The sequence below is a fragment of the Henckelia pumila genome, chromosome 4 (assembly GCF_033568475.1).
Source record: "Henckelia pumila isolate YLH828 chromosome 4, ASM3356847v2, whole genome shotgun sequence".
In the NCBI taxonomy this organism is placed as follows: domain Eukaryota; kingdom Viridiplantae; phylum Streptophyta; class Magnoliopsida; order Lamiales; family Gesneriaceae; genus Henckelia; species Henckelia pumila.
The window spans coordinates 226,975,081-227,025,770 of record NC_133123.1 but is presented as its reverse complement, the minus strand read 5'-3'; the positions used below and the strand labels follow the sequence as shown (position 1 = coordinate 227,025,770).

Genomic DNA, 50,690 nt, shown 5'->3' with positions numbered 1-50,690 from the left:
AATGCATTGGAAAGCCGTGAAGGACATTCTTAAGTACTTACGAAGGACTAAGAATATGTTCATGGTATATGGAGGAAGAGAACTAAAATTGGAAGGCTATACCGACTCTAGCTTCCAAAGTGACGTGGATGACTCGAAGTCAACCTCTGGATTTGTGTTCATGCTCAATGGCGGTGCTGTCTCTTGGAAGAGTTCCAAGCAGGACACCACAGCGGATTCCACCACTGAAGCAGAATACATTGCAGCATCAGCTGCTGCTAAAGAGGCCGTTTGGATGAGGAATTTCGTCCAAGAGTTGGGCGTCATTCCTGAAGTTGTTGGTCCAGTCCCGGTGTACTGTGACAACACGGGTGCCGTTGCTCAGGCAAAGGAACCAAGGTCTCATCAAAGATCCAAACACGTACTGAGGAAATACCACATCATCCGGGAGATTGTGGAAAGAGGAGACATCACTGTCGAAAGAGTGGCCTCTGCAGACAATATCGCTGATCCACTTACTAACCCTTGCCAGGACCATTATTTGACAAACATCGCGAAGCAATGGGTCTACGTAGTATAACTAGTTGGCTTTAGGGCAAGTGGAAGATTGAAAGAGTGGGTGCCCGGTGAGCCAACTTGTGGCTAAGGGCTTTGATGACTCTTTGTATAAACAATCTTTTGTTTAATATTATTTACACTTTTATTAATGGCAATGACTTTATCTTTCTTCATATTGTTATATTGTGATATACTATTGTTGTTTTGATAAAGACCTTGAATATACTATAGTGTATGTAAGATGTGGTAGAACATGGAGATGTCTATCATGAAACACATCTTATAGTCACTGTATATTCTAAACTGTTCCTAGTCGATTGAGCCGTCCGATAATAAGGATAAGGATCGCTCGAGTTTGAGACTAGCATTTGAGATGCGGAGTACCACGTTTCATTGGTAAGGAACATAGAGATGTTCGAAGCATGCAAATGGATATTCATATGATGAATGATCGAACTACCCTATCCGGACTTTCCAAGTGATTATCACTTATCGAGTGGATATAGTCCGCGGTTTTGGTTGTACACCATTAGTCCTTACTACTTGAAACATCATTGAGACTCTATATGCTAGTACAGTGCTTTGACTCGTTTACCGACTCTATTGGGGTCATCAGGTGTCGGGATTGGGTACAGTTGCAACACATATAGGAGTCGATGCTTTGTTGTCAAGGATTCACCACATACTTGCGAGTGTGGATATCCTATGCGATCTGAGGAGATATTAGTGTGACGAATCTCTGGCCAGAGTACATGATATGGTTTAAGAAATGGTTTCTTAATAGCACATGCGATGTCACTATTTGATCTTCAAGATGTATTGCATAGTTATCGAATCTCGAACGACTCTCGATATACCAATGGTTGTTGATTCGATCGGGATATATGGATGAAGGGACCGTACTGTACGCTAACCAAAATCTATTGGTTCTTGTAGGCACTATCAGTGATACCTAGGGAATCATGGGGCGATGTTGCTAGGCGCTCTTACCATGATTCGATGGGCAAGTCGGAAATGGTTGTTCCGAGTCACAAGGAGTTGTGAGCCCACGGCTAGCTGTATCCCTGAACCATTGAGGGTCACACAGTGTATTGGATTTTTAATCCCCGTTGAGATAGTTAAATTTAAAGAGTTAAATTTAATGAACAAAGAAGTTGGACTTCTTAATTATGAGTAGAGGAGTAAGATTTCCTAAAATGACATAGGGATGGACATTTTTGGAAACCACTGAATTCGGATTCAGAAAAATTTATCTTGACTTTAAAAGGTGCAGAAATGGTTTCTGTGCACATTGGTGAAATCGGTTTATCAATCGGAGTCACGATGAATTTTATATTAATTTCTGAACATGCGGGCTTTGCTTGTCGGGCTTGAACTTATGACTAATGGGCCCTAAGCTGTTAGTGGCCTACATTATAAATAAGTTATTGCAGTACAGAAATTACACACAACAAGGTCACAATTTTTGAAAAAACCCTATTTTTCTATCTGAAGTGGCCGACCCCTCTCCCCTCTGCTTGGTAAAATCCAGTATGTGAATTTTGAATTGTAGTCTGGTTTAACGGATCAAATTCGTTAATCTCTTCGTAGAAACTTCTGATAGATTTTCTAGTGCAATCTATCAGAGGGATTAAATATCCGTTCGTGGACCTGATTGAAGAACAGTTCGTCCATCAGTTCCAGGGATATACAACAAGAGCAGAGCAATCTGTTGGTGTCCAAAATCTCGATTCGAGATTGAGGTAAAAATTTATAATCGTTATTTAATTTTTACACACACACAATTTAATCGTAAGGTTGATACCTATTATGGAATCGTTCCATACAAAAATTTTAAACTTCCGCTGCACCGGGTATCAATCCTAATTGATCTGATCGCCGCGTTCTCCAACACCGGGAGCTGCTAATCTCACCGCTGATGCATTGAGTCGCAAGGTGCGACTATCCGCACTTCAGACTTGTTCGATGTCTAGTGCGATCAGTGACTGTTTTAATTCAAGATATACTTTCAAGCATAAGAAAGGTACGCAGAGTATCCAGATGTTTGCGATATTATCTGAGCCAGCGTTGCATTCGCAGATTCGAGATGCTCAGATGTCTGATTCAAAGACTCAGCGTTTAGCTCGTCTAGCTAACGAGGGTAGCTCGTCTGGATTTCATTATCAGTCAGATGGCTTTCTATGTTTGTCTGGTAGGCTTGTGATTCCGCAGGATGTAGAGTTGCGAGAGGAGATTTTGTCTCAGGCGCATCGCACTAAGTTGAGTATTCATCCTGGGAGCAACAAGATGTACAAGGATCTACGTACTCGTTTCTGGTGGAAAGGAATGAAACGCAGTGTTTATTAGTTTGTTTCAAGATGTTTGGTGTGTTAACAGGTCAAGGCAGAGCACCGACGACCTAGAGGATTGCTTCACAGTCTACCTATTCCTGAATGGAAATGGGAGTTTATCACAATGGACTTTGTGACCCATTCGCCAGTATCCCCGAGGAACTGTGAAGCTATCTGGGTCGTGGTGGACCGACTCACCAAGTCAGCGCATTTCATTGCCTATAGCCGGGAGTACAATGTGGATCGTATGGCTCGGTTGTACATTCAGGAGATCGTTCGACATCATGGAGTGCCTGTGAGCATTGTCAGCGATCGTGACCCCAGGTTTACTTCTAGATTCTGTGGGAGTGTTCAGCGTGCGATGGGTACTACTCTCAGTTTGAGTGCTGCCTATCATTCGGAGACTGATGGTCAGTCAGAGTGCACTATCCGTACTTTGGAGGATATGCTTAGAGCGTGCGTCATGGATTTTGGTTTAGCCTGGCAGGATCATTTGCCATTGATCGAGTTCGCGTACAATAACAGCTATCATACTAGTATTGGGATGGCACCTTTTGAGGCGTTGTACGGGCGACGTTGTCGTACTCCACTCTTCTGGGAATAAGTGGGGGAGAGACAGGCTGAGGTACCGGAGTTTATCCAACAGGCGGTAGACATTGTTGATCAGATCAAGAAATGGATTAAGACTGCACAGGATCGTCAGGCCAGCTATGCTAACACCAAGCGTAGGCCTTTGCAGTTCGATGTCGGGGAGAAAGTGTTTCTGAGAGTGTCACCTTTCCGCAAAATTCTCAGATTTGGCCTTAAGGGCAAGTTGTCTCCCAGATTTATCGGTCCGTTTGAGATTTTGGAAAGCATTGGCGATTTGGCTTATCGACTAGCTTTGCCACCGCATCTTTCCAGTATTCACGACGTGTTTCACGTATCTCTGTTGCGACGATATGTGGCAGATGAGTCTCATATTCTGCAGCGGTCTGAGGTTCAGGTGAGCAAGGATTTTATCTATGTTGAGAAACCTATTCGTATCCTGGATCATAAGGATAAGGTTTTGCGGAACAAAGTCATTCCTCTGGTTTTAGTTCAGTGGCAGTGCCGAGGCACTGAAGAAGCTACTTGGGAGCTTCAGGAAAGGATGCGTGAAGACCATCCTGAGTTTTTTTGATTTCATTCTTAAGTTGTATTCAGTTGCAAACTCTGTAAACGTTTGATTTGAATAAAAAATATGTTTCTAAATTCTGTATTACATTCGGTACTTAAGATCTGATTTCGAGGACGAAATATCTTAAGTGGGGGAGAATGTAGTAGCCCGTAACCAAAATCAGTGATTAAGGAATTAATCAACGCTAATTAAATAGATTGGTTACTGGACGGATCGGAAGCTCCGATGAAGGATCGGACGTTCCGATCGAGATCGGAAGCTCTGATGCAGGATCGGAAGCTCCGATGGTATTACATCAGGCATGACGTGTGGCAGGATCGGAAGCTCCGATCACCCCTATCCGAAGTCAACTAGTGATAGTTTGACACGTGGCAAATAAGGATGTTCAGAAGCTCCGATGGCAGGATCGGACGTTCCGATCGAAGATCGGAAGTTCCGATCGAGGATCGGAGGTTTCGATCGATGTCTATAAATAGAAGGTCGAGGCTTCACTTTCAATTGCCAATTCCAAGAATCCCTCTCTATTCAAGGCTTATTTGAGTAGTTCTAGTCTTCATAGGCTTGACCCGGGGGTTGGCGAGGCGTTCGATAGTCGTAGCGGAGTTGTGCCCAAATTTTGGAGGCATCGACATCAAAGGGCTAACGACGGACGAAGGTATAGCTTTTGCTTCCTATAAATATTTAGGAGTATGCAATAGCTTAGTTAAGGCTTTTAGAGCACTATAATGATAGTAGTATCATTTGGCAGTGTAGAGCAGACTATAGGCGTGGACCTAGAGTTGGTAGAGCTTGCACTGAATTGAGGTACGAAAGTACTGTTCGAGATATCCTGACTGAGTATGCATGTATTATGTGACTGCATGATTTATATGTCATGATTTATGCTGCATTCATTTGCATATTGAGCTATCTCCTTCGAGATGTCTATTAGTAGGGTTATACCCTATCCTGTTAGTGGATGGACTTCCATAGCTTTGGGTCCGGTAAATCCACTGGTATTATGGTATGGGAGCCACCTCCTGAAGCGACGGCACAGTGTGCTACATACCAGGGCCCGGTCTGTCTCTGTTATCTGATCCTTGACCTCGAGTTATAGCGAGTTCACTTTGCATGCATGTATACTCATACTCTCGTACTGAGCGTTTTATGCTCACGTCTCGTACTCTATGTTTCTAGACACCCTATTCCATGGGGCAGGTTTGGGATTGGACGAAGCGGGTGGATCCAAGAGGGGCTAGGCAGTTGTTGGCTAGCTGGAGCTTCGCCTAGGTTTTATTCTGTTGTTATCGGATTGATACAACTATTCGATTTGGTTGTATTATATTTGGGTATTTACAGATTCTTTTACTTGGGATTGTATAATGTCTATGTTTTTCGCAGCTTAATTCTGATTAATATTTTGATTAAGTTAATTGCATGCCTAAGTTCTGTTTAGTAGGTGATCCGGGTAAGGGTCACTACAGAGGGTGTGGTGATAGAGGTGTTGTCACTCTTTCAGCAACATCTTCTGTGTGGCCCATCTCCGATCAAATATCTTGGGGATCAAAACCTTTTCCTGCCATTTGAATATGTGAGGATGAAAAATCGAGAAAGGGATAGGGCAATAGTAATCAAGGAGCAATGAGAATAAAGGAATGCGGGATGAATCAAGGAAATATTATATTTCCATAAACAGATAAGAACTCGGATACATAATACTCCAAACCTTTTCCTGTTCTAACTTGGTTTCAGTAGGCCCCCAACGATAATAAAATCCCCAATGGTAATTCTCCAAAAACGGTAACAAATTCGATTTAAATTAGGCAATAAATCCCTTGATTTTTACCGATAATCTAGGCCCAAATATTTCACCAAATATTTCCAAATTTAACTCCTCATCAGACTATAACACCACTGAAACAAAATCCAATCTCATTCAAATTTAAAAATTCAGTGTATAGGGCAAAAATCAAAACTTTTGTTTGATCAGAATTCATAACCTTTCGGCCAAAGATATTCACAAATAAAAATATGCATGTACTAATTATGTCTTAACATAGTGTGACAAAAATTAAATATGCAATCATATGCACAAATATATGTTGACAAGTGAGGTGTTTTCCACGATGTTGGCAACATCTTCCAACAACACTTCAGGATTAAGAAAAAAATTTGATATCCAATTCATTATTTTTGCAGAAGTGGTAGCCTGCACACTAAAGGAACGATCTTCAAATGGACCCTTTTAGGTAGCTTTTTCCATTTGCTTCTGATTATCAATAAAATTTGATGATTGATTCAATTCAAGCTTAATCATTCTTGTTCTTTTGTTATTCTGATTTTGCAAAGTCACTTTTCATTTGGGACAAGATCATGGAATATACGAACGTCCCTCCACTACTTCGTGACTTAGTCAGAACTCTTCTTCGATTAATCCAATTAAACTGTAAAATATTTTGCAGAGAATCCTGAGTGAAAACTAGTCAATGGTTACAAAGTATCCAACACATCACAAAACAGAATGAATGCATGAATGCAATATGCCTAAGATCCTAAAAATGCATATGCATGAAAAGGTGTTGTCACAGGATGTTGGCAACACTCCTGACAACATCTCGGTTCTTTCTATAATGGACACATACTGAGAAACTTCCTTAAACTATAGAATCTCTCGAAATCCAAAGCTTTTGTGAATATATCAACTAATTGGTTATTAGTTCCAACAAACTCAATTAAGATCATGTTTTACTCGACCAAATCTCGAATGAAGTGATATCTAATGTCAATGTGTTTAGTTCGAGAGTGTTGTACTAGATTTTTGGATATATCAATGGCACTGGAATTATCAGAGTACACGATAGGAGTATCACTCTTAACACCATAATCATTTAGCATTTGATTCATCCAAAGGATTTGTCAGCAACAACTACCAACAGCAACATACTCAGACTCGGCAGTAGACAGTGAGACATAGTTTTGTTTCTTACTATACGAAGACACTAGGTTATTCCCCAAGTAAAAATATCCTCCCGAAGTGTTCTTTCTCTCATCTAAATCCCTAGCCCAATCAGCATCACTAAACCCTACCAAATTTGAATTTGTTTCTTTAGTGTACCACAAACCCAAATTCAATGTTCCAACCACATATTTCAGTATACGTTTTACGACCTTCAAGTGAGTAACCTTTGGGTTAGACTGGTATCTAGCACACAGACAAACACTATACATGATATCAGGTCTCGTAGTACTTAAATACAAAAGACTACCAATCATGCTTCTGTAGAGGGTGTTGTCAACACCTTTGGCAACATCCTCCCTAGACAGTTTTTCATTTGACCCCATAGGTGTGCGCATGTGTTTAGTGTTGTCATTCAGAAACTTCTTCACAAGATTTTTAACATACTTGCTTTGATAAAAAAAATATACCATCATGCATTTGTTTCACTTGCAAGCCCAAAAAATATGTTAACTCACCAACCATGCTCATTTCAAATGTAGAAGACATGCACTTCACAAAATCATCAACAAGTTTATCATTTGAAGCACAAAAAATTATATCATCCACATAAATTTGGCAAATTAAGATATTACCTTGAGATTTTTGCACAAACAAAGTCTTATCAACTTCACCTCTTTTGAAGCCAATTTGAGCAAGTACTCAGTTAGTCTTCCATACCATGCACGTGGTGCTTGCTTTAATCCATACAATGTCTTTTTTAACTTATACACATAATCAAGATGATTTGGATCCTCAAACCCTTTAGGTTGTTTCACAAAGACTTCTTCATTTAGAATCTCATTTAAAAAGGCACTTTTTACATCCATTTGAAAAAGTTTCATCCCCATGTTACACGAAATAGCAAGCAAAAGTCGGACTGACTCAATACAGGCTACAGGAGCAAAGGTTTCATCAAAATCCACCCCTTTAACTTGTGTATACCCTTGAGCTACCAACCTAGCTTTATTTCTAATGTTGTTTCCCGACTCATCAGTTTTATTCTTGAAAATCCATTTAGTTCCTATGACATTACCATGAGCAGGACACGGTACCAAGTACCAAACATCATTCCTAACAAATTGTTCTAACTCTTCATGCATAGCATTGACCCAAAATTCATCTTTTAAAGCCTCTTCAACCTTTTTGGGTTCAATATTTGACACGAAATAAGAGAATCTTACCTGCGAATACGTAGAACTCATGCACAACAAACCTGCCATCTTTCGATAATCCACTTTCTCTTTCCTTCGAGTTTTCAAGTCTCCATGCACATCTCCAATGACCTGTGAGCTTGGGTGATTCTTCTGAATTCTGCTTGGAACATTCTTTGCAGCTTCGTTTACCTCACTGTTCTCATCAGTATTCTCATCAGTAGGTTTTTCAACTTTTGATTATGTATTTTCTGTAGGAGGTGTTGTCGGAGGTGTTGGAAACACTCCTTTGACAGCATCTAAATTTCCAGAATTATCCAGCAAATCATTAACTTCATCCTCAGCTATTTTCTTCTTTAGATCTTCAAAGTCATCAAAAACAACATTAATTGACTCAAAAATAGTCTTTGTTCTCAAGTTATACATTCTATAGGCTCGGCTATTTGATGAATATCCCAAGAACATACACTTATCACTTTTTGCATCAAATTTAGCAAGATGATCTCTATCATTCAAAACGTGACATACACATCCAAAAACATGAAAATATTTAAGGTTTTGCCTCTTTCCCATGAGTATTTCATAGGATGTCATAGTAGTACCATTCCTCAAATAATCTTTATTTGAAATATGACATGCAGTATTCAAGGCTTCAGCCCAAAAACGTTTTGAAATATTTATCGAACTCAACATCACTCTTGCCATTTATTGCAAAGTTCTATTTTTTATTTCAGCAATTCCATTTTGTTGTGGAGTTTTAGGAGCAGAAAATTCATGAGAAATACCTTTCTTAGCACACACACTAGCAAAATAAGAGTTTTCGAACTCCTTACTATGGTCAGTACGAATTCTGATTACCTTCAGATTGTATAGGTTCGAAATCTTAGTGAGCAGTTTCTTGAATGCATCAAATGTGTCCGATTTTTCTCTCAGAAAATTTACCCAAGTATATCGTGAGAAATCATCCACATAAATAAAAGAATATTTATTACCTCCAAAGCTTTCAACATCCATTGGACCCATCAAGTTCATATATAAAAGCTCAAGACAGCGTGTTGTCACAGATGTTGGCAACACCTCGTGTGACACCCTAGTCTGCTTCCCTTTCTGACACGCTTCACAAACAAATGGAATACCAGATTTTAAGTTAGGCATACCTCTCACAACATCTAACTTACTTAAGTTCTTTAATGTCTTGAAATTTGCATGACCCAATTTTTGATGCCATAGATCAAACTCATTAACTTTTGTGTGCCTACAAGCCATCTCTTCTCCGAGTTGATAGCAGTTGTCGGATGACCTAGTACCTGTCATGACACAGAGATTTGATTCATCAAAAACTTTGCATAATTTCTTATCAAATTGCACATGCAAGTTATCATCACAAAGTTGGCTTATGCTTATTAGATTGGCAGTAAGTCCTTCAACATGAAGCACATTGCAAAGTTTAGGCAGACCAGCAAAATTCAGAGTTCCCTTTCCAACAATGTTTCCTTTTGAACCTCCACCATAGGTTACTTTTCCACTTTTCAGTTCAACATAGTCAGTGAGAAACTTATTGGAACCTGTCATATGACGTGAGCTACCGCTATCAAAGTACCAAGCACCTGAAACGTTAGTCCTTAAAGCAGTATAAATCGTATGACATTGAATATCAGCTTTTTGTACCCAAACTTTCCTTACATAAGATCTGTTTCTGGAGATGTTGTGGGGAGGTGTTGGCAACACCTTCGATGCAGATCTATACCTGTAGTCTTCCTGCAGCTTAAAACAGTACGGTTTGATGTGACCAGGTCTATGACTGTAGTGACAAATGTACTTACGTTTCCTTCTAGACATTGAAGGAACAACAGGGTGTGGCTTTGGTTTTGGAGGGACAATTGGTGAGGTCTTTTTATATGAGCTTTCAGTACTGCAACTTTTCTTGACAAACACAGGGCCTTTCGAACTTTCACCAACCTCAAATATGCTGTTTTCAAAACCTAAACCAGTCGTACCATCTCTTCCCATCATAAGTAGAGAATCAAGTTTGGAAGTACTTGAATTAAACTTGGCCAAAGTAGCATTTGATTTTCCGAGTTCTTCCTTCACTTGACTTAATTTCATGTCTTTCTTACTCAGCATGACTTCCAGTCTTGACACATCAGCCTTTAGATCAGAATTTTCCTTTGAAAGAATAGTATTCATCTTATTCCTTTCAACCCAACCAGTATGTAACTCTTCAAATATCATCCGAGCTTCTTTCATGGACATTGTCTCTTCACCTAGATCATTATCACACATATTATCAGTAATGGAAGAATTCAAACAAACTGACCTTTGGGAGATGTTGCGGTCAGGTGTGGCAACACCTAAAGGATTGACTTGAAACTTTTTCTTGCTCTCTAGTAGTGCAGATAAGGCAGTAATGGCTTTCTTCATCTTCCTGTTCTTCTTCTTTAGACTCTTCATCACTTAAAGACGTGTTCATCCCTTTCCTAAGCATGTTGGCACACTCATTTGCATAGTGTCCAAAGCCTTGACAAGCATGACATTGAACAGTGTCCAACTTCTTTGAGACAAACTTCTTCTTTCCTTCCAACATCAGTCGAGGCTTAGGAGTATCAACAGGTTTCCTTGATGATTGTTCTGGTCCAGTAATTCTTAAAGGCTTGTTAGAGAACATTGGAGCCTTGAGTTTTTGATCCGTCTTTCTTGACTCTTTTATCTTCTTCAGATAATCATTGAATTTTCTGGACATAAGAGATATCGAATCATATTCTAAATCAGATTGATGAATTTCTTGATGAAATTGAACATACTCCTCGTATGAGGGTTTTGAGGCTTGAAGGGCTATTGATTTTCCTTTATCCTTCTCTTGTTATGTATTGTTCATCTCAAAAACTTGAAGAATGCTAATCAGTTCAGTCATCTTCATATTTGAAGTGTCTTTTATTTCTTCAAGCGCCCAAATCTTCCCATTGAATCTTTTAGGCAAGGATCGAAGAACCTTTTTCACCATGGTTTCACTACCAATAGGTCCTCCAAGAGCATCTGCCTCTGTAGCTATCTCCCTAAGTTTCTTATCATAATCAGCAATAGTTTCATTCTTATCCATCCTAATATTCTCAAATTTTGCGTTAACAATCTCAATCTTATACTTATCATGCTATCAATTCCTTCACAGTGTTCTTGAAGAGCATCCCATGCATCCTTAGCAATAGTGCAGTCAGATATGATTCCATACATCCTCATATACACAGTTGCAAAAATTGCATTGAGTGCTTTAGCATTGTAGCTTGAACTTTGTGTTTCCTCTGCAGTCCAAGTTTCTTCTTGCTTGATGATATAGTCTCCATCTTCATCTAGCGTCTTTGAAGGAGTCCAACAAGTAAGAATACTTTGCCAAGCACAAACATCCATAGCTTTAATAGTATATCGCATCCTATTCTTCCATAGTGTATAATTCGTGTCATCAAGGACCGGAGGTTTCAAGAACGAGTTTGCAATAGACGATGAGTCCATCTTATTCCCTGTAATAAAATAAAAAAACCAAGATCAGTTCTTAGTGTATCAAGAATATGGCTCTGATGCCACTTATAAGGGAATGGGGGTTGCAAATAACCAGTTTGAGGTGTTGTCACAAGGTGTTGACAACACCTACAATAACACCTTGAGTAATTTGCAGCGGAATATAATTTAGGCGTGAATAAAATAAATAAGCAACCAAATAAATAGACTCAAATGATTTAAGCAAGAGTATAAAATACTCTTGCAACGCCTCAGGGCAAAACTTCACTAGAAAACTTTCAGAGAGTTTTACAAACCCTAAAACTAGTGATTATTGTAAAAATCAATTTCTCAAAACAAGTCAAAAAATAAAGAGTAAAAGTTCTCCTAAAAATTCTATATGAAATAGAATAACAAAAACGAAGTAAGGAGAAAAATGTTGAAGCCAAAATCACACAAACAGCACACTTCTTGATCACCGATCTTCGAGTGTTTTTCAAGGCTTCAAGTTAAGACCACCGATCAAAGCTTCAGAAGATCTTTTATACTTTCTTAACGTACTTGTATATGAAGTTAATTTCTCTCCTCTCGTCGGTCTCCTTCTGTATCTCCAATATATAGACTTGAATCCTTCCTTGTAGATGTTTCCTTGTAGACATAGGATTCTAGATCTTATTTCTTTTTGATCAAGTCAAATCTACATAGTAAAGGAATTAAATCATTAGAGATAAGATAATAAATATTATGATAATCACATATCTAGTTAATAAAAGAAATAAATAACTTATTTAAAAGATATTTCATGTTCAAGAAAGGCAAAAGATATTAAATAAAATCTTTTCAAAATAGGATGATTTTAAGGAATAAAATATTTCTTTCACAATGGTTTGAAATGGATATGTTTTACTAATCAGATTAATGCATGTACATGCGTATGTATATGGACAAGAACGAAATGCTTACTATACTTTGTTCAAACAACACTAATTTTCACAAATTATTAAAAATTAAACGAACTAAACATTATGTATAACAAAATACCAGTAATTATTGATAAAATATTCTATTCTATCTATTGTTTAAAAAGAAATTGATATCAAATTATATACCAAGCACGATAATAGATTAAACACAATATATTGATTTTTTTAATAAAAAACAATTATTTGATTAGAAGTCAGAATTTCAACATTGTATACTTACTTTGCAATTCTTTTTTTTTTTAACATTAAAACCTGTAAATTTATTGAATGAAATCATTCATTAATTACAAGATCTACCAATCAAGAAAGAAACTTGTAATTAGTCCAAACAAAAAATGAAGGCGAGGGGAAACAAAATGCGCAACATTATGAGCTACGCTACTGGTTTATCTATGCTCGTGTACAACCTTTGTGATCCCTGGAGCTTTCAACATATCGTGTATTTCTAGGGGAGAGCATTCAATTAGTTCGGTCAGTAATCGAACCGAATTATTGAAAACCGAATTAACCAAATTCTTTTTAGGATAATCGTATTGAACCAAATTTATGTCAGTATTCACGATTGCTACATGAAAAACTTTCGGTCAACGAGCTGGACCTCAGTAAAATAAGTATAAAAAATGGTAAAAAAATTCAAGTTACGCGATTAAAAAAACAAATACATTGTTAACTATTTCTTCCATTTTTTTCTCTCAATTTTTGTATTTAATATATAGTACAATCATTTTATTTGACAATTTTAATAAAAATATAATTTTATTATAAAAAACATATTGTTCAACACGCAACACGTGCAACAAGACGGTAGTAAATATTATGACATGAATCTATGATTTACGTCTCTACCTACGTCTGCGTCTGTTTTTGTTCTTTTATCTTAGTATAGGATAATTCTTCCATTTTATTATTTTTTTTTAAAAAAAAAAAGGAAAACAGAAAAGGATCCCAGAATTTGTGGCGAAGTGCGAGCAACTTGATGAAGCAGTAAAAGAATCTACTTTCGTAGGATGATTTTATTACAAAATAATAAATTACAACGCTTTTCCTAACAAATAATTAATTTTTTATGATTGGCTAATTTATAATAAATAAATCAAGGAAGATAATTTAGAGTAAAATTTACGAGTTTATATGAATCAACCATTAATTAAATTTACGAGTTTATATGAATCAACCATTAATTAAATATACATTTTTTATTGAATCTTTAAAGGAAGTAGTCCGATTTATAGAGATTTTTTTTTCAAAATATGATGAAATAAATGTAGTATCTCACATCTCTACCAACATTGATGATCGATTTCAATTAAAGATAATGATTATTTGGGTCCAGATTTGAATAATTAATCGGTGAGTTTTTATGGAAAGAAATCGAAATTAAATGCATGATTTATAACACTTGAGATAGATACGATTCTCGAGTTCCTAAAATCACATACTTGCATGTTTGTTCTTGTTTCATATAATTGTATGTGTTGCATTTGATTCTACTGTTAATTAGCAAGATTTAGATTTGTTGGTTATGGCATGTTGCATTTTGAGTTAGTCTACATTCATCTTGAGCCTTAACCAATGAAGCATAGAAGGCCGAATGTCCTAGATTGCAAGAGACATTTGGGGAGCTATATTTGAGTGACAAGAAAAGCAGATTTACTCCTAATGCTAGATTACTAAGTATAGTTGCGCCAAAGTTTGGGGATTGATATGCTCGACACCACCCCAAGTAGGAGAGTCTGTGGCTACGTTGTGAGGTCTTTTTCCCGGGATCCCAAAAGAAGAACAAAGATTCCTTTGAAATCAGATTTGATAGCCTTGTTACCACCACATGCATTTCATGTTTGATATTGAAACGACTAGATCCTAATACCACGCAAATTTTTTTAAAATAAATATCTAAATATTTAATATAAACTATTTTTAGAAATTATGCATCTATATTTGAATAAATAAAATAAAACTTAATATAATATATATATAAATATATATATATATATATTTATATATTTATAATTAAAATGATATATATATATATAGTAAATAATTACTTTCTAGGATAATTATAACCATAAATAATTTTCCATAAAAATGTTCCAACTAAAATCCATAATAAGAATTTGCATGCAAATAAAATAAGTATAACTCATGCAATAAAATCATCATCAACCTCTCATAAAAATTCTCACCTAAAATTCATAAACCCATAATTAAATCATAAAACATTTGCGAAAAACATAATAATATTCAATTCACTGAAAACATGACTAGAGCGATGGTCACGGGCTAGCCAACTGTCGGGATCTCATACGTCCTCACCGTCAGTCGGGGCAATATGCTCTACATCAGTGTCTACCTGCTCACCTGCACCATTTAAGTCTAGTGAGCCTAAAGGCTCAGCACACTCTATCTCATAATAACAACATGATTAAAAATAATGCATCACATAGCACATGCACGATACATATTAAATAATATTTATACATGCATGTCCTAAAATACATAGCTCATGGTCATCTCATAACATAACATACATACTCATAAAATAATCATCATGCATCATAATTAGTGTTGGGAAATTTAGTTTTGGTATTTACAAAATAAAGCCAAACTAATTGAGCAACCACAAAAGGGCTAAACTGATATTCGGAAAAGATGACGTCACTATCAACGACCACATGACTAAGGGATGCAGTTTACTTTGCTAAACTGAATCGCTAAACTGAATCAACAAACGACCGCGCTCAACTGGCTAAAGGAATGCAAATCAATTTACTTCGCTAAACTGAATCCATCAGTTTACCCCTGCCAAACTGACTACATCAGTTTATCCAAAAGAGTTTACTACCGTACTATTTCTGGATAATATCATCCGTACTCTGACATCCCTGCAGAAGGTACTGTCACGATACTAAGGTAATGTTGGCTCCAGAAATCGTTAATGATAGTGACAAATCCAACGGAAATAATTTAAATCCTATTTGAAGAACAATTTGAATTTATGACCGTTGGCAATCCAAAGGGTATAAATAGAGATCTTGATCAATCTCAGACATCATCGAATGCACTAAAAACTCTGTCATTCTTGCGAGAATATAAAAAGCTTTTTATGCTCAAGATTTGATCAAGGAACTCGAAGAACAAATGTTCAAAGCATTATTCTGATCATTGAAGGGTCGATCTTTGTGCTAAGGATTTGGAGTTGTATTCATTCTATTGTACTATCAGTCTAGGACTGAAACTAAAGTATTATACTAGAAGTTCTTGTTTAGGCAGTGTCTAAGTCCTAAAGTGGATTGGGTTTGTGCAAATTACTTGTATAAATCAAAGTCTTCTAGTGATATCCTTCCGAGGAGGAAGAAGGGGTGACGTAGGAGTGTTTGAAATCTCTGAACATCCATAAACAACTACTTGTGTCATTTTAGTTTACTCACCATTACCACACACCCTAAACTGATATTCACTCAGTGTTTTAAATCTGCAGCTTGACATATTTCCGCACATATTTTGTTTGCCAAACTGCATCAGACACTAAGATAAGCCTCGAACTCATTCATTAAACCGATCGAGTTCTATATTTCCTACTAAACTGTTTGAAAGTATATTCACCCCCCCTCTAGACTTTCAACCGACCCTAACAAGTGGTATTAGAGAGGTTATTATCTTACTCTTAAAGCACTATACTGAAATGACTTCGTTCAGCAAAATTCCTATGTTCTCAAAAGAAGACTTTGATGACTGAAAGATTTGTATGCAAGCACACCTATCAGTACTAGACGATGACATGTGGTTTTTCATCACTGATAGACCTCTTGCAATCACCAAGATCAATACTGATATAGCTCTTTCTGGAGGTGGTCCACAATATATTGAGAAACCAAGAATCGAATGGACTGCTGAAGACAAAAAGAAGGCAAATCTTGACAATGTGGCTAAAGATATCTTGTATAAAACTCTTGACAAGAACACCTTTAGCAAAATCAAGACATGCAAAACCGGGAAAGAAATTTGGGAGAAGTTGATTCAACTTTGTGAAGGAAATGAACAGACGAAGGAAAACAAACTGTCTGTCGCCACTAAAAAATTTGACAACAACAGGATGAAACCAGGTGAATCAATGAAAGAATTTGATGAAAGAGTAAGTATCATTGTTATTGAGCTTAATGGATTGGGAAAAACATATCCCAACAGGGAAGTTATTCTCAAGGTAATTCAAGGCCTTCCCAAAGAATGGGATGTGAAGACAATGGCCATGAGAGAATTGAAGGACTTGAACAAACTAGAGCTGCATGACTTGTTTGCAGATTTAAAGGCCTATGAATTCGAGTTGCAAACTCGAGAAGAAGATCATTCTACCTCAAAATTGACCAAGGCCTTGACTGCAGTAAAAATAGAGTCACCAGCTAAATCAGAAAAATCAGCAGAACAACTGAGCAATGATTCCATGTCTTTGTTTGTGAAGAAGTTCGGCAAATTCATCAGAAGAAACCAAGAAGGATCCTACAGAAGAAATTTCCAAAAGAAAGATGCAATCGAAGAACCAAGAAGTTGCTTCAACTGTGGAAAAACAGGACATTTTATTGCTGACTGTCCCAAATCAATGAACTTTGACAAAAGGAAAAGTTCAAGGGATGACAGACACACTTCAAGAGAGAAACATGAAGCATTGGTTGCAAATGACAACAAAACCAAGTGGGCAGAAACAGATAGTGATTCAGAGGGATCAAATTGCTCCTCCAATTCCAGTGATGATGAAGAAGAGGTCAAGTGTCTTATGGCAAATGATCGTGAGCTTCCATCCACTAGTGAACAAGTATTTGATTTCAGCTCTGATGAATTTACCAGAGAGGAACTGATCAAAGCTCTTCATGATATGGAAAATGAGTATTATCAACTGTCCTTAGCATTCGATGAAGTCAGAGCCAAGCAAAAGGATCTGCAAGATGCCTCAACTAAACCCTCTTGAGAACAATCAGTTGAGATAAACTATTTTGAAACAGAGATTGTTGTGCTCCGAACTGAGAATGAACAACTCAAGATCGACATCATGAATCTTACAACAAAAAAACATAACATGGATGAATTATTAAGATCATGGAATAAATCTTCGAGCCTGTTGACAGAAATGAATGATTCACAAAGACCTCTTCATGACAAAAATGGTCTATGATATGGTAAGACGGTGGAAAATGGTGAATCGAGTACTCTACCCAAACTGAACATGTGCAAAGGAAAATACATAAACTTTGTACGAGCGGTTAGGGAAAATGAATATGAAAAACCTATCCTGATGACTTGGCAGCAAATAGAGCAGATGAATAGAAAAAGATTTGGTATCGGCTTCAATCCTCATGAAACTAAGGTAGAGACTGCTAAAAGTCATGAACGGACTAATGCATATCAACCTAACTCTATGAGAGGAAATAGAAGTCAATACCATAATCAACGTCCAGTTCAAAAGCAATAGAAACTTCAAGGATACTGGAAAAGGCAAACAACATATGGTTTCACAAGAACATCACACTCCACCATCTAGAGCATCTAACTTAGTACGCATCTATAGAAACACATAAACTGGTAAACTGGTTAAAGTATTCCAGGTTTGGGTTCCTAAAGGATTAATCCCTCGTGGACCCAAATAGATGTGGGTACCAAAAGTTATTCAACCTTGTGAATGCAGGTAGCAGGTACCAAAGAAAAGGAAGATGAATCATGGTACTTAGACAGTGGATGCTCAAGACACATGACTGGAAATGATAAACTACTGTCTGAACTCGTTAAATACCATGGTCCCACTATCACTTTTGGTGACAATTCATAGGGTAAGATCGTGGGTAAGGGTAAGATTATCCATGACAATATTATCATTCAAGATGTTCTATTGGTTGAAACTCTGAAATATAATATAATCATCATTAGTCAAATGTGTGACTATGGGCATTCTGTTGAATTTCAAAAGCTAAACTTCATTGTTAAAGATGCCTCTGGTAACATTATTTTGACAGGAAACAGATATGGAAATACATATAAAGTTTGCTGGAACATCCAGTCTAGCAAACCAGTTTGCCTCGTAGCTTCCAATTCTAAGCGCAACTAGATTTGGCACAAGCGACTGAATCACCTTAACTTCAAATCAATTTCCAGTCTGAGTAAGCTCGAGCTAGTAATAGGCCTGCCTAAAATTGATTTTTCCAAAGACAAAGTTTGCTCATCTTGTCAATTTGGGAAGCAAGTTAGGTCATCTTTTAAAAACAAGGGTTATAAATCATCTTCCTGATGCTTGGAACTATTGCATATAGACTTATTTGGTCCAATACCAGTAACAAGTTTAGGGGGAATGAGGTATACTCTTGTCATCATTGATGACTACTCACGTTTTACCTGGGTCATTTTCTTAAAATCAAAAGACCAAACTGCTTCCTAACTAATCAAGATTTTTAAAAGACTTTTTAACGAAAAATCAAGTAAGATTGACAGAATCAGAAGTGACAGATGAACTGAATTTGTCAATCAAACTTTATCTTCTTTTTTAGAGCATTATGGAATCAAGCATGAATTCTCAGCAGCTAGAACACCACAACAAAATGTTGTTGCAGAAAGGAAAAATCGTACTCTTAAAGAAGCTGAAAGAACCATGTTAGCTGACTCCAAAATTTCTCAAAGGTTTTGGGCAGAAGCTGTGAACACTGCTTGCTACACTCAGAACAGATCAATGATATGCAAAAAAATTTTTAAAACTCCATATAAGATCTGGAATGGCAGACAACCTAATGTATCATACTTCAAAATTTTTGGGAGTAAATGCTACATCCACAACAATGGTAAAAATCATCTGACTGCATTTGATGCAAATTCAGATTAGGGTATATTTTTGGGATACTCCTCAATTAGCAAAGCATATAGAGTATTCAACAAAAGAACTCTAAATGTTGAAGAATCAATTCATGTTATATTTGATGAAGATTTAACTACTGATATTGCAACTAATACTCATCAACTCTCAGATCTATTTCAGGAAATACAATTAGACAATGATAGTCAGGATGAAAGTGAAGACGAAGTTTCACCACCCATCAGAACACTTCAAACTCCTGAACCTGAACTAGTAGACCCAGTAGTTGAGGATCATAACATTGATCAAGAAGTTGATATTCACCAAACTCACACAGTTGAGAATAATGAAGAGCAGCATCATGAGATTCGTGATCATCACAACATATCCGGTATTTTCACAACGACATTAACCATATCAAATATTGAGAAAGTAATATGTACGATCGGACAACTAGGGGTGAAAACGAACCGAGCCTGTTCGTGAGCTTTACGAGCCTGCTCGATAAATATTTGATTCGTATTCGAGCTTATCGAACTCGAGCCAAATTCGAATATTTTTGAACTTTTTTTCGAGCCGAACTCGAGCCAAAATTACTCTGTTCGATAGTTCGCAAATAGTTCGTGAGCTTTAATATTTAATTAATACTAGTATCCATGCACACGCTTCGCGTGTGATATAATATATAATCCTATGTATTTACATATATATATATATATATATATATATATATATATTATCGTGATTTATTTCTCACTATTAAAAAATAGGTGGTTAAAAAAATAACATGGAGAAAAATGTGAGAAAGTTGGGTAGTTATATGTTTGTGGGGGTAATTTGGTACAACCATTAAAATGACCAAAAACGGTTATTCTAGCACCCTCATGCATTATAATATAGAATAGATAGAATAGATAATATAACTATATAATAAATATATATACATTTCGAACTTTTCAAACATTTCGAGCTTTTCGAACCATAATATCCGAGCAATAGTTCACGAATAGGTTCGAATGTTTCGATCCGAACTCGAACTTCATTTTGAACCGAACTCGAGCCAAAATATTTGAAATTATCGAGCTTCAAATGAGCTCGAAAGTTCGAATATACTCTTATCGAGCCGAATTCGAGCCTTAAAATTTTATCATTATTCGGCTCGATTCAATTCATTTGGACTCTACGAACAATCACGACTTCAAGTGATGTATGAAGGGGTAATTATTTTAAAATCCCTAAACCTAAACATAAATTTCTCCTAACTCCCTACATTCAAATTTTTTAGTTTGCACTCCCTAGTGGTCCCCAATTTTGATTAAACAAGTATTTAACTAATCTTTTGTACTTTGGCATTGTTTTACCTATCGAACCAGTTCATGTCGTAAAGAACTATTGGTTGCGCAAGGTTTCCAGCCTATATACTTTAGATTAGGATCCAACATGCTTCCATAAAGTAAATCAAATTTAAATACCTCTTTGACCATAATGTCGTCGGTTCATACCTGCCGAGTTTTACGAAGTGCTCCTCACACTTCAACCACGCAGTCACAACAGATGGTTTCTGCACAAGCTCCTTCAACGATATCCAGCACAGCCTTAATTCGTTTTCTACCTTAAGGCGTATGGTATATAAATTTAATTATAAAATATGAACATGAAAGAACAAGAGACTTTAGAAAAATTATTCAGACATAATATTATTACATAAATCAACTCCTTTGAAGAGGAGAAGACAACTTGTTTAGCTACTCATAGTAGCCTCGTTCTTGAAATACATAAACGAAAACTTATTACAATAGAAAGAGAAATATTACAACAATTTTATTCGTAAGAAAACTTAAGGGAATGATCGATGTCTTCAGCTTCCTCAAATGCCTGTATTTATAGCTGTAGTTCCACTCGTTTCACCGAGAAACTTCAGGGAATCTTACAGTTGTCTTGTATTTCTTTATGCCATTATTGATGGCATCTTTTACTAGTGGAGGAGGCAGCTGTCTTGAATTTTTTATGCCATTATTGATGGCATCTTTTACTTAGTGGAGGAATCACATGCCTGCCACTTTCTTTTGGCTTTATTCTCCTCACATGCCTGCTTTATTGTTGTCGGGGCATCTTTTGCTTTTGAAGTAGACCCCTGTGAAAATGCATCTTTGGTGGTCCTTGTCCACCTTTGCTTGTCTCGGAAAAATCCTTTCGATCCGTTCGGGGTCTAAAGGTTTTTTCAAATTCTGGCTCCTTCTGATTTGGGCATTCTGGGCAGATATTCTCTGACCATCGTCCAATATGAGCCATGTTACAAAATTTTCGGCGAGTTTCTTTACTCCCCGGCAGCTTGTTGTTCCACAAAAGATTTCTCTTCTTTTCGAAGAGTTCTTCCACAAATGCTGTAGTTTTTCCTGTCATTGTGTTCAACAGGAACGATCCGTTCACAGAATTCTGATAAAATTTGAATGGAAACTTGACTTTGTCCATCTCAGTAAGACAGACCCAAATACCCCATGCCCTTCTGGTTGAGATATCATTTTCTCCGAAAGTGGACACCAAGGGTATTTCTTCAGTTTTAGGATCCTTGATAAATTTATGACTGTTTATATCAGGTCTCCTCAGCTTGATAAAATGAAAGGGTTCGTGTGATCCTTTCACTGTTGGTTCTGGAGCTGCACTGAAAAAATATAACTCAAGCACATCTCCTCTGGTCAAATGATCATTATTTGCCCATGTTTCTTGGACTGCTTCCTGAATCCATTTTGGTAACTGTGATATCTCCAAAAAGCTTGGTGACGTTGTATAAACTGAGGCCAAGGCCCCAAATTCATATCAGAGTTTTACATCTTTAGGATTGACATTGTTTTTTAGCCAAACCCTTGGATATATTCCTGCAACATCAACCCTGCAAGTGTTCGGGTTGATTTCATTCCTTGTATTCAATTTCTCCCACTTCTGTTGATAAACCTGGAATGGAGAAATAATAGATGGATTAGTATCAATCTTAGATTTGCCCTTGTCAGTGTTGGGCCTAAGATTGATCTCTTCCTCTTTTACCCCAGAGGCGGAGGGTTGCCTTGATGAGTTATCCTCATCAATTGTTGCTTCATCCAGATCATCAAAGGCTGATGATAGATTAGCTCTTGTTTCTTGAGTTTTAGATTCCTCAACATCTTGTTTCACAACCGGTGGTTGTATTTCTTGTTCTTGTAAAACCAATGGTTTTAGTATATCTTGTTTATGAGAAACCAATGGTTTCTCTATAGCCTTCACAATTGGCCCTTGAATAGCAGCCCATAGTTGTGTTTGAGCTTGCATACATCCTGTAATTCGATTAGATACTTTGATCCGATCAGCTTGTTGTAACCTGCCGGCCATTTCAACATTAATGGCTAACTGGTTGAACTCGTTTTGAAGCAACCCAAGGTGTTCCCTGAGATGCCTTTGCATTTTCAGGATGGAATCCACGTCACTGCCTTCCATCTCTTGTTAAAAAATCTGCAAGAATATTTTCATGAGATTTAATAATAACAATATCAAAAATATAATTTTGACATAATGCTTGCCATCTTAATAACCTAGCTTTCTCAGGTTTAGATTCAATCTTATTCTTTAGGAAAGCTTTTACCTGGGTGTTATCAACCTTCAGAGTGAATTTTTTAGCAAGTAAAAATAATGGCCATTTTTCAAAAGCCCTTTTAACCGCATAAAATTCCTTCTCGTTGATATGCCATCTAATGGTCTCAGATTCTGAAAAAAGACCGCTACAGTATCTGCATGGTATTTCCCCATCTGGAGTGATTTTGGTAAGGACTGCCGCCCACCAATCGTCGCTGGCATCCGTAAATAATACCAGATCATCTTCATCTACGGGTATAGCCATTTTTGGGAGATTCTTACATATCTCTTTTAATTGGTTTACCCCTTTAGTATGGTCATCGGTCCATATAAACCTAGCATCCTTTTTTAACAAAGGACTGAACACCTTTCTGTACATTGCTAGATTGTTAATGAACATCCCTGCAAAATTAACTACTCCAGGAAAACTCTGGAGTTGTTTTACATCTTTGAGTTTATCTGGAAAATTCTTTACCTTTTCCACAATATGGGGTTGTAGAATTATTCCAGTTTCATCAATCTCAATACCGAGGAATTCAATTTTCCTTGTTGCTATGACTACTTTCTTTTCAGATAACACCAGTCCTTCTTGTTTACAAATTTTAGAGAAAATCTCTAAGTGTTTAACGTGTTCGTCTATATTTTTTGATGCTATAAGAATATCATCAATATAAACAAACATAAAGTTGAAATAATCTTTAAAAAGGTTATCCATCTTTCTTTGAAATATCTGGGGTGCATTAGCCAATCCCATAGGCATAACTTCCCAAATATAGTGTCCTTGTGGAGTAGAGAAGGCTGTGAATTTCTTACTGCCTTCTTCCATTCTTATTTGGTAGAATCCAGACTTACAATCAAATTTTGAGAACACTCTAGCATTTCGTACACAGCTAATTAGATGTTCCCTACTAGGTATGAAGTACCCATCAAACTCCAGGATTTTATTAATACCTTGGTAGTTAATAACTAACCTGGGTTTCCCTCTTTTTATTTCACCATGATTTCTGACCAGAAAACCTGGGCTACTATATGGTGAAACTCCTTCTTTGATTAGACCAAGGTCCAAATGTTCCTTGATAATCATTCTCATATCCCTTTGATCTGTTATGTTCATTGGGATAGGCTTATATCTGACGAATTCATACTCTTTGCCTTCCTTTAGAGTAAGACTGGCTTTGAGTTGATTTCTATCCCACCATGCCAAAGGATGCTCATTATAACTTTCTTTGAGCCTCTTTTTGACATCTTCAAGGGATATCTTATTTTCTAACTCTATATCTCTATGATTTAGAGTTACCTTGAGAAGCTCCATATCCACTATTTGGAGTTCTTGTTCTGTTGTTATTTTCAACATGGTTTCTCCAAACCTTCTTGGATCTTTCATTTTTGGATAAAAAAGTTGTCCCTTATCACCACGCTGGCTGCGAAATATGATCGGCAATTGTCGATAAAAAACAACTTTGAGTCTTTGAACGATAATTTTATGATCACAAATTGTAGTGAACTTCTTAAACATTTGTAAGAAGTTATTTTCTAACAGGATATCAGCTCCTGTATCATGGAAATAGATTGGTGGTGTCTTTACCTTGTACCAAGGTGTCTGACCTGCTCCTCCTATAAGGATCTCTGCTTGTTTTATTCCTTTGCAAAGAATTAAAATTCTTCGAGAGAAATCTCGTCCAGCAATTTTTGGCAAATCTTCTTCACATTTTTCAGGAAAGACTCCTCTTTTTGCTGTACAAATTCCTGCTCCCGAATCATATAAGCTGCAAAGTATTCAGCCTTATATTGTTCATACAACATCCCTATCGGAATGTATATGGAGAAAGGACTTGTTGTCATTTTTTAAAGGGATTACTAAATGGCCCTGCCATTTTAACCGACTGTGTTGTAACTCAGTAATCCGATTAAGACTATTCATCTTTAGTCTTCCTAAGGCTTCAGAAGGTAGAGTATGGTTACTCCTTTCTACCTCTTCAATGCGATCTAGTAAATCATGTTCATGACTTACTAATTTCAACAGCTGCTTCTTCCTTTGTTTGTAAACAGAGTTCTCGAATCTGATTAAGGGATTGTCCCTTATCCAATTCTCTTGGTTTTCCATCTCGTAGAATTCTTATTGAATCCTCCAAGTCTTTTCTTCTGCCATGAACTCTATTCCTTTTTCAAGGCGTTTCCATGGTTTATGGTCTTCCAGAAACTCTAGGCCAAGAATGAGCTGATCCACTTCTTTTCCTTTAATTCCACATATTTGAACTTCCAATTCTCCAATATTTATCAATCCTTGGTAAGTTCCTTTTTCATGTTGTTCCAAATAGTAAATCGAGTTACAAGGGAACTGGTTTCGATGACTTGTAATATCGAATACTATTTTCACTTCTTTCCATCCTTCTGGAGATCTAAGTTTTCCTATTATAGAAAACTCTTTTTCTTCTGGTGGAATTTCTTGAATAGGAGATTTGTCCCATCTCCTACTTGTCATTCGGTTTCCTTGAAAAGATAACCTTCGAGGTTCTATTTTAAGGTCTCCGTATAGAACCGGTCTGTCTTGAATTTGAATGTCTGTTTCCTGAATTAAAGGAAACTCGATTCTTTCTGGGTATATTGCATGAGCAACTTTCCCAAAGATCTCTGGAATTTCAATGAACTCATTTCTAATAAATAATTCAGAATGATGAGTATTAGAAAGAGCATATGAAATTTGATATGTAATAGAATATGGTCTATTACCTTCCTTCATTAGTCTCTTTTCCTTGAAGTTTTGATGCAACGTCAAGGCTCGACTAAAGTCTCTGTCAGCTAAATTGTAGGCTATTCTTGGATAGATAACTCCTACAATTTTTCCTGCACAAAGATTTCCTGAGATAGTACCCAGGACAGCATCTTGAATATTCCCCATTCTTTTATCGCATACTACGATATCTATGGGTGAATCTATTCTTTTTTTAAAAGTTGCCTTGATCATTATTTGGATTGCTCCAATATGAATCCAAGACATCGTCCTTGCTACCTCACCTTTCAACTTTTGCAATTCCTCTCTTATTTCTTCAAAAGGAATTAACTGCATCTCTATTTGATTACTTGTTAACTCCATGGGGATTGTCATTTCCCTTATGGATACTTTGTAAATCAAATTATGTTTTCTTTGTCTAAGCCCTAGGTTGCCTAAGACTCTTTCTACTTGTCCTGCCGAAAATCCCTGGTACTTTTGTAACGTTGGATTTTCTCTCATAATCCTTTGGACCATATTATGAGATATCGTGGTTTGGCTAAAGAATCCAGCCAAACTTTCATGTGTTTCATGCCGAAACACTTCTTCTTTATTCTGATTCTGATTCTGATCCATCCTCAGAATCTTCTTGACTAAACAATATCTCTTCTTCGTATATGCTTTCATCTGAGGGGATATCCTCAAATTGATATACTTGGACTAGATCTTGAAAGAAGACCGCATCATCCATATCTTGTGTTGCTTCAAAGAGTTTAACTCCTTTTTTCTCGTTTTCTGGACAATTTGTAGATATATGTCCTCTTGCTCCACATGTCCAGCAGTTGCAATCCTTGAAACTTTCACTTGCTCTTGTATGAGTTCTTTTGAAAGTTCTTCTTGATGGTGTTCTTCCCCTGCTTTGTGATGAGCTTGTTACTGGGGATGTTCTTGTAGGTCCACTTCTTTTTCCTGACCTATAAGATCTGGCCTTTTGTTTGGACCAAAATGTTCTTGGTTTCCAAGAACTTCTCATTCTTTTATTGTAGGGATTACTTCTGAATTTCATTCTTTTAAATCCCTGTGATCTGTTTCCAATGATCGTTGGAAGATCATTATCTTTACAACATAAAGGTGTACGTTTATTTATACTCCTTATTTTCTTGTAGTTCTTCTGTAATGCTGTCATATGGCACCATTCTGCCAGTTTTCCTTTCAAAAAGGATGCGCGTCTTGCCAAAGTGTCAAGATGACCTGGAACGTATTCTTTAATCAGCATTTCTCTCCAGGGACTTGGCATTTTTGCGAAAAATAGCTGAATAGCAACATTTTCCTCGACTCTTGAATTCCATCTGTATTTAGTGAATAATATAATGTATTCATCAACTAAACAGATATCATGTAACTCGAGGCTATACAGAGCTTGAGTATATCTTCTCTTTTTCTCTGTATCTTGATTGTTGAAATAGTCTACCCCTATGAATTATGCTTTAAATAGGGTGACCATTCTTTCTCCAATTTCGCTGAGGGATTCTCCTGCTAAGATTGATTCCTTCGTATCTGGCATAGTCATCTCCCAAGCAATCTTGACAGATCCCATTAGACTCATTTCTAGAAGTTTAATGAATCCTTCTTTATTGAGATATAATGTCCCGGCTGCAATTCTCATAGCTGGCGTCCAATCATCTATAAGATCTTCTCTGTTTTTGAAGTCCAAAACATCAAGGTTTAACATAACCCCGTAAGGATGTATTGGATCTAAAACAGTTTTTCCGTAAGGAGTTTGATGGAGTGGGATTTTACTCCTTCTTGATCTGGTTCCTGCTGGATGTGAATTTTCTCCAACCTGAAACTCACTATGTGGTTCTTCTGTTTTAACCGCATATCTTGGGGAATTTCCTATGGATTGTTCACCCTCAGGGGAGTTCATTTTTAGATCTACTACTTTGAGATTCGCAAAAGAATCCGCGAGATCTTGTAGATCCTCGAGATTTAATCTCTCTAAAGTAGTCATCAGATAGTGTTTTTCTCTGATACTGTTTTTATAAGATTAATCATCCTTTCATCATCAGTTAAAGGTTTTTGAACCATTTTGGTTTTACCTTTCTGATGTAACAACGGTTCGGTACCAAATGAGAGTGGTAACCTTCCTCGTGTATTTTCTTTTCTAGAACCTGAAGTTTGTTCTAGATTTGTGATTTTAGTTTGAAGATCCTTTAGGGTTACAAGAATTTCTTCTTGTTTCTTAAGGATTCCTTCAATCTGCCGAGGTATTTCATACAGCTGATTGCTGTAATATTGTACCGTCTTTTGAATTTCTCTAAGATCTCTGGAGAGTTTAGAGGAATCTGGGGTAATTTCTAAAAATTGAGAGTTAAAAATCATCTTTTTGTCGTAAGTAATCTATTGTGAACAGATTAACTTGTTTATAGGATTTCATATAAATAAAATCCTCTTGATTCAAACCTTCGTTTGAAGTCATCTTTTGTAAAAAATCTTCTCCTCAACAAAGAAAAGTATGAGTTAACGAATAATATTAAGTCTGAATATTTAACCTAAAGCTCTGATACCATTTTTTGCACATAATTCTTTGTTCCAAAATAAGCATTAAAACATGAGATATAAGCACAGAAATCTTTAGATATAAGTATAAAACCTTCAGATCTAAGCACAAAACAACCCATATTGAGTACAAGAATTAAATATTAAAATAATCAAGTTTTGTGGTCCTTAAGAAGTGCAAAGAAAGAATCTTTAAGAGAGAGAGTTGGGAGAAAGAAAGGTTTGAGTTTGAGGATTTATTCATAATTGATTCATGTATGAAACATTGGGAATAATTCAAATTTCCCTTTTATATATAATTTTCACTTTGTTGGGTCAAAATTAAAGTTTTTATTTTTGGAATCAATTTTTAGTGTCAATGAATTTTATTATTTTATTTTAGTTAAATACCTTAGCTTCCAATTACAACTCCGCTCAGTTGAAAACCTCTAGGGCTGCTCGATCAATCGACCTCCGCTCTCCTCCGGCAACAGGTTTGCTGATTCCTTCTTCTTCTGTGTGAGGAATTTGCTCCGACTAGTTATTCTGTGTTCGAATCAATGGGTTGCTTTGTTGTTCTCTTTACGAAAGCTTAAAGTATATATATATATTGTAAGAAAAAAGTGAAGGTGAAGATGCAAAGTTGCAACGATTGCAGTAATTTTTCCAGATAATTTAATGTAGCTAAAATCTCATGAATAATTTCTCTTGGTTAGTTCCTTGATTTTCCATTTCTTGTGAAATCGCAGAAAAATTGGAGTAGAAGCAACGGAAAAATTGTGATGTCAAGGTTTCATGTTGGCGGAAAAGTGGTGGATACTGTTGATTTGCTGCGAAGAAGGCATTGGGCGTGGCGATTGGATTTGTGGCCGTTTGCAGTTCTTTATGGGTTGTGGCCGTTAGCTGTGGTCCCGAGCTTGGATTTTGGGGATGCTTCAATAGTTTTGGGCTGCATTGGAGCATCTCATATTCTTGTATTCTTGTTCACTGGTTGGTCTGTGGATTTCAAATGTTTTGTTCAGTACTCTAAGGTACGTTTTGTGCGATCCAACATATTTTTGCTCGGTCTACTGACATTCTCCTGTTTTAGCTCTCTTGTAAATTGTTCCTGTCACTAGATTTTGTTTCATCCATTAGAGAGAAGTGTGGAGAGTTGGCAAGTGCTTTCTCTGGAAAATAAATGGTTTCTTGTGGTGGTTTGTTCTAAAATACTTTTTATTCTCAAATGTTATTGATTGTAATTGTTTGGGGAGAGTGGAATAATGGGGGAGAGGTCAGATTATGAAAAGAAGTTTTTATTTGTGCTGACTGACATGCTACTGTAGTTAGTTGGTCAGGTTTATAGGATTACTGTATGTCCAGTATATTCACATATTCAAAATATCTAGATATGATATCTTTCCGTGACAGTTGTGAATCTGAAAGTTCTAACAAACTCGAATGCAATTCCTAATGGGGGAAGTTCTGCTGGTTACTGATAGGACTCAGCTGTGTATTTATATACTGCATGAATCTCAAATTTATATAAGTTTTGAAGTATATGAATGAACCTTGGTTGTATTCTTTGGTTTAGTTATATTTGGTTACGGTTGGGCAAGAGATTAATATTAGGTATGTAATCCTCATTAACAATTAGAAAGGTACAGATGATCTGAAGTTGTTGTATCGTGCTTTAACTTTATGATTCAGTATGTTTGAATGGTAGGTATTATGACTGCTTCTGTGGCAGGTTAAGGACATTCATCATGCTGATGCTTGCAAAATTACTCCAACTAAATTTTCTGGCTCCAAAGAAGTGGTGACCCTTCACTTTCATAAGGTTGAACTCCATTCCTCATTCTCACAACAACTGTTTTGCATGCTCTTGCATGACTTGTGGCCATTTTCTATTTTAATATTTTCTCACCATGTTCCTCCTTATCACGTGCACTTTTCAATACAAAATATTTGATAATTCTTAAGCTATACGCTCTACATACCAGATCAATTACACCATTCTAATTGGTTTTTATTATAACTGATGTTTTTCTCACCTTACTTTGTAGAGGGACTGTATATTAAACAAATTTGTAGTTAAATGAGCTGGCAGCACAATTCAATGTCTATGCATGCAAATAAAATGTTACGGCCACGTGCACATGCAAAATGAAGGCACTCACAATTTCCTTCTCTGACTTTCTAACACTTCATTTTATTCTGATCAAAGTTGAATATTTTGTATTAAATTAAGAAGCATTTGTTTAAAACTTCAATAAAAACAAAGAGAATCTTAACAGCATATAATTTAACTGTTTTGTGTTTTCTATTGTTGGGCAAATTTTTGAATGATAAACTTAGAGCCTAGAGTTTTGTGGTGCTTGTTAGCGGTGATAATTTTGTTTATTAAAATCTCTAATTGATTATCAAACTGTGAATGGTTATTGTAATGCGTTATTATCTTTCCTTTTTTTGTAAGCTTCGAAAAGAACCATGTGATGTGTCCACGAGAAGGGATCGTACTGTAATAAGTATGGCAAAACACTCATGCACACACGCACATGGTAGGTTTTAAATCAACTGTGTGCAGGGTTGACTATGTTGGAATACACAATAAGTATCTCCAGTCACATTAATTTGCTGTCTGTCTACATTATCATTACTGCAATTTACCTTCTAAAAATCAAAACTTCAACCTTGCCATCAGGTGGGTGTCTTGTTCATTGGTTTGTTTGTTCAACTTCAATGGTGATTTTTCTTTAGTAGTTACCTTCTATAGAAAATCAATAGTTGTGCATAAGTTTTATCGTCCTTTCCACTAAAATCTGATCAATAAGTTATGTTCTTTAGCTGGCAGCTTCTTCTGCGTCCGTTGATATGGAAGAGATCTACTTTGATTTTAGGAAGCAGCGCTTTATTTACTCAAATGGGAAAAATACCTTTTCAAAACTTCCTTATCCTTCCAAGGAAACAATAGGATATTATCTAAAAAATACTGGCTATGGAACTGAAGCTAAAGTTTTGGCCGCCACTGACAAATGGGGAAGGAATGTGTAAGTTGCGTCCATTTATGTTGTTGGACTTTTTTTTTTCCCCTTTCAGAACTCATGTGTCAATATTTAGCGCACAATTTCTTCGTTTGCTTCAATTCAATATGCTGGAATTTTTCATACTTTCAAGCAGTATGTTTGAGTGCTGTTGCCTTTTTTCTTACAATAGTAACAGACTGCTTGGATTTCAAAGAACTGTGTGCATGATGTTTCCAATTTTAGATTTTATTTGCTAAAGAGTTTACTGTGAAACCATTCATGTGGTTATGGATGGCATCTCACAGTGCATGGCCAATTGCAGCTTCAGCTTTATCCTGCACGGATATGAACATATTATCATCTGATGACCAATATGGATATAATGAGTATGACAATATCTAAAATTTACATTGGATAGTGAACATCATGCCAATTTATTAATTTGTTAACTAGGTGTTATTACTTTGTATTAATTCTCCATGTAATTGACAGTGGTTTCTTGAGCTGGGATAGGAATCACATGCACATCGTTTATTTCTGTTCTTTTTTAATATATGCCCTGAAATGCAGTTTCGAATATCCTCAACCCACATTCCAGAAATTGATGAAGGAGCAATGCATGGAACCATTTTTTGTATTTCAGGTTTGTTATTATTTTTAAATTTAATTCGACATGGTACAATCTTGATTTCTTTGTTCTTTTGAGTTGTGCAATACTTCTATTTAAGTTTTAGTGTAAATATTACTATTTACTGAGTTATTTTCTAATATACGATGTCATTACTTGCATTTTTAGGTTTTCTGCGTGGGTCTATGGTGTTTAGATGAATATTGGTACTACAGTTTGTTCACTCTATTCATGCTGTTCATGTTTGAGTCAACAATGGCAAAAAGCCGTTTGAAGACCCTGACTGAGCTTAGACGAGTAAAAGTGGATAGTCAGATTTTGATGGTTTATCGGTGTGGGAAGTATGTCACTCAAATCAGACATTATTTTTCCCTTGTTATTTTACTATGCGGTATGTAAATGCTTGAACCTCCTTTACTTTTAATATTTAGGTGGGTTAAACTCTCTGGGACAGAACTGCTACCTGGGGATGTTGTGTCTATTGGGCGCTCAACTGGTACGAGTGGAGAAGACAAGTCTGTACCTGCAGACATGCTAATTTTAGCTGGAAGTGCTATTGTAAATGAAGCTATTCTAACTGGGGAGTCTACTCCCCAATGGAAGGTGAGGTTTTCTTTTGTCTCTATGATTTTTTTGCCTTATTTTAATTCTTAAAATTCCCAAACATATGTAACTATCTACAGCAGTTATAAGTTGATCAATATTTCTAAGTATTTTGCTATGGGACCTAGGGAGTTGGTGGAATTCACTCTTGAAAGGATTACTCCCCACATTAAAATTGTTTGGACGGAACTAATTTTTTTTTCAAAATCCTGCTGTTGTTCTTAAGAGTGGCAGCTATGTGTTTGGTAAGACATTGGAGCCAGATGGGTGTCTAGGATCATGATGGCATATATTGTCCTTGTTTAGCTTTTACATTCTTTATTCACTTATTAAATGTTCATTTTCAAGAACCAATGTATACTTTTCAGGTTTCAGTAATGGGTAGAGGAATGGATGAGAGACTCTCAGCTAGACGAGATAAAGCACATGTTCTCTTTGGTGGCACAAAAATATTACAGCATACAGCAGACAAGGTTCCCCCCCACCCCAAAGAACACCCCCTAACCCCTCCAAAAAAGAAAAAAAATATAAATACTGCTTGGCTTGCTGTTAACAATCCAGGAGCTTAACCTTTACAATTGGCTCTTTCTTTTTGTCTTCTCGAGTCAGACATTTCATTTGAAAGCCCCTGATGGTGGTTGCTTGGCAGTTGTTCTGAGAACTGGATTTGAAACAAGTCAAGGGAAGCTAATGCGTACAATATTATTTTCTACTGAGAGGGTAAGGATTTGAAATCTCATTGGTGCTTTCTGAGTGTTGTGAGCTGATCTATCATTTGTACATCCCTTGTGTTTATAATTATATGTGTTTTGTAGGTTACAGCGAATAGCTGGGAAAGTGGGCTCTTTATCTTGTTCTTAGTGGTATTTGCTTTGATAGCTGCTGGATATGTACTTAAAAAGGTAAAACAGATTCTTATAGATACCCTGTTCTACAAGAATATCACTGGTTGGATGATCACATGAAACTCTTGTATAGGGGCTTGAGGATCCAACAAGGAGTAGATACAAGCTTCTTCTGAGCTGTTCCTTAATTATTACTTCTGTGATCCCACCTGAACTGCCTATGGAGCTTTCAATTGCTGTTAATACTTCATTAATTGCACTAGCACGACTTGGGATATACTGCACAGAACCATTTAGAATCCCATTTGCTGGAAAGGTGAGAGTTTAATGTTTGATATTGTTTGAAATGAATTGTTAACACTCCTCTTTGACGAAGATGTGTATTTTGAAGTGATTGTTTTAATTGTCCAATTGAACTAATAAACTGAATGCTGGTCTTTTCCTTAGGAACTCTCTTGACATGTGTGTTTTATCCTTGTGGATGGGATGTTCCATTTGCTTTTCTAGAGTGTTAGTCTTCAGCATAGTTTGATGTTTCCCTTCTTCTGCAGGTTGATATGTGCTGTTTTGACAAGACTGGGACGCTAACATCTGATGACATGGTTAGGCAGCTCAAGGTCTAATGCGTCCACTTGTGTTTGATCCTATACTTATAAATATATATATACTTTTTATCTCCAGGAGTTTTCAGGAGTTGGTGGTTTAACAGACAGTGAAGACTTGATAACAGAAATGTCTAATGTGTCTGATCGCACTCTGGAAATACTAGCTTCTTGCCATGCTTTGGTATTTGTGGACAATAAGCTGGTATGATACTGTTTCTCGCTACTTTACTATCTTGTGATGTTACGATTGATATAATTATTATTGACTCATATATTATTGTGTTAAAGTGAAATTTACATTATTTGCCCTATAGTTCCAATCTTTAGTGTTAAATATATTCTTAACTTTTGTAAAAATATTCACAACTTTAATTATTTTCTACGAATGTATGGAGAGGGCAATAAAAGATTCGAGAGGAGGAAGAAAGTAGGGCTAGAAACTCCAGATAAGAGAGATTTTTCTGCTATAACCATCAAGGCATGGATAGAAAATGTTCCATTAAGTTAGTTTTTCGAACCCTCCCCGCCCATGGTTGCAAGATTACAGGAAAAATATGGTGTCCCTGTTTGCGAGGGGCTTCAAAGGAGTTTATTAATAACCATCATTTCTTTTTCGAGAAAGCAAGGTGTTTCTTAAGGGGACAAAGAAAGGGAAAAATCTGTTGGAACTTGGAAGAATTTTCTTTCTTGGTCTACTTTATTCTAGACAGCCAGCTATATTATATTTGTATGATCCCGTATTATTTATCCCTGGTTTAAAGAGTTTAAGTTGTCCTTGCCATCTTACTGAACCCTTGTATTGTATGATTCCATTTTTCTTCACACTCGTATGCAGGTTGGTGATCCTCTTGAGAAGGCAGCACTGAAAGGAATTGAGTGGACCTACAAATCAGATGAAAAGGCCACTCCCAAAAAGTATTCTATGTTGTTTTAATTGATGAATGGTATTTGAAAAAAAGAATTACTTCCAACTTCCAAGGGCAAATAGCTCAAGCACCTATGTGAAAATCTAAAAAAACACACAACCACTTATATGAAGTTAATTCTCTTTTAAATCATCGTGTTTTTAAAAATCAGGCGTAAAACTCTTGCAAATGGGGTAAATGTGCCTGATTTAAAAAAAAACAAAGGGCTGTAGAAGAACTTTAATTTAACATTAGGGTTTTATGCTTTTCCGATATTTCACGAGGTGATAATTGCAATTTATTAAATTTTTTTGGGTTCCAATTCTTTATATTCGTTCTCTCTTTGGAATTTCTATGTGCATTTTTCAAGATTGCAAATGATCAGACATGCCTTGCTCTCTAGGAGTAGAATTTAACTTTGGATTTTCTTTGTTAAGAGGGCAAGATCTAAGTGTGTATTAGTGGAAGCTGTCATCTTATTGCTCCAAATATTTTAGAACCTAGCAGTTGGAAAAAAATTGAGCACTTTGTTTAGATAGACATAAGAATCATTCATGATGTCTTTTCATGGCATTGAAATTATATCAAGGGTAATGGAACTCGGGATTCAAATTTTTCTATCAAATATACTTTTCTGTGATGAGAAAAAATTCTCTTTACAGTATCTGTGTTCTACCTAAGGGTGCAAACGAGTCGAGCCGAGTCGAGTATCATACTACTCGAGCTCGAGCTCGACTTGTATTTGTCTACTCGAACTCGATCGAGTAACTAATTTCATACTCGAACTCGACTCGTGTATATTTCGAGTTACTCGAGCTCGAGCTCGAAAAATAAATATATATATATAAATAAATATGAATAAATAAATAATATATAATATTATATGCATTATATTATATATATTTATATTATATTATATTTATATTTATATTTTGTTTCTTATATAAAAAAATATATTATCGAGTAGCTCGAACACACATATTTAATACTCGAGCTCGAGCTCGATTTATGTGAGCTACTCGAGCTCGAGCTCGGTCAAATCGATCTTGAGTCGAGTTTTGACCGAGCTGCTCACGAGTAGCTTGACTCGTTTGCACCCCTAGTTCTACCTTGGTGTGTTGGAATTTCTTTGCTTTTCAATGGTCGTGTAATGAGACGCTTCTTTGGATTGAATGGAAATACTTTAGATACCAAGGCTTAACTGGACGATTGTTACCTCGTAGGATGTGAAATTTTATCAGATGTAATTATTGTATGTTGATTAAGTAACTCACGGTTCGAGAAAGTTCTGGCTTTTGGTTTTAATTAATGATGGAAGTGCAGATATTCCTTACTTTTATGTGCATCTTTATCAAAGGTCTTTTGATTTTATGCGCGTAGAATTTTCTCTTGATAAATGTTTCGTGCATGGGGAATGGATATGTGTTGCATGTGTGTTTCTCATGATTATAAAATTTGCAAAATTATTGCATGGATGCCTTTATCTACTTTCTGTAATTATCTGGTTTGGAAACATTACAGGGGTGGTGGCAACCCTGTCCAGATTGTACAAAGACACCACTTTGCATCTTATCTAAAAAGAATGGCAGTTGTTGTTCGTGTTCAGGAGCAGTTTTTTTCTTTTGTCAAGGTATGGAGCTACGTGCTGCTATTTCATTTGTTCAATCAAACATCATTAAAAGAAGTGGTGCACTATTTATATTTTATACTGACATTCAAAACGCAAGCGATTTGTTACATTTCTGTGAATTTGAACACATGTATTTTACGTCTTGAAAGAGCATAATTTTGAGTCTTGGACATTAATAATTTTACAGCTTTCAGAATAACCAATACATTTGGAGTTGAAATTTCCTCTCCCTGCATGAAATATCATATCCATATGCATGAGGTTGAGTTTTCACTTAGAAGGGACTCGTGCAAAACGGGCAATTCTAAGGCAAAATGGAAGCATGTATAAGGGTATAGATGCTTTCCCATGTTGAAGACTTTCATCTCCATTACCAACCATCTAAACTTGGATGTGGCCATGTGGGCCATGGGGCAACATCTAATCAATTCCAAACCAATTAGTATTTGCTTATAATTTTATAATGCCCATTTGAATTAGAAGAAAACCGCTTGAGAAAATCGTTACTACATTTAGGTTCATGAAGCTGTTGAGCTAGATCTTTTCATTTATTGTTTTTTCCCCTCGTACGAGACATGGCAGCTGAACAACTCGGGATGAATGAAGTCCTTGAGCCTGATTTTCTTCTTATTTTCTGGGACAAAAATAATCTGAGCACTATTTCTCTCTCTTAACTTTGACCTGTCAATTTTCCTTCCTATCCGCTGGTTGTTACTTATCTTTATTTAAATTTAATGCTGAGGGTTCTGAGATATGGTGTTATAACGGCTTCAAAACTGTTGGTTTAGTGCTTATAACCACACAAATCTTATTACAAAAGTAATCAGGTTCATGTTTATACCAATGTCTGAGGAAAGAATTGTATCTGAGATCTTGCAAAACTTTCTCAAGCTATATAAAACTTTTCTGGTGCGAATAAAATAGCCTAGCTAGCCTTTCCTCTGATATGTCTGTGTTTCCTTTGATAGCGTTTTATTCATTTGGAATAATGACTTTAAACAAGAAATGAACGAGGAAGAAATTCTCGATTTTTTACTCAAAAATCTAAATGGCGCTTTTACTCCTATTTTTCTCTTAGATCCAAACTTTAAAGTTGTATGAAATTAATGAATTTTGTTTTTTTACTCAGATCCTGTATATATCTTTCGGTATACTTTATCTAAATAAAATTTAGATTCATCAAATAATTATATACTATTTGGCAACGTGCTATTCAGCTATTGTATGTGATTTTGATTGCAAAATACACTCCCTTTAATTTAGCCCCCAAACACATTGTCATGGGTGATTATCATTTTTTCAACTGTTACCATTCTTGGTTTGTTTATATACTTTTTATTAATAGAACATGTAACTAGAATATGTAAATTTTCAATCCAATGGCAATGTCAGGGTGCCCCTGAAACCATTCAAGAAAGACTTGTTGATGTGCCAGCATCATATGTTAAGACATACAAGAAACACACACGTCAAGGATCTCGTGTTTTGGCTTTGGCATACAAATCTCTTCCAGATATGACAGTAAGAATTCAGTTTTTGAAATTATCGTTGTATCTCTGAAAATAAGATTTGTTCTTGCTTGCAAATAAATGTTTCACCCTTACTGGGAGCATCTACCTTCATGCATGGTTTCTCCACTTCTGAACTGGGCCATGTTTTATGGATAAAAACTGATCTATGGTAGTATGGTCTCCTTTGTATCGGGGTATTTTTGTGAGAACGAATTATGCATGAGCTCTGCCCTTTGTTAACAGCAGTCTTGTATGCCTGTTTTTTGTGCTAGCTTTGTGATGTCGGTGCATGCTCTATATTTGTTGTGTAGTGAGTGTCAGATTTGAAAGGGTATGATGATCATTTTGGAATTTTTTTTTTTGTTTTGTTGACGAGTCAATGATAGTAGATGCATTGCAAGTATACACTACTGGGTTTTATTATTGTTTTCTTGCAAAAGAATCCAAGTGACTGATTGTGCCTGAACCATCCATGTCATTTATGCTCCATTTAGCTTAGGTACCGTTTGGTAGGTATGATGAAATAAATGTACATGGATAAGTAATAGAATGTAATAAAAAAAATAAAAAATGATAGTGAATATAGTATTTGATTTGATTGATGAATTATAGTTGATTTGATTTGATTTAATTGATGAATTATAGTTGATTTGATTTGATTTGATTGATTAAATTTTATATAAAAATGATAAATTATCATTTTGTCCTTTTAAGAATAAATAAAATATGAATAATATTATATATGATGGGTAATATAGTAATTTATATTCAATGATTTGATTGATGTAAGATAAATAATTAATGATTTGATTGATATAAAATAAATAATTAATAGATGGATAAATAATATGACGAGAAGAACGCGAGATTGGATAAGATGAGTTATACACAGATTAATAATATATGCTACCAAACGGAGCCTAAGACTTTTCTATCACTTTCTATGCTTGAAATTGTTGAGGCACCAAAGCTTTTTTCTTCCCTCTCCTTGTATGGAAATAACCATACGCATAAGTGCCTCAAAAAAAAAAAAATCCCATACGCACAAGCGTAGGTTAATAGAGTGTTTATACTATATGGTTTAAAGGAATGGAGTAAAAAATTGGATTGTATTTATCTATGCTAGAGTAATTCTGGATTGTTTCAATCTAGAAAAGAATGCAATGTGGATGTTCTTCTCGGGATAATTTCTTGTTATCTGCAATAAGAGAGGCATTTCTTGTTTGCCACCGTAAATTAGTTTATTATGTGGATAATTAGTTTATTATTGAATCTTTTTTGTTTCTCATTAAAATAAGACATGTATAAAGATATATATATATATATATATTTTGTTCTAACTGACCATTGATGTCCCCTTACCGAAAACCCGAATAACAACTGCGGTAATTCCTGTCATGCTCATTGTTGATGCAAGGCGTTGAACACACATGGAATTTATTTGCAAACAGAAATGATAGTTGAAACATGGATTTCTAAATTTTATCTTCCTGAGAAATTGTTAATTTATGTACATATGTTCAAACTGAACCAGTGTTGTAAATGGCGGGAGGCGGTGGCAAGGGCGGTCCGTGACCGCCTACTGCCTCGGTCGCCTAGGCAGTTGAATTTTTTTTAGCAATTTTTTATAAGTAATCATATATAGTCATGCAATGTAATAAAAAAATAATTATAATTTTTTATGTAAGATGTGTAATTAAATAATCTTTATGCATAAAAAAACTTCATAATATAATACCATCTATACAAGGGCAAATAAATATATAAATGCAAACTAACAAGATAATTAATAAAGATTCATCATCATATTAATACTAACAAAATAATATAATTACTTTTACCAAAAAATAAGTTTAAAATTCAAAGTTTCAATCCACTATGGTACTATGGCAATAAGTATTAGACTAAACATAACTACTCTTCTAAATCATCTACATATGCACCATCAACAACATTCATATTCCTCTCATCACCGGACTCAAAATCAACATCTTCTTCCTTCTCCTCCTCCGATGTATCTAAATTCTCATTATGTTCGTTAATGGGGATGTTCCTTGCACTCCTCCTTGGTTGTAGCACATCTTTTAAAATAACTAGGGTTTTAAAATTTGTAGACTTTGACTGGGTTTTTAAAATTAATTGACTTTGACTAGAATTTTAAATTTAGTCGACTCTGACCTTTGACTGGAATTTAAAATTTGTCACCTGCCCGAGTGCCCGCCACCGAGGCCTTGACCACCTTGATGCCTGCCTCGCCCGCCGGACAGCTTGGGGCCTCTTGATGCCAAGGCGCTCCTCGACCGCCATTTAGAACACTGAACTGAAAAGAACAAATTAATATTAGCAGAACACAGAGCTCAGTAACTTTGAGTGGGACAAGCTATGTAAATGGAATAAAATGTGTAAGCGGAACAAAACAAGTCATGAAAAAAAGGATTAACTTGCGGAACTAAGCTTTCTACTTCAAAAACGGCCAAGGCAAAATCTGAACAAAATGCAATGGAATTGGCTAATCTAAAGATGTTATATAATCTATCTGTCACATCCCTAAAAACAAGTCCCTACTCTTGGTCTTTTGCTAACTTAATTGAAATGAAAATGTTTCAAGGCAGAGGGCTACTTGTTAGCTTAGCCATCACAAATATTAACTTGTTATAAAAATGGTGAAAACATTACATTGCATAATTTTGGAGAGACAACTGATTATAATTTTAAACCTGTAACTTAATCGGAACAAAGCGTAGAATGAAATGGACAGAGTATATATACAAACTTAAGTAATTGTGGTTTACTTTTCTTGCGTGAATGACATCACTAGTACTTATTTCACATTATGCCCATCGAGAGGGCTTAATAATATGCTAACTCCATTTCTATGTGTCACACTTGTGCATATGTTTTTTTTTCCCTTTTTGATAAGAAGCGGTGATCTATTAGTATTGAAATTAATAATTACAAAAAGCGAGCAAGAAGTCCACCGCAGACAAAAGGGTGGACAAAAGCCCTATCACATCAACAACAAATAAACCTCCAATCCCTCACAATATCCGAGATCGAATGGTTCCTAAACTCTAAGCTCTTCCTTATCCAAGTTGATATATGAATCTTGATCTTGTCCTAGCCCTCATCAGCTGATTCTTCAATACCTTCGAAGATTCTCGTGTTACGTTCCCAACCGCAAATATAATGCACTGCTATTGTCCACAGAATTCTCCCTCTCTTTCCCAAAAGTCGACCAAGATCCGAAGCGAGATCTTGTGTGGATCTTGGTGCTACCCACACTAATCCCATTTCCCCCAAAGCTCTGGCCCACGAAGATGTCGTGTAAGGGCAAAAAAGAAGCACGTGATTCTGAGTTTGTCTCTTTCCGGCAAAGGACACTCCGTTCAGTGAGAGAGCACAAGATGACCACCTCTTTTGCATGGAATCGCAAGTCGGTAACTTACCCAAAACAGCAGTCCAGGAGAATACTTGAATCTTTGGTGGAATCCAAACTTTCCAAATAGAATGGAAAGCGGAAAGAAAGGAAACCTACTAATCGAAAATAAAGAAAGATTCATTAAAAGATTTCACTCAGAATAGACCATTACGAATCCCCACTCCACACTCTGATATCATCCCTTCCTTCACTCAACCTGACCCTCTCTAAAGCTCCCAAGAGAACGCTCAACTCGTCAACTTCTACATCCCTCATTGGCAGCCTACGGAAATACAAGTTTCACAATAAAGAAGAAGAGGACAAATTAACGACTGAGCAAAATGAGAAATCGGCACCTTATGAGCAGTAGAAATCTGAAACAAGGAAATAAATCCTGAAAAGACGAATCCCCCCACCACCTGTCCTCCTAAAACCTAACTCTTGTACCCCCATCTAACCATTGTCCTCACTATTTGATGAAAAGCCGTGTAAGTTCTAGATATATACTTCCAAGGACTTCTATATATACCATTCCTTGCTAACCCTGCATCCCAACCGTTCTCATGTAACCTACTCACTATTACTTTCTTCCATACCGACGACTCCACCGCAAACCTCCACCACTTTTTCTCCAGAAGAGCCCTATTTCTAAGGCCAATGTTCCCGATACCCAGCCCTCTATCTTTTGGTCTACACACTTGATCCCATGCCACCAAATGGCAATGCGAATATCCGCCATGGATCCAAAATAGGTATTAACTTGCCATCAGGAATCAGAATGTTATTAGTCGTCGTTTAGTTTATATATCATACAGGGAGCCACAACACTCTTCATGTTACTTGAATCCTAGTTAAGTATAACACATGCTTATGATATGCTCAAAATATTTGCAAAAGTATTTTCTTTGTCAGAACAAAGTTTCATTGTTGCTATCATAAGACCATTTCAACAAGAAGTTGGAATGATGCAAGTGCGTAGCTTGAAAACTGAGTTACTAGCTATTACCTCTCTACCGCTTATGCCTTACAACTTTTCTTCTTCTGCTGCTTTTTTACACTGTAGTAGTCTAATGGATACGGAGTTTGACTTGAAACCTTATTAGAAACAAGACCTCATATTTATACAAGAACAGTCTCATGATTACTAGGAATAAAATCGCTGAATTTTAGGAATAAAATTCGCATTTCAGTGAAGTTCTTTAATTTAAAATTCATCAGAAAATCCTAAAGGATCTTGTCTTATGCTTGTCGTTGCTTATAAAATATTCAGTAATGCTGACAAGCTGCGTCATATGAGTAGTCCAGGACTCCTGATGTGCCATCATCAAGGCTGGAATTCATGTTTAGTGGATCACTAGTCTCTATCATTTTTTTACTCGGTTCTCGTCTTTTTCGGTTCACTTTGTCTCTACAGATTCTTGTCTTGGCCGTTTGAGTGTCTTTGTTGCCAAGCTTCTCTTCTACCATTCAACTTCGTCTTTTTAACCATTTCAATAATTTTACTAGTCAACTGATTGTGTTCATGTAACGCTAATTTCTGGGTTCCTTGCACGACCATTTTGTGTTTGCTGGCTCGTGAGTTAATTTGATACCGTTCTCTCTTGTTATGCAATTTTGATTTAAAATTTCTTCTCAGACCAGTTATCTTTAGGAACGCAAATATAATGCAATATATTTTATTAATCCTTCTGGGAATAGTTTGTATAATTTTCTATTCATAAAGTTAAAGGTGGGTGTTTTGTAAGTTGTGGATGCTTGAGAATTTGTTTTGTGAAAGTTTGTGTATTCTGTTTGACAAAAATACTTTCAGAAATTAATATGATTATCGATTTACGGGTGCCAAAATATTTGAAAATTTTAACGTCCATAGTTACATTTCAACTACTCAAGCATTGCCCCAAACTCCCAATTAGATTCTCCTTCCCATTTTTTATTGTCACTTTGCAAAACTAACAGAGAACCAAAAAATTTATTCTCGAGGTACCGTGGCTTCTGAAAATTTGTTGCCATGCTCACATTCAGTGTTAAAAGTAGGTTTAATTAACATGATTTTATTGCATATAATTTCTTTGAGTTAATATACATCACAATTCATGTTAAATTAGCAAATTTAAGCCTTATCACATGTTATTAACTCACGCTAGATTCCTTGTGAAAAATGATTTAAGAAATTTGAAAATTTTGTATAATATAATAACTGCAGATCAGCTGTTGCTTAGCTTTTAAATATACCAAGTGAATCTAAGTGCGTGACTTTCAAAAGCAATTTGCTCCAAGTGTAGCTACAAAAGAAAGTGAACGAGAATATAGATATATTGCATGTCCATCCGTAAATGATTCGTGAGCAATTTTCTGAAGCAGGTCCATGTAAGGAAGAGGAAGCAAGGAATAAAAGATTTGAACAAAATTAAGCAATTATAAAATTTATTGCTTACAAATGATGAGTAGATTTTGGGAAGGACACAAGGAGACAATTCATATTGGAGAAAATTAAGAATGAGTTGAACTTTGGAGACAATTAGAAAAATGATTCCACGAAGGAACTCGGTTTAGTTCATAACTGATTACTGGTTGGGTTTTCTATTAAATCTTTGTAATTTTTAATGGGTCAGTGTATTTTTATCCAATTTTAGATTTTATATTTATTAGTGAAAAATATGAGAAAAATATATTTTATTGCTACAATTCAATTAAAAATCTTTGAAATTTTGATTGGGTGGTTGAATTCGTATCCAATTTTACATTTATATGTTTGTAAATGAAATTAGGAAAACAAATAGATTTATTGCTTTCATGGTTCAATGGCTTACCAATTGTCTGTAACCACTGCATTTTCAATTCTTTTTTTTTTTTGATAAGAAACGTAAGATATTATATATATAATATAAGATTGATTACAAAGGTGAACCAGTGGTCCACAACTAGTACTAATCTATTACGAGAAAGCAAACTAGCATTTTCAATTCTCAAATGACTTATATATACAGATACATTCTATCAAAAGTTGAATATTGTAGTCACTTTCCTAAAGTATATATTCTTGCATTTTATTCTCAAAGCTAGGAATTGGTTCTGTATTCAATATCTATAGAAGGCTTCCAAGTACAGTTCCTGTGCATTTGTCTAATAATATAAGTGCTAAATTATATTCATTCCTTTTCACACTACAGTCTTCACATGTGTAAGTTGCTTGGTTGTGGTATTTTCATATTGTATGTGCTCAATATTTCCCCACAATGGTTATATTGGTTATTTCTTATTTAAGTTATTGCTAAATACTTGTTTGAAGGTTAGTGAAGCAAGAAGCTTGGAACGAGACATGGTAGAAAGTGATCTCACCTTTGCGGGGTTTGCGGTAATCATTGTCATTATACCCTATCATATGTATCATCCCAACAATTTGTCCCCAAAAGAAAAAAATATTCATTTGTATATGACATGTTTTATGCATAAACTCTTAGGAAACTTCATTACTTGGTTCTTCACTTTTTTGTGGATGTTTTTGTTTAATGTTTTTTGTTTGTCTGTGTGACGCCTTCTTTTGCAAATCAGGTTTTTAATTGCCCCATCCGTGGAGACTCAGCCTCAGTGCTGTCTGAATTAAAAAGTTCTTCACATGATTTGGTGAGCAGTTTTGTTTTGTTTCTGATACCAACTGCTGACAAGTTGTATTTCAACTGTTCTTGATTCAATTGACACTTGAATGTCAGTTTCATGATGATGGCGAGCATGCAATTTGTCTGGGCAGCATAAGCTTTGATGAAATTTTACCTGATGCCAGTTTGCTGGAATGTGTATATGGGAAATTACATCTCATGTGCTTCTCTTGTATGCCAAATCAACCCCAACAAATCCATAACTGCACTTACATTTTTTCTCATGCATCAATCTAATGGCCTCTACTTGAAAAATGTCAGTGAAAAATCTGCTGCAAACCATTCCAATTACTGTAAATTGTGGAGGCTTGATTTAATAAACATGCTTATTATGGAAGGCCAATGACCCTGGAATTGCTTGTTTCCTTCAAGTCAGTTGTAGTCCTACTAATTGTGGCAAAATTGGGCCACAGTATTGAGGGCGAAGATTCATACTTGGGAAGGGAAATGAAATAAAAAAATAGGAAAACCAAAAAACAAAACAAATGAGTTCATTCTTCTGAAAATAATACTTGACGATAAAAGGTCACAAGTGAGCCTGCTAAGGATTTTGTTTTTCTGAACTTACTTTGGCTGATCTATTTCCATCCACATATACTAGGCGATAGCACCAATTAGAATTTGTTCGTGTTTTTTAATAATTTATTTTTCAGGTGATGATTACTGGAGACCAAGCTTTGACAGCTTGCCATGTTGCTGGACAAGTTAATATTATCTCAAAACCAGCCCTAATTCTTGGCCACGTAAAAAGTAATGAAGGATATGAATGGGTTTCTCCAGATGAGTCGCACATTGTTACATACAGGCAAGAATACTTTTTTATGCGAAGAATTTCAAGCTTGCTTGGATCTGATTCTTTTTATTCCCCTGTTGTGTTTCAATTCCATTTTAGCTTGGATTGACTAGCTAAAGTTCTTCTCTTATTGATGCTTGTGTCTTTTGTTATGTGGTTGTAATCTCATACTTCTGACAATGTTTAGAGGTTTGCACATTTGCTCCCCTTTTTGTCCACTGTTTCAATCGTGTTTCTTCTCGAACTCTTTTAACAGGGAGAATGAGGTTGAAGCTCTATCTGAGGTGCATGATCTTTGCATTGGCGGTGACTGCATTGAAATGCTGGAGCAAACTTCTGCAATCTTGAAAGTTATTCCATATGTTAAGGTAGCTACTCATGGCACCCACATCAAACATCTCTCTCCCTCTCTCCTTTGTTTTTGGCTTGAACTTTGTTTCACATGCATCAGGTGTTTGCCCGGGTGGCTCCTGAGCAAAAGGAACTCATCATTACCACTTTTAGATCAGTAGGAAGGGTTACCCTGATGTGTGGTGATGGAACCAATGATGTTGGAGCACTGAAGCAGGTATTATATGATAAGAAGCCGTGTGAATGAATAAAACTTTGTCCGTGTAAGTTCTATGATTGCTAACACTCAGTGGTCATTGCTTTCTTGAGGAAATCGTAGACATTCACGAGCAATGACTTGTTTGAGTGCACTAAGAAAAGTCTAAGAATACTTGTCATCTACAAAATTTTAATGCCATTAGCTTGAAGAGAAGTTTACTTTGTCACTGATTTCTTAACCACATGTTTTTGATCTCATGGCCAAGGGCATATCTTTGTTTGATTCTCTGCAGCAGGAATTTTCAGCTTATTTTTGTTTCTTAGTTTTGGGGCCCTAGATAATAAATTCATGATGTAGATCTACTTTAAACTGTAGTAAGTACAAAAAACGATAGGTTGAGAACAGTTATTATTATTATTATTTTTTCTGTTTGATGCAATTGTTGGCACAGAGCAAGGTTGGTTGAATAGATTTAAAGTATCCACTAATAGCTATAGATAATTAAGTCAAAAGATACAACAGGAAACTTGCTCCAAGTTTCTTTCAAGAATGTCTTCTCTGAATAATCTTTCTCCTAGTTTGTAGGTATTACATTTTATTCTCTGTTGCCTACTCTGTATGCATGATAGCAGTCTAAGATAGTGTTTGGAAATGCTTATTTAATGTATTACGACATGGTGATGTTTCCCTTCAAGCTGAATTAAGCTTGGCCTTCTAGAATACCAGAGAAATGAAAACAAATTTGACGTATTAAGTAATATCTGCTATCGCTTGTGCAGTATTAATGAGAATTACTTGTTTTTCACAGGCACACGTGGGAGTGGCTCTACTTAATGCAGTACCTCCGACTCAAAAGGACAAATCTGCTTCTGAAGCATCATCTAAAAATGAAATTGCTAAGTCCGACAAATCAAAAAAATCCAAGTCCAACATTGAAAATGGAGAAAATACTTCAAAGAGCAGGGCAATATCGAAGTTGGAACCAACCGGAAACCAAGCTGCTAATCGGCATCTGACAGCTGCAGAGATTCAGCGGAAAAAGTTGAAGAAACTAATGAACGAGCTAAATGAAGAAGGTGATGGTCGATCAGCCCCTGTTGTTAAGCTTGGGGATGCCTCAATGGCATCACCTTTTACTGCAAAGCATGCTTCAGTTGCCCCTACCACCGACATAATTCGCCAGGGTCGTAGTACTCTTGTCACTACCCTCCAAATGTTCAAGATACTCGGACTCAACTGCCTCGCTACTGCTTATGTCTTGAGTGTGATGTACTTGGATGGTGTGAAATTGGGTGATGTCCAAGCCACGATCAGTGGGGTCTTCACAGCCGCCTTTTTTCTCTTCATTTCGCATGCATCTCCGCTTCCTACCCTTTCTGCTGAGCGCCCTCATCCTAATATCTTCTGCTACTATGTATTCCTCTCCCTCCTCGGGCAGTTTGCAGTTCACATTTTCTTCCTGATTTCATCAGTGAAAGAGGCAGAGAAGTACATGCCAGATGAATGTATCGAACCCGACGCAGCGTTCCATCCCAATCTCGTGAACACGGTTTCTTACATGGTGGGAATGATGTTGCAGGTCGCAACATTTGCTGTGAACTACATGGGCCATCCTTTCAACAAGAGTATATCTGAGAACAGGCCGTTTTTATATGCTCTTTCAGCCGCTGTTGTCTTCTTTGTAGTAATTGCCTCCGATTTATTCAGGGACTTGAACGATTGGTTAAAGTTAGTCCCTCTGCCAAAATCATTAAGAAATAAGCTGCTGATCTGGGCTTTTCTTGCATTTTTGGTTTGTTACACATGGGAAAGGTTATTGAGATGGGCGTTCCCCGGTAAGATGCCGGCCTGGAGGAAAAAGCAACGGCAGGTTACAGCCATTGACAAAAAGAAGAACCTCTAAGTTAACACAACTTTGGAACGTTTGTGCAAGGGAAGTGGATACTAATGGCTCGTTTGACGATATCTCGCGCAAGTGGATTAATGTTGGTTTGTTTTTTTTAATCGTATGGCTGCAAATCTCGGGATGCTCCCCTATCTCATTCATGTCTCGCGTGCTTCATTGGATTTCTTCGAGGTTTATACTTATACACATAGGGCATGGGAACTTAGTCCTCAATTTTCCATTGATGGGGTTTGTTTTCTTGTAAACTATTCACCACCGAGTTTTTAGTTTTGGCTACTAAACTAAATCATGCCAAACTTCCCATTTTGACGGATAAGAAGAGAGTGTAAGCTGAAAAAATGCCGGATATGTTCATATTTGCTGTACTTTAACTCGAGCTTAGCTTCATTGTCAAAGTCTTTTTATTTTACCAGCATGAATTTTTTTATTTTAATTTTCTTTACCGGTAATATTTTACTATTTATCAAAACAAGCAAAAAGAATGTGCAATACATGTTTACATCAATTAAATATATATGAATTAAAAACATATAGATAGTTAAAAAATTGAATATATGAAGCTTGTGTTATAAGAAAATGATAATATAATAAGCATAATATATATAGAACAATATGAATTGAATACAAAATATTTATACATCCACAAATCATACAATAAAAAAAAATAACAAAATAGAATAAATCAATAATTTAGATAGATATATAATGATAACTAATGATCATATTAATATGTATCAAACTATAATGTTCATAACTAACCAATAAAAAGAGTCTATCAAAAAAATTGAACATATAACATTAAGTTAAACTATCTTCTATCTTGTTAATTTTTTTTGTACATTTATATGGAAGAGACATAATTTATTTTTAATTATTCATAATTATTGGTTATTAGAAACTATTGGATATTGTACTACTGATTTTATTAATTTAATTTAATTTAATTTTTGATATATCATGATACTTGGTTTATTACCAATAAATTAGAATATTAATAAAAAAATTTGACCAAGTTTTTAGATTTTTTTCATGATTTCCAAATTGTATAATTTCAAATAATGAATATATAATATAAATAGGTGGTATTCTGCTAACTACAATTATGATGTCATTTTATGTACTCCATTTAATAAATTCTAAATTAAATTAACTATGTATTTTATTGGGTACAATTATGTTAGGACAATTATATCACTCAAATTAATATGATATAATAAATTATAAAATGTGAAAAATAAAATAAACTATTGAAAATATCACATTAACTTTAAGTTTAATTGTTTATTAATTTTTCCATTTTATCTATAGTTAATTATTTATCCATTAATAAAGTGGTATAATTTCAAATTACAAGTGAACATATGCACGTGGCTACAAAGTAATTGAAACAAACGTGTGATACTAATATGTCATATATCAACTCATTTTTTATTAATAAATAGAAAATTTGTTACCAAAAAATGTCTAAAAAATTAAAACTTGGTGATCATTGTTTCTTTTTAACATTCATTGCATGTCATTACAATTATATTGATATATTATTATGATTAAGTATTGGTGAATGAGCCAAAATATATTATATTTTTTATTCAAATTATTTGTTTATTGTATTTGTTTATTAGTTAATGTTTGATTGCCTTTTTGTCGATATAATTATCATTTTATGTGTATGAAATTAATAAATTGTAATGAGATTGTTTTTATGATTAAGTACTATTTGATAATTACTTATTAATCCGATTGTTAAAATTACATGTAATTTTTTTGGATACAATATTTTGGCTTTTTTTTAAAGATGAAAATAAATAAAGAGTTTAATTCGAGAGTGTACATATGGAAAACCATAATGTTCTGATTTTAAAAAATAGATCAAAATATTACCTTCCAAGTTATATTGAATTTTATGTTTAATTTTTAATTTTATCAATAATTAATAATTTATTATTCATTAACCAATATTAATTTTTTATGGTTTAATTTAATTATTAATGATATTTGATGTTACAAATAACTGAAAAGTTAAACAATATAATTATATTAGTGGGAATAGTTAGTTAGTTAGTTGAGAAAAATGTGGGTAATTTAGTTTTAATGTTTTAATGATAAGTAATTATATTAGTGGATAATTTAGTGGGTGTAATGATATAAATATAGAAGTTTTGTTAGAAGGCTAAATACGTTAATACACAATTGGAAAACACCCTTCTATATCCATACTTTTATAGGTACTAGTAAAAAGCACGTGCGACGCACGTGAGTACACATAATTTATTTATAATTTGTGAGTCATATAATTTTGTCATTTCATTCACAATTTGAATATTTTGCTTTT

At 35.6% G+C, this 50,690-nt stretch overlaps 1 protein-coding gene across 1 annotated transcript; it reads left to right on the top strand.

Annotated features, from left to right (window-relative positions):
- Window positions 1–28,676: 28,676 nt before the first annotated feature.
- Window positions 28,677–48,767, top strand: LOC140860834 (probable manganese-transporting ATPase PDR2). The gene is made up of 22 exons (XM_073263840.1): window positions 28,677–28,797; window positions 29,053–29,334; window positions 30,033–30,122; window positions 31,130–31,332; window positions 31,879–31,951; window positions 32,105–32,277; window positions 32,368–32,539; window positions 32,908–33,012; window positions 33,149–33,259; window positions 33,355–33,441; window positions 33,518–33,700; window positions 33,936–33,986; window positions 34,066–34,191; window positions 34,825–34,904; window positions 36,416–36,524; window positions 37,917–38,045; window positions 44,743–44,808; window positions 45,006–45,077; window positions 45,763–45,914; window positions 46,159–46,270; window positions 46,354–46,470; window positions 47,261–48,767. Exons 2-22 carry the CDS (start codon window positions 29,086–29,088, stop codon window positions 48,353–48,355), a joined length of 3,555 nt encoding a protein of 1,184 aa, XP_073119941.1. The 5' UTR covers window positions 28,677–28,797; window positions 29,053–29,085; the 3' UTR covers window positions 48,356–48,767.
- The last annotated feature ends 1,923 nt before the right edge of the window (window positions 48,768–50,690 follow it).

Excerpts from the sequence above, each read along its gene's own strand:
- LOC140860834 (XM_073263840.1), top strand. The coding sequence starts at position 29,086 with ATGTCAAGGTTTCATGTTGGCGGAAAAGTGGTGGATACTGTTGATTTG. Across the intron at positions 32,278-32,367 it reads ATGGTTTATCGGTGTGGGAA|GTGGGTTAAACTCTCTGGGA; the intron begins GTATGTCACTCA and ends TTTAATATTTAG. Across the intron at positions 33,442-33,517 it reads CTGGATATGTACTTAAAAAG|GGGCTTGAGGATCCAACAAG; the intron begins GTAAAACAGATT and ends ACTCTTGTATAG.